Genomic DNA, 72,089 nt, shown 5'->3' on the forward strand with positions numbered 1-72,089 from the left:
ATCAGGTTCTTTCCCTTTTCTTCTAATTATGCGTTCGAGCTCAGGATCTCCTTCAATCAATATTGAGGGGTTCCCTTTGGTCATGAAACTGGAGCTGCACAAAAAGAAAGAAAAAAAAATAGAATGATGGTAGAAAAGAAGATGTGAAATAGAATGAATAAATGAATAGCTAAGAAAACAAAGTGCAGAGTAACTCTAAACGCATAGTCCCCAGCAACGGTGCAACAAACTTGGCAACGCCCCTTGCATATATCCCGCAAGTGTACGGGTTTGTCGAAGTAACAAAATCCTAGGTGATTTTGTATCATATCCACAGGGAGTAGGGAGTAAAAATACTTGAATTGTTTCCTATCTAAGTGAAATATGAATAGTGATTTGTGTGACAAGATGTAATGCAAACAAAAGTAAAGAGATAAGAGAGAGCACAAGTAAATGAGAGGTAAGGCAATCAATATAAATGGGGTACTTGGATATTGATCCGCCTAGGATAATCTTTTTAAGTACAAAAACCCTCTATTATGCATCCTAACTAATGCATTAATGAGTCATGGAGATCCTTTAATACATGGTCCTAAATCTAAGTCAACCATGCCTAACCCTATACATGTCCCAGAGGAGAAATTGAACAATCTCTCAACCTCGCACTCATATAGAATTACAATGAGTTCTAGGGATTCCATGTGATAAATCCTCTTCCTATAAATCCTCTTCCTATATGTAGACCTAATATTTTGGTCTAGGCGGAAAGTCCCTAGCCATAATTAAGCCTAGATGCTAAAATCACTTCAACGCTTCACTACATTGCACTCGCAACTAAGCCCCAGCGGAAGGTCATCGCTTAGCCCATTCACTCTACTATGACCGCAAAGAACTCAAGGAATTAGAGGTAGAATAAATCACACCGGAGGAGAATGGGAATTCTCCGCTACCTCTCGACTCACCCTCTCAACCCTCTCCAATCTATCTTTGTCTAACTCTCGTGGTGTGTCACTCACTCACAAGAGTTACTGACAAGAACTCTCAACACTAGTGTCACTCTAAGGGAGTATTCACGCAATCAAGTATTCAAGATTGGAATTCAAAATAAAACATCAATTAATTGAAAGCATAATAATGAGGTCCAATGAAACGAATACATCCTAGTGTTCACGAATACCCAAGTACCCTCCATGGAGCTAATTACAATCAATGAAATCAAATGTAAAAGCATAGAATTCATAGAAAACCCCCGTGATAGTTATGATGATGGTCTTGTGGAGAGTCTTCTACTCATCCAAAGGTTCCTTTGTCCGACCTGGGATACACCTCGCCGGATCGGTGCCGACGAAAGCTCTCCCACTAACCTTCTTCCAAATGCAGCGCGATGTCAGAACCATAGAACCTCTTCCAATCCCTAGCCAATGCCTCTCAAAACCCTAGCTGTAGCTCTCTCTCAAGTTTGGGAAAAGATGGAGAAAAGAATGCTTAAATCGGGGCTGAAATCGGCTTTTAAAGGGCTGGAATCGGGAATCCATATGCCCCTGTGGGGCATGTGGAATTTCCACATGCCCGTGTGGCTTCTCTGGATAACTCCATCTTCGGCCGGCTGTGAACAATACCTGCTACAATATTTTGCAACACTGTTGATATAGTGCCCTGCTACAGTACTGGTCCGAAACACTCCCAAAACCATGCTTTCATCGAGGTAACGTAAACTGGCACACTTTTACATCATAGATCGTTTTGCTTCTTCAATGAAAGGCTGCATCGGTGGAGATCTTGTTACACATGCACAAGCCAGAATACTTAGAATGTGACTGCCCTTGTGCCCCTCAAAATCATTGTGCTAGCTTGAATACAAGAACGTTGGTGCACATTCTAGCATGTTGAACTTGACTTATGTCTTCGCATTTGAATCTTCTCAAGGTTTCCTCCAAATGGTGCATTATATTAGTATTAAAAACCGATAAAAGTAATGCTCATCATAAGGAAAGAACACTTCGCATTCTTATAACACAAGTATTTATCACCGTGCCTATGACGAAGTCTCAATTCATATGATGACAAAACCTTCTGCACGCATACACGAGGGGGTTTAGTAAAGCTCAATAAAACAAAAACAACTTGAGTATATAAAAGATAAAGCAATGAATACAACTCGGGACCACAAAATAAAAATAAACTCAGAAGGAAAGTCCTTTCAGAGTATACTAGTCCAAAATAAAATGGAAAAAGTAATAAAAACAACGTAAACAAAGGAAATAAAGTGTCGGTGCCACACTTTGGCTCATCTGTTGCTGCGGGTGCTAGATCGAAGGGTGCTCATGGAGGTAGTGATGGTGATGCCGGAGGGGCCTGAGGATTCCTCGGCCGTAAGACAAATGACGAGGTGACGTCTCACTATAAAATCTGTTGTAACGTGTCGAAACATGCCGTGAACTCTATATAGTGTGCAGCCTACGCAGCCTGAATCTCAGCAACCTCTGTCCGTAGCACCCCCTAGCACTCTCGAGCCTCTCAAAGAGATCATGGGCTCAAGATGGTGAAAACATGCATGCTGGGGGTGGGTCTTCTACCACCTCAGGTACCTCGGTCTCCATCGGTCTGGCTGAGCCTTAGGAACAAGCTGAGAAACCTCGGCATTATTAGCCTCATCCTTAGCTATCTCTGGAGCTGGTAGAACCAAAGCATAAACTCCCGTCCGAACCCTGCAGACTATACCCATCAATCTCATCGTCTCTAGGCTAAGGGGGCCAGGTGTACTCGTTTTCTCGGCCCTACGAATCACGTCCAAGAGATCCATGCAGAAAACTAGTCTTGTAATGTAGGGGCTCAGGAAGGTCATTCCCAATCTGGCATACTACCCCTAGTGTTGAATGTACTCTTTGATGATGTGCCCTAGATGAATCGGTATATGTTGCACCATCGAATACAACTACAGAAGCTCCTGTCGGCTCAGAACGCCAGTGCTATCACCATGGCCATTCACCGACCCGCTCAGAATAGCGTGTAAATATCGGTACACAGGTCGGGAAAGGCATGTGGCCTTGGGCACCCCCGGCTCATACTAACCCTGACCACACAATGCTCTATAAACTCTCTGTGCGATCAAAGCTCTTGGGTAATCTATCGGTAATTGGGAATACTCCTTAGTGTCTATAACTACCTCCTCGTATAAGCCAAGCCGAACTGAAAACTGAGTAATGGTCATACTATGGTGATGTCCAAATGCTTTGAACTGAATGGCATCCGAACTGTCAAATATCGCATAAGATCTACCGAACTCAAATAACAATAAGACCTCAAGTGTAAGCTCATGAATGGCTAGCTCCCTAGTCGACAATAACTACCTCTAACCGCCCACTGAAACGAGATCATCGACCTCATCTTTATACTCATCTCCCTGCTGTAGATCTCTCAATATACTCGTGTCAAGGAAATGAGTCTGTTCAAACCAAAGTCTCAACTGATGCTTAAAACACACCTGGTGCTCGGGAATAGCAAATGTCATATCCTCAGAATCGACGGACGACTCACGCGGTTGTTTCTCGGCTTGCTTCTTAGACCGAGGTGCCATAATCTACAAAATTTGAAAGAAAAATCTATCAAACCAGTTAATTAAGTAATGACATAGAAATCCAAACAGTTGTGTGGAATTTTTGCACACCCGTGTGGATCCACAGGGCATGAAAAACGCACGGCCACGCCTCAAAAATCCAAAAATACACCGTTAAATCACTTCTAACTTCATTCTAAACATGCATAATCATTCTAATTGTAGAAACGAATCATTATTAACTAGTTTCATCGATTAAAATCAATATTTGGCGAAGAAAACAAAAGATAGGGCTTACCGATGAGTTCAGATTGAAAATCTTGATATGTTCAGAAGGCCAAGTAAAAATCCTTCCAAATCAGCAATGCGAGGTTTGGAAACGATGTGAGAGTGCTCTCTAATGAATAGAGAATGTTATGATGAAGAGGAACGGTGATCCTTTAAAAGGAACTCGCACCTTTAGGCTTTCTATACATCCACATGGACGTGCAGAAAATACCACATGGGCGTGTGGAAAATACCCACGCCCGTGCGCCCAACCCACAGGTGCAGTCGCACGCCACTGTGGCTTCTCTGTCCAACTGAGAAAATTTTCTAACTGTTCCACACGACCATGAGGTAATTCCGCACGGGCGTGGATATTCATAGACGTAACTCAGAGGGGCAGACGCATGCCCCTGTGTCTTCTTGTGATGGAGAGAGCTCTTCTGCATAGATCCGCATGGGCGTGCGGAAAATACCCACGCCCATGCTTTTATCACAGGTTCGCCAACAGGGGCGACACCACCTCTTGGTCCCAAATCTAAGGTTAACCATGCCTAACTCTATACATGTCCTGGAGGAGAAATTGAATAACCTTTCAACCTCACGCTCGTATAGAATTGCAATGAGTTCTAAAGATTCCAAGTGATAAATCCTTTTTCTTGATGTAGACCTAACCCTTTGGTCCAGGTGGAAGGTCTCTAGCAATAATTAAGCTCTAGGCGCTAAAATCACTTCAACGCTTCACTCCGTTGCAACCGCAACTAAGCCCCATCGGAAGGTCATCTTTTAGCCCATTCGCTCTACTATGACTGCAAAGAACTTGAGGAAATGGAGGTAGGATAAATCACACCAGAGGGGAAAGGGGACACTCCACCACCTCTCGACTCACCCTCTCAACCCTCTCCAATCTATCTTTGTATAAATCTCGTGGTGTGCCACTCACTCACAAGAGTTACCAACAAGAACTCTCAACACTAGTGTCACTCTAATGAAGTATTCATACAATCTAGCATTCAAGATTGGAACTCAAAAACAAACATCAATTAATTGAAAGCATAATAAAGAGGTTCAATGAAACGAATACATCCTAGGGTTCACAAATACCCAAGTACCCACTAGGAGATTTAGCTCTCCACGGAGCTAATTACAATCAATGAAATCAAATGTAAAAGCAAAGAATCCATAGAAATGTCCCTCTATAGTCATGGCGATGGTCTTGTGGAGAGTCCTCTACTTGTCCAAGGGCCCCATTGTCCTGCCTAGGATACACCTCATCGGATCAGTGCCGACGAAAGCTCTCCCACTAACCTTCTTCCAAATGGAGCGTTATAGAACCTCTCCCAATCCCAAGCCAATACCCCTCAAAACCCTAGTCACCGCCTTCTCTCAAGTTAGGGAAAAGATGGAGAAAGGAATCCTGAATTCGGCCTTAAATAGGGCTGGAATCAGGAATTCACACGCCCATGTGGGTGCCCATGTCGATTTTTCACACGGGCATGTGGAATTTCCACATGCTAGTGTGGAGTCTCTGTTTTGAACCTTCTTCGAACGGCTGTGAACAATACCTACTGCAATGTGCATTTACGATCCACATTGGCTTCTTTCTCTAATACTCGGCCTCACAACCCTATCTGCATGAAAGTAACATAAATACACACATATTAGTGTAAAAGCCCTATAAAAGTAATTCTCATCATGAGGAAATAACACTTCGTATTCTTATCTCACAAGCACTTATTAAAACTTTACACAATGTGAGGTGTTGAGACTGAGCAATTTTTTTGCCAGGGTATACTGTAGGGTTAGTCACGATTGACCTTAGGTTTAGGACCGTGTATTTTTAGGATTCCCATAACTCATTAAGCATCAGTTAGGAGACATAATAGTTGGTTTTGCACTTGAAGCAATTGTCCTATGGCGACCAATATCCTGGTGCCCCACTTTCTATCGATTGCCTTTCCTCTCATCTTTATAGCATCTCTGTTCCTTCTCCTTTTTTTATTTCCATTCTCATTGATTTTGTTCACACCACTATTACAATTCATCTTCATTCTAGTTAAATAGCAATCTTTGTGTTTCTGATCACTATTCCTTGTGGATACGACTACCCACTCACTAGGGTATTATTACTTCGACAAACCCGTGCACTTGCGGTTCACACTCAAAAGGGCATTGTCATGATCCAAGAATAACTAGCCCTTGCCTGTAAGCCAATGGTACTAGTCCCCTACAAGATCCCAATGGAGAAATCACTTAATCTCAACACCTCACACCCCATATGATAGCAATAAACTCTAGGGATACCTAAAAGTGAAACCGATTCCTAAAAATAGATCTAACCCTACTTCTAGTCAAAAGATCCCTAACCCCGTAAAATGTTCCGCTGGAGAAATCTCTCAATTTCACACCTCACACCAAATATGGTTGCATAGAGTCGAGGGAATACGGAGATAGGAAACACTCATTGGAAGTGAAAGGGGACACTCTAGTATCTCATGATTCACCCTCTCAACCTTTTTTAACCTTGGAGTTCTAACTCTAATGGAGACCTCTCTCTCATCAAAGTAACAAATTGATAAGTGCTTGTGCGATAGGAATGCGAAGCGCTCTTTCCTTATGTTGAGCATTATTTTTCTCGGGTTTTAATGCTAATATATGGGTGTATTTGTGTTACTTTTATGCAGGTAGGGTTGTGAAGTCGATTATGAGAGAAAGAATCAATGTGGGTAGTAATGCACTAATTTGGAGGAAATCTTGCCAAGTTTCAAACCCGAAGACATAGGTCAGGTTCCAGATGCAGGAATGTGTGCTAACCTCCTCGTACTCGAGTTAGCACAACTATTTGGAGGGGCACAAGGGCAGTCACATTCAAGCATTCTGGCTTGTGCATAGAGAACAAGATCTCCACAAACATGTCTATTATTAAAGAAGCAAGGCGATCCATAATGTAAATGTGTGCTGTTTGTGTTACCTCGATGAACGTATGGATTCGGGAGTATTTCAGGCCGGTAGTATAGTAGGGTATTGTAAAAACATTTTAGCAAAATACTGTAGCAGCACTGTTTACAGCCGGCCGAGAAAACTAGAAAACAGAGAATCGACACGGGTGTGTGAAAATTCCACACGCCCGTGTGAAAAATTTACAAGGGCGTCCACATGGGCGTGTGGATTCCCGATTCCAGCCCTTTAAAAGCCGATTTCAGCCCCGATTTCAGTATTATTTTCTCCATCTTTTTCCCTATCTTTTCTTCTACCTTTCCTCATCTTTGGAGGCACCGGCGGCTAGGGTTTGGATAGGCTTTGGAGAGGTTTGACAGCCTTTGACACCGCCTTTCCTTCGGAAGAAAGGTATTGGTGGAGCTTTCGTTGGTACCGATCCGGCAAGGTGTGCCCTAGGTTTGACGAGGGGACATTTGATGAAGACACGACTGATCCACAAGACCTTCGACATGAATATAAGGGGGTTTTCATTCATGGATTGCATCTCTTTACTTTTGATTTCATTATCTATTGTATTTTGCTCCATGGAGAGCTAAACCCATAGTGGGTACTTGGGTATTTGTGAACCCTAGGATGTATTCGTTTCATTGAGTCTCTTTTATGCTTATAATTAATTGATGTTTATTGTGAGTTCAAATCTTGTAGGCTTGATTGTTTGAATACTCCCCTAGAGTGACATTAGGGTTGAGAGTTCTTGTTGGTAAATCTTGTTAGTGAGTGACACACCACGAGAGTTAGACAAAGCTAGATTGGAGAGGGTTGAGAGGGTGAGTTGACAGGTAGTAGAGCGCTCCCTTTTCCCTCCGGTGTGACCTATCCTACCTCCACATTGCAAGACTTCTTTGCGGCCATAGTAGACTGAATGGGCTAAGGGATGACCTTCCACTGGGTCTTAGTTGCGAATGCAACGGAGTGAAGCCTTGAAGTGATTTTAGCACCAAGGGATTAATTGTGGTTAGGGATCTTCCACCTGGACCAAAGGGTTAGGTTTATACATGGGAATAGGGTTTATCACTTGGAATTCGTAGAACTCATTGCATTTCTATACGAGTGTGAGGTTGAGAGGTTATTGAATTTCTCCTCCGGGATTTGTATAGATGTAGGCATGGTTGACCTTGGATTTTGGACCATGTATTAAAGGATCTCCATGAATTATTAATGCATTAGTTAGAAATCATAATAGGGGGTTTTGCACTTGAAATGATTGTCCTATGTGGAACAATATCCGGGTACTCCATTTATCGTCGATTGCCTCCCCTATCTTTTACTTGGGCCTCCTTTATCTTTTCTTATTTTTGTTTGCATTGAGTTTGTTTTGACATCACATTCAACATATTTTCATTCTAGTTAAATAGCAATCTTGGTGGTTCTAAGCACTATTCCCTACGGATTCGACTACACTCTCACCGGGGTATTATTACTTTGACACCCGTGCACTTGCGGTTTACTCGCATATTTGGTTATGTCAAGTTTTTGGCGCCATTGCCGAGGAGTAGGTGTTTAGAGATACTTTGTACTTTGTTTCCTTAATTATTCATTTATTCATTCTATTTCATATTTTCTTAGCTATTGGTTTGATGAACCATTGTTAGGCGGTCCCAAGCCCGATAATTCACACTTTACCCTCAAGAGAATTTGCTCGTCGTGCTTCCAAGCCATGGGTAAGAGGGAAACTTTCATCTATGAACCCTCATGAGGTAAGACAAGGTATGTCGAGCTAAGTGACGTTAAACAAACGCTTCTTGGGAGGAAACCCAAGTGTTTATTGTTTTCATAGTTTAGTAGTTTAGTGTGTGCATGAAGAAAGTGTTCAGTGTTGGTGTCTTGATTTTTATATACTTGTGCTGCAATTTTATTGTGGGTTTTGAATTGTCATCGTGTGTTTTCATGTGGATTTGGCGAAGTTGGATCGTTTGAGCTATTTCTCATGTTTTTCACTGGTAAAAATTTGCATATTAGGGCAGGCTCTGAGTGTGTAAATATGTTCAGAAATTTTCTGCAGAGCCTGCAGAATTTTCTAAGGCATCCAGAGAAAACGCACAGGCGTGTGGAATTTCCACACACCCGTGAGTTTACATTGCGAGCTCATCCAGAGAAGGCATAGGGGCGTGGACTCACCCTTGTGAACGACCATGCGATTCTCATATGCCCGTGATTAATTTCCGCACGGGCGTGTGAATTCTAGCAGAGATTAGCAGATTATCCTGAGAGCACACAGAGGCGTGGACTCGACCTGTGGGCGACCTTGTGAAAATCACACGGGCGTGGGTAATTTCCGCACGCCCGTGCGAATCTCTGCAGAGGAACTCTCTCCATCCCGAGAAGACATAGGGGCGTGCGCTTACCTTTGTCAGTTGGACCTGTGAATGTCCACGCCCGTGCGGAATTTCCGCACAGGCGTGTAGAACACTTAGCAATTTTTCTCAAATGTCCAGAGCAGCCATAGGGGCGTGCGGCTGCCCCTGTGGATCGGGAGTACGGGCGTGGGTATTTTCTGTAAGGCCATGTGAGAGCATTCAGAGGCAGTGAGTGTTTTCCCGAGATCGCATAGGGGCGTGCATTTTCCCCTGTGAGACTTTCCTGTGGAGACACACGGGCGTGGGTAATTTCCGCACTCCCGTGTGGATGTACAGAATGCCAAGAGGCGTGAGTCCTTTTAAAGGATCATCATTTCTTCTCATTCCCACACTCCCTCTTCGCCTGAGAGCACCCTCACACTTCTTCCTGACTTCGCACTGCTGTATTTTGAGGGATTTTTGCATTGTTTTTCGACCGCTTCAAGGTTTTCCACTTCGCACTGCCTATCTTTTGTTCTCTTTGTAAATTCTTGATTTTAATCGATTAAATTGGTGAATAATACTTCCTCACTATAATTAGAATGAGTATGCATGTTTAGAACGAAGTTAAAAGCGATTTAAAGGTGTATTTTTTTTATTTTTGAGGCATGGCCGTGCCTTTTTCACGTCCCGTGGATCCACACGGGCGTGCGGAAATTCCACATGACCATGTGGACTTCTGTAGCAATGCTTAATTGGGTTGTTTGATCCGTTTTCTTTCAAATTTTGCAGATTATGGCACCCAAGTCAAAGAAGCTAGCTGATAAGCGGCCGCGTGAGTCATCTCCTGAGTCCGAGGGTATGAGATTCACTATACCTGAGCATCAGGCCCATTTTGAGTGTTTATCGAGACTTCGGTTCGGACAGACTTGATTCCTAGACATGAGCATACTGAGAGATTTACAACAGGGAGACGAGTTCACCGATGAGGTTGAGGATCTCGTGTCGGTGGACAGTTGGAGGCAGTTGTTGTCGATTAGCGAGCCAGTCATTCGTGAGCTTTCACTAGAGGTCTTGTCATCATTCGAGGCCGATATATCCTATTCGAGATTTGATAGCCTGGACGTCATTCAGTTCAGAGCACTTTGACATCACAAGAGCATGAGTATCACGTATTTTTCAGTCAAGCTTGGCTTATACGAGGAGGCATTCACAGATATTGTGGAGTATTCTCAGTTACCGACTGATTTTCCTAGAGCTTTGACCCTTCAGACGTTACAGAGCATTGTATGGTCAGGGCCAGTACAAGCTGGGGGTATCCAAGGCCACGTGCTTTTCTCGACCTGTATAAAGATATTTACATGCCATCATGAGCAGGTCGGTGAATGGCCGTGGTGATAGCGCTGGCATTCTGAGCCGGCAGGAGCTTCTATACTTGTATTTGATGATGCAGTGCATGTCGATCCATCTAGGGCACATCATCACTGAGTACATTCGAAATCAGGGCCAGTATGCCAGATTGGGGATGATCTTCTCGGGTCCATACATTACGAGATTAGCTCTGGGTATCGGTCTCTTGGGCGCGATTCGTGGGGTCAAGAAGACGAGTATACCTGCGCCCCTCAGCCTGGAGACGATGAGATTGATGGGCATGGCCCGTAGGGTTCGGACAGGTGTTTATGCTCTGGTTCTACCGGCCCCAGAGATAGCCGAGGAGGAGGGTGATGATGCCGAGGCTTTCCAGCCTGCCCTGCAGCCTCAGTCAGCACCTATGGAGACCGAGACACCTCCGGTTAAAAAGGACCCACCCCCTGTGCGAATGTTTTCACCATCTCGAGCCCAGGATCACTTTGAGACGCTCAAGAGCGCTGTGCGGGTGATACAGTTAGAGGTAGCAGAGGCCGGAGCAGAGATTGCTGATATTAGGGTTGCGTACGCTGCACAGTATACGGAGTTCATGGCACGTTTCGACACATTACAGTAAATGTTAGAGCGGGACATCGGCTCGTCATTTGTCCCACGGCCGAGAACTCCCCCGGTATCTCCGACACATCTATCCCATATTCCAGCACCAGTTGACACACCATGTACTTCATCACTAGTAGCAGCAGCAGTAGAGCTAGAGGACGACATCGACACTTGATTTTATTTTCCTCATCTTTTACTTCTGCATTTTATTTTGGACTTGTATAATCCGAAAAGACTTTCCTTCTGAGTTAATTTTCGTTTTGTATCTCGAGTTATATTCATTATCTTATCTTTTATATACTCGAGTTATGTTTATTTTTATTGAGCTTCACTGAACCCCCTCTTGTATGCCTGTAGATGGTCATGTCATCATGGGAATTGTGACTTTGTCATCGGCACGGCCAAGGTGTTTCGGCACTTGGCCGTGTGAGCTTCATAACCCATTGGAACAGCACTCCCAAGGACTTAGCTCCATCAAACGTAACACTAGGAGTCAGGGGAGTATTGTTTTGATTGCTTCTCCCACATCTAAATTTAATTGATTTATGACAGGGCTCCCAGCAAGTGCACGGAGTTGTCGAAGTAATAAATCCCAGGTGAGTGGGGTATCGTATCCACAGGGAAAAGGGAATAAAAATACTTAATTTGCTTCTTAACTATATGAAAGATGAATAGTGATATGTGTGATAGGATTGCATTAAGCTCTGGGGATTCCAAGTGATAAATCTCTTCCTAATTGTAGACCTAACCCTTTGTCCAGAAGAAAGGTCCCTAACCACAATTAAGCTCTAGATGCTAAAATCACCTCAACGCTTCACTCCGTTGCACTTGCAGCTGAGCCCCAGCGGAGGGTCATCCCTTAGCTCATTTGCTCTATTATGGCCGCAAAGAACTCGAGGAACGGAGGTAGAATTAATCACACCGGAGGGGAAAGGGGAAGCTCCTGTACCTCTCGACTCACCCTCTCAACCAACTCCAATCAAGCTTTGTCTAACTCTCGTGGTGTGTCACTCACTCACAAGGGTTACTACATGAACTCTCAACCCTAGTGTTACTCTAAGGGAGTATTTGACAAAATCCCATTGCGTATATCCCGCAAGTGCACTGGTTTGTCGAAGTAATAATCCCCGGTGAGCAGATATCGAATCCACAGGGAATAGGGAATAAAAATACTTAATTTGATTCTTAGATATGTAAAAGATCAATGATAATGAGTGTGACAATGATTCAATTCCAACAGTAAAAACAACAAGCAAGAGAGCAAAAGTCAAGAAGGGGGTAAGACAATCGATAAAGATGGGGTACCCGGATAATGCTCCGCCTAGGATAATTGTTTCAAATGCAAGAACCCTCTATTATGCTTCCTAATCAATGCAATGGTGAGTCGTGGAAATCCTTAATTACATAGTCCCAAATCTAAGGTCAACTATGCCTAACTCTATACATGTCCCAGAGGAGAAATCGAACAATCTCAACACCTCGCACTCGCAAAGAGTTGCAATGAGCTCTAGGGATTCCAAGTGATAAATCTCTTCCTTATTATAGACCAAAACCTTTGGTCCAGGTGGAAGGTCCCTAACCACAATTGAGCCCCAGCGGAAGTTCATCCCTTAGACCATTCACTCTATTATGATCACAAAGAACTCGAGGAACGGAGGTAGAATCTATCACGCCGGAGAGGAAAGGGGACGTTCCTGTACCTCTCGACTCACCCTCTCAACCCTCTCTAACCTAGCTTTGTCTAACGCTCGTGGTGTGTCACTCACTCACAAGGTTACCAACAAGAACTCTCAACCCTAGTGTCACTCTAGGGGAAATGTTCATACAATCAAGAATTCAAGGTTGGAACTCACAATAAACATCAATTTATTGAAAGCATAATAAAGAGGTTCAAAGAAACAAATACATCCTAGGGTTCATAATACCTGAGTACCCACTAGGGGTTTAGCTCTCCATTTAGCTAAGTACAATCAAAGAAATAGAATGTAAAAGCAATGAATCTATAAAGAAACCCCTTGGATAGTCATGTCGATGGTCTTGTGGAAAGTCCTCTACTCGTCATCCAAGGATTCCCTCGTCCGAAATAGGATACGCCTCGACGGAAGCTTCCCTACAACCTTCTTCCTAAGGAATGACGATGTCGGAGCTGTAGAACCTCTCCAAAACCTTGGCCAATACCCCTCAAAACGCTAGCTGAAGCCCTCTCTCAAGTTGGGGAAAAGATGGAGAAAAGAATATTAAAATCGGGCCTGATTCGGCTTTAAATATGGCTAGAATCGGGCGACTAAATGGGCGTGGATGCTTCACGCTACCGTGGGGAATTTCCACACGGGCATGGATAATTTCCACACGCCCGTGTGGATCCTCTGAACTCCTGTTTTCTCAGCTGGCTATGAACAGTACTGCTACAGTACTTTCTGCTGTGGTGCGGTACTCTTCTACAGTATCCTGCCTGTATAGCTTCCCGAATCCATACTTTCATCGGAGTAATGCAAACGGGCACACGTTCATGTCGTGGATCACTTGTGTCTTCAATGATAGGCATGTTGGTGAAGCTCTTGTTCTATGTGCATAAGTCGGAATGCTCGAGTGTGACTGCCTTTGTGCCCCTCCAAATGGATGTGCCAACTCGAATACGAGGAGGTTGGCACACACTCTAGCATCTCACATCGACCTATGTCTTCACGTTTGAACCTTAGCAAGATTTCCTCCAAAATTGGTGCATTGTAATCCACATTGGCTTCTTTCCTTCATACTTGGCCTCACAACCCTACCTGCGCAAAAGTAACATAAAAACACACATATTAGTGTAAAAACCTGAGAAAAGTAATGCTCAACATAAGGAATGAACACTTCGCATTCATATCGCACAAGCACTTATCAGTATTCAAACAATCAAACATTCAAGATTGGAACTCATAATAACATCAATTAATTGAAAGCAAAATAAAAAGATTCAATGAAACTAATACATCCTAAGGTTCACAAATACTCAAGTACCCACTAGGGGTTTAGCTCTCCATGGAGCACAATACAAACGATAATGAAATCAAATGTAAAAGAAAACAATCCATAGAAAAACCCCCTCGATAGTCGTGGCGATGGTCTTATGGAGAGTCCTCTACTCGTCGCAAGATCGCCTTGTCCGGTATAAGATATGCCTCGCTGAATCAATCCGATGGAGGCTCCCTTACCAATCTTCTTCCAAACAGATGACAATGTTGGAGCCATAGGACCTCTCCAAATCCCTAGCCAATATCTCTCAAAACCCTAGCCACAGCCCTCTCTCAAGTTGGGGAAAAGATGGAGAAAAAAATATTGAAATCGGGATTGAAATCGGCCTTAAATAGGGTTGGAATCGGGATTCCACACGCCCCTATGGGTATTTCACACGGGCATGTGGAATTAACGCACAGGCGTGTGGAATTTCCACACACCCGTGTGGCTCCTCTGTTTTGCTCCTTCTTTGGCCGGCTGTAAACAGTACTTGCTACAGTGATTGCTACAATACCCCCCCCCCGCTACAGTCGGCCCAAATGACTCCCGAATCCATGCTTTCATCGAGGTAACGTAAACGGCCACACGTTCACGTTGTAGATCATCTTGGTTCTTCAATAAACGGTCACGTTGGTGGAGATCTTGCTAAATATGCACAAGCCGGAATACTAGGATGTAACTGTCTTTGTGCCCCTCCGAATCATTGCCTTAGCTCAAATACAAGGAGGTTAGAACACATTCTAGCATTTTTAACCCGACTCATATCTCCGCGTTTGAGCCTGCTCAAGATCTCCTCCAAATAATGTGTAAAAACGATTTACAATGGCTTCTTTCACAAATAATTGGCCTCACAAGCCAACCTGCATAAAAGTACATAAATACACACGTATTAGCGCTAAAACCTGACAAAAGTAATGCTCATCATAAGGAAAGAACGCTTTGTATTCTTATCGTACAAGCACTTATCAATTTACATTATGAATGATCTTGCATGTATACATTGGGGACAATGTACAACTTAAGTATGGGGGGAGTTTCATAGTGCACGCATCTCTTTTATAGTAGTTTTAATTGATATACATGCTCACATAGCCAATGGTGGTTCACCTTAGTTGCATTGATTGTATTCTTGAGTTTAAGAGATTTTTTTTTTAACATTGAATGTTTTTTCATGCTCTAGTTTTTGCTTGAATTTCTAGGAAGTTTTGCCCTATTGACCCTTGTTGCACTAATCACTCTTTGAACTCTTTTGGAAACTCATGTTTGATGTATAAGGGACTAGTTATAGTTGTTTCTTGTGTTAAGGCTGAAAAAAAAATGGAAAAAATGAAAAGAAGGAACAAAATAGTTTTATTGTTTATTTGTGCTTGTTGGGTGGAAAGAGCTACCACCTATGAAGTATGAAGGTACTCTCATAAGTCGGATACTAGTTATGCCCCAATGAGAGAAAGAGCTATCTCATAGGATGAGTGAAAGCTGCCACTCCGGTAGAAAGAGCTACCACTTCGAAAGTGTGAAAGCCACCTTAGCGGCTGCTTTGGAAAGGGCTACCTTAGAGGATGTGTGAAGGTACTACCATGTTTGAAATTTTTGTTACTTTTTGTAGATAAATAAGTCCCTTATACTTAGAACAGTGAGAAGTATACTTTGGGTTGTTTTGAGGGAGTTCACACACTTACACGATTTCGGGTTTGTTGTCCGTTTTGATTCAAGTTTTTAGCTAGAGCATTAATTTTTCGTATTTAGTGTGGAAATTTCCCTTACTTGTAGAATGCTCTCTTTGTATGCTTTGGTGAATCTAAGGCCAAGCACTTCCAATATTTCGTTCATCCATGCACATAATGTTTTCATTTTTGCTTGAGGACAAGCAAAAGCTTAAGTGTGGAGGAGTTTGATAAGTGCTTGTGCGATAGGAATGTGAAGCACTTTTTTCTTATGTTGAGCATTAATTTTCTCAGGTTTTAACACTAATATGGGTGTATTTGTGTTACTTTTATGCAGGTAGGGTTGTGAAGCCGATTATGAGGAAAAGAAGCCAATGTGGGTCGTAATGCACTATTTTGGAGGAAATCTTTCTAAGGTTCAAACGCGAAGACATAGGTCGGGTTCCAGATGCAAGAATGTGTGCCAACTTCCTCGTACTCGAGTTAGCACAACTATTTGGAGGGGCATAAGGGAAGTCACATTTAAGCTTTCTGACTTATGCATATAGAACAAGATCTCCACCAACATGTCCATTATTAAAGAAGCAAGGCGATCCACGACGTCAATGTGTGCCCGTTTGCATTACATCAATGAAAATATGGATTCAGGAGTATTTCAGGCTGGTAGTGTAGTAGGGTATTGTAGGAAACACTGTAGCAAAAATACTTCAACAGCGCTATTTACATCCGGCCGAGAAAACAGGAAAACACATAATCCACACGGGCGTGTGGAAATTCCACACGCCCATGTGAAAAATCCACAAGGGTGCCCAAATGGGCGTGTGGATTCCTGATTCCAGCCCTTTAAAAGTCTATTTCAGCCCGATTTCAGCATTCTTTTCTCCATCTTTTTCCCTATATTTTCTTCCACCTTTCCCCATCTTTGGAGGTGCTGGCGGCTAGGATTTGGAGAGGCTTTGGCAAGGCATTAGAGAGGTTTGACGGCCTTCAACACCGCATTTCCTTCGGAAGAGAGCTATTGGGGGAGCTTTTGTCCGTACCGATCCAGCGAAGTGTGCCCTAGGTTTAACGAGGGACCTTTAAAGAAGACGCGGTTGATCCACAAGACCTTCGACATGAACACAAGGGGTTTTTCATTCATGGATTGCATCTCTTTACTTTGGATTTCATTATCTACTGTATTTTGCTCCATGGAGAGCTAAACCCCTTGTAGGGTATTTGTGAACCCTAGGATGTATTCATTTCATTGAATCTCTTTATTATGCTTTCAATTATTTGATGTTTATTGTGAGTTCTAATCTTGTTGGTGTGATAGTTTCAATACTCCCCTAGAGTGACATTAGGGTTGAGAGTTCTTGTTTGTAACTCTTGTGAGTGAGTGACACACCACGAGAGTTAGACAAAGCTAGATTGAAGAGGGTTGAGAAGGTGAGTCGAGAGGTAGTAGAGCGTCCCCTATCCCCTCCGGTGTGATCTATCCTACCTCCACACTCCAAGAGTTCTTTGCGGCCATAGTAGACAGAATGGGCTAAGGGATGATCTTCCACTGGGGCTTAGTTGCGAGTGCAACGGAGTGAAGTGTTGAAGTGATTTTAGCACGTAGGGCTTAATTGTGTTTAGGGACCTTCCACCTGGACCAAGGGTTAGGTCTATACATAGGAATAGGGTTTATCACTCGGAATCCCTAGAACTCATTGCAATTCTATACGAGTGCGAGGTTGAGAGGTTATTCAATTTCTCCTCCGGGACATGTATAGAGTTAGGTATGGTTGACCTTAGATTTGGGACCAATTATTAAAGGATATCCATGACTCATTAATGCATTAGTTAGAATGCATAATAGGGGGTTTTGCACTTTTAACGATTGTCCTATGTGGAACAATATCTGGGTACCCCATTTATCGTCGATTGGCTCCCCTATCTTTTACTTGCGCCTCCTTTATCTTTTCTTATTTTCATTTAAATGGATTGGTTTTCACATCACTTTCAACATTATTTCATTCTAGTTAAATATCAATCTTGGTGGTTCTAAGCACTATTCCTTTTGGATTCGACTACCCTCTCACCAGGGTATTATTACTTCGACACCATTGCACTTGCGGTTTACACGCATATTCGGTCGTGTCACAAATCATGTATATAAAATCATCCACAAGGATTAATAAAACATGCAAGCCATGGGAACACAAGATTAGAACTCAAATCAACTCAAATTTAATAGAAAACATAAAACATATCAATACAAAAGATAAGATCCTAGGGTGCATATGCCAAAATACCTACTAGGGTTTAGCCCTCCATGGAGCAAGTTACATAACAAAGATTAATACAATGAATAACAATGTAAACCATAGAAAAAAACCAACTTGAATTCATAATGATGGCCTTGATGGGTCGCTCAACGTTTTGAAGAATCCTTCTCCGAAGCTAGGTTATCGAAGGCCCCCTCGATGCTATGACCAAGGAAAGATCGATCAAAGTTGGTGAATAGCGGCCCCTAATCTTGACAAAGACCTCCTCTAGAACTGATAAGTGCTTGTGTACTAAGAGTATGAAGTATTCTTTTCTTACAATAAGTATTACTTTTATCGGGTTTTATCACTAATATGTGTGTTTTTGTGTTCTTTTGCGCATATAGGGTTGTGGAGCCAAATAGAGAAAAAAAGGAGCCAAAGTAGATTGCAAATGCATTATGTTGATGGAATCTTGAAGTAGACACACGAGAAGCCATATGAGTGTGTGCCAACCTCTATTATGCTTGATGGAATATGTAACTTGGAAGGGCACAAAGGTAGTCACACTCATGTGTTCCGACTTATACAAGGCTAGCAAAATTACTGTCAAATGTGCTTTTACTTGAAGATACATCGCAATCTACAGCATAGACGTGTGCTCGTTTATGTTACCTCGATGAAAAGTGTGGATTTGGGAGTATTTTGGTAGAGTACTGTAGCAGGTTATAGTAGCTATAATGTCCGAATATGCGGGTAAACTGCAAGTGCACGGGTGTCGAAGTAATAATTACCCCGGTGAGTGGGTAGTCGAATCCACAAGGAATGGAAGTATTAGTATTAACAACTTCTTAGTTATCTAGTCAAATTCAATGAATATTGTGGAATGAACTAATTGCAAGAATTAATTAACAAATGAGTGAATGGACAAGAAAAGGACTAGAGGAGTTCTCAATCACTAAAGATGAGGTACTCGGGCAATGCTCCCCCTAGGACCTCTCATGAGGCTCAAAGTTCACTACATGTTCCTAAAGCAAGTCTATTGAGTTCAGGTAATCCAAGAATAACTGGTACTTGTCTCCAAGCAACCGATACTAGTCCCCTACAAGGCTCGGGCAGAGAAATCATACAATCTCAACAACTTATAACCCATATGACCGTACTAAACCTTAAGGAAACCTAAGAGTGAGACTGATTCCTAAATGTAGATCTAACCCTATTTCCCGGCGAAGGATCCCTAACCCCCTACAAGACTCTAGCGGAGAAATTGAGCAATCTCATAAATCACACCAAATATGGTTGCAAAGAGAAAAGAGAATACAGAGATAGGAAACATTCAATCGGAGGGGAAAGGAGACACTCCACTACCTCATGGCTCACCCTCTCAACCATCTTTAACCTTGAAGTTCTAACTTTAATGGAGACTTCTGTCATCAAAATAATAGATCAAGCAATCTATATCAATCACAATACTTATCAGTAGTAAATAAATGTAGCAATTTACTATAGCAGTTATTGTTCACAGGCCACTGAAAAAACCAAAATCTGCAGATTTATACGGGCGTGTGGTAATTCCATAAGCCCATGAGGATTACTGATTCCAGTCATATATAAAGTCGCGATTCAGCTAGATTTTAGAGTCTTTCTTTCCATCTTTTCTCCATCTTTTGAGAGGCTTGTGGCTAGAGTTTAGAGGGGCTTTGCAAAGGCTTTTGGAGTGGTTCTATGGCTTCAAAACTGTGTTTCTCTTGGAAGATAGTTATTAGGGGAGCTTTCATCGGCACCGAATAGAAGAGGTGTGTCCTAGGCTTGACAAGGGGACCTTTGGAGTGGATGAGGCTACTCCAGAAGACCATCGACACATATACCGAGGGGGTTTTTCTTATGGATTACATATTTTTACTTTCGATTTCATTATTGATTCTATCTTGCTTCATGGAGAGGTAAACCTCCTAGTGGGTACTTGGACTTGTAAACCCTAGGATGCTATAGTTTCATTGACCTTTTATTATGTTTTCCTTAATTGATGTCTTTAATTGGGTTCCAATCTTGGATGCTTGTTGAATGATTTCTCACTTAGAGTGACACTAGGGTTGAGAGTCTGATAAGTGCTTGTGTGATATTAATACGAAGCATTCTTTCCTTATGTTGAGCATTACTCTTCTCGGGTTTTTACACTAATATGTGTGTTTTTATGTTACTTTCGTGCAGGTAGGGTTGTGAGACTGATTATGAAGGAAAGAAGCCAATGTAGATCATAATGCACCGATTTTGGGGGAAATCTTGCTAAAGTTCAAACGCGAAGACATAGGTCGGGTGTGAGATGCTAGAGTGTGTGCCAACCTCCTCGTATTCGAGTTGGCACATCCATTTGGAGGGGCACAAGGATAGTCACACTCGAGCATTTCGACTTATGCACATAAAACAAGAGCTCCACCACCTTGTCTATCATTGAAGAAGCAAGTGATCCATGACGTAAACGTCTGCCCGTTTGCGTTACCCCGATAAAAGCCAGATTCTGTAGCAGCACTGTTCATAGCCGGCCAAGAAAACAGGAATTCAGAGAACCCACACGGGCATGTGGAAATTATCCATGCCCGTGTGGAAATTCCACATGGGCGTGTGAAAGATCCACAGGCCCGTGTGGTCGCCCGATTCCAGCCCTATTTAAAGCCGATTCAGCCCTGATTTCAGCATTCTTTTCTCCATCTTTTCCCCAACATAAGAGAGGGCTTCGGCTAGGGTTTTGAGGGTTATTGGCTAAGGTTTTGGAGAGGTTCTACGGCTCTGACATCGCGCGTCATTTGGAAGAAGGTTATTAGGAGAGCTTTCGTCAGCACCGATCCGGCGAGGTGTATCCTAGGCCGGACAAAAGATCTTTTGCGATGAGGAGAGGACACTCCACAAGACCATCGACATGACTATCAAGGGGGTTTCTCTATGGATTCATTGCTTTTACATTCTATTTCTTTGATTGTACCATGGAGAGCTAAACCCCTAGTGGGTACTTGGGTATTTGTGAACCCTAGGATGTATTTGTTTCATTGAATCTCTTTATTATGCTTTCAATTAATTGATGTTTATTGTGAGTTCCAAACTTGAATGCTTCATGCTATGAACATTTCCCCTAGAGTGACACTAGGGTTGAGAGTTCTTGTTGGTAACCTTGTGAGTGAGTAACACACCACAAGCATTAGACAAAGCTAGGTTGGAGATGGTTGAGAGGGTAAGTCGAGAGGTACAGGAGCATCCCCTTTTCCCTCTGACGTGATAGATTCTACCTCCGTTCCTTGAGTTCTTTGCGGCCATAATAGAGTGAATGGTCTAAAGGATGACCCTCCGCTGGGGCTTAGTTGCGTGTGCAACGGAGTGAAGCGTTGAGGTGATCTTAGTATCTAGGGCTTAATTATGGTTAGGGACCTTCCTCCTGGACCAAAGGGTTAGGTCTATAATTAGGAAGAGATTTATCACATGGAATCCCTAGAGCTCATTGCAACTCTATTCGAGTGCGAGGTAGAGAGGTTATCTAATCTCTCCTCCGGGACATGTATAGAGTTAGGCATAGTTAACCTTAGATTTGGGACTATGTATTTAAGGATTTCCACGACTCACCATTGCATTGATTAGGAAACATAATAGAGGGTTCTTGCACTTGAAATAATTATCCTAGGCGGAGCATTATCCGAGTACCCCATCTTTATCGATTGCCTTACCATTTCCTTTACTCGTGCTCTCTTACTTGTTGCTTTTACTTTGAGAATTGAGTCACTGTCACACTTATCACTATTGATCTTTCACATAGCTAAGAAGCGGATTAAGTGTTTTTACTCCCTACTCCCTGTGGATTCGATACCCGCTCATCCGGGATTATTACTTCGACAAACCCGTGCACTTGCGGGATATACGCAAGGGGACCTTGTTAAGTTTTTGGCGTTGTTGCCGGGGAGTAGGCGTTTAGGGATACTTTGCACTTTGTTTTCTTAGCTATTTCACCATACATTCTATTTCATATCTTCTTATTCTATCATCGTTCTGATTTCTTTTTCTTTCTTTTTGGGTGCAACTCTAGGTTATGACCCGAGGAAATCCCTCAATACTGATTGAAGGAGATCTTGAGGTTGAACGTACACTTAGAAGAAAAGGGAAAGAGCCTGTGCAACTACAGTCTAATTTAGCTGATTTGGAAGTGGAAGAATCTGAAAACATGGCAGAACAGAATGAGCAATAGCGAACATTATCCAATTATGCCAGACCTTCAGTGTTGGGGACACAATTGAGTATTGTGCGTCCCCCGATTACAGCTCAGAACTTTGAGTTGAAGCCGACATTCATCCACATGTTGCAGCAATCTGCACAGTTCAAAGGTTTGGCCAATTGGGATCCAAATAGTCATATAGAGAGTTTTCTCGAGGTGTGTGATATGTTGAAGATAAACGGAGTGACGGATGATGCCATAAAGTTGAGAGCCTTCCCATTTTCTCTAAAGGGGAAAGCGAAGCAGGGGCTACACTCATTACCTAGAGCATCGATCACCACATGGGAGGAGATGGTAGAAGCTTTTCTTGCCCATTATTTCCCTTCCAGAAAATCTGCAAAGCTTAGGAATGAGATCTCATCCTTTGTTCAGTTGGAATTGGATTCTCTATTTGAGACATGGGAAAGGTTCAAGGAGCTCCTGAGAAAGTGCCCGCAACACGGATTCCCGGAGTGGATGATTGTTCAGACCTTTTACAAAGGTTTGAACCCGAGTACAAAGCAACTCTTGGATGTTGCAGCAGGAGGTACCTTAGGTAGCAAGACTACCGATGAGGCCCGTCAGTTAATTGAAGAAATGGGGTTAAACAGCTACCAATGGAATGCTAGGGAAAAGAAAAAAGTGGCCGATCTCCATGAGATAGATGCGGTAAGTTCATTGGTGGCTCAAGTGGAAAATTTGAGTTAGAAGTTAGATCTTCTAACTTCAAACTGAGTGGCGGCCATGACTAATTGCACTGAGTGTGGTGGAGGACATGCTCCCTCCGATTGCCCGATCTCTATCAGTGATGTTTCTTTGGTGGAGAACGTTGATTTTGTAGGTAATGGCATGAGACCTCAAGGAAACCCATATAGAAATACCTACAATTCGGGTTGGAAGAATTATCCCAATTTCTCATGGAGTAATCAGGGTCCACAAAAGGCCATGGGGCCACCGGGTTTCCACAACAACAACAAGCCCTCGGGTGAAAAATAGAGTCTCAGGTTTGGAAACCCGAATGAATGACTTAGAGAAGCACTTGACAAGATTTGTGTAATCTGTAAATACAAGGTTTGAATCAGTCGAAGCTACACTTCGCAACCACACCGCCTCTTTGCATAACCTTGAAAATCAGGTGGGGCAAATTGCGAAGTCTCTTTCTGAAAGGCCATATGGAAGCTTGCTGAGCAATACAGAGACCAACCCTAGAAAGCATGTGAAGGCGATCATTTTGAGAAGTGGTCATGAGGTTGAAGGTAGGCTTCCGAGTGAGAAGCCAAAAGAACACGCACCCGAGGTTATAGAGGTAGAAGAGGGGACAAGTAAAGAGAGAGAGGTGGCACCCCCACCTTTCTAGCCAAGTATCCCTTATCCCTCTAGATTGAAAAATGACCAAGGGGATGAATAGTACAAGAAGTTCCTGAGTTTGTTCAAACAACTCCACATCAATATTAATTTTGTTGAGGCATTGGCCCAAATGCCTAAGTATGCGAAGTTCTTGAAAGACTTGTTGACTAACAAGAGGAAGTTGGAGGAAAGTGCTTCAGTGATTTTGGATGCTTCATGCTCGGCGGTAATGCAAAAGAACATGCCGAACAAGAAAAAAGACCCGGGAAGCTTCATCATTCCATGTAATATTGGCAATCTTGGTAAAAAAATGGCATTGGCGGACTCAGGGGCCAGTATCAATGTTATGCCATACACCTTCTTTCAAAAGCTAGGCTTGGGCGAGCCTAGGCCTACTTGGATTACTTTGCAACTAGCGGACCGAACAGTGCGACATCCGAGAGGCATCATTGAAGACGTGCTTGTCAAGATGGACAAGTACATTTTTCCAGTTGACTTTGTAGTGTTAGATGTCTATGAGGATGCGGATATACCCTTGATACTTGGGAGACTGTTCTTGCGGACTTCTAAAGCATTGATTGATATGGACAGCAGAGAGCTCACATTAAGAGTTGGAGATGACAAGCTCACATACCGCCTTGCTGAAGCAATGCAGCATTCTCTTGATTTCGATGATACTTTATACTTTCTAGATACTACTGATGAGATTGTTGATGAATACATGCAGGAAATGTTCAATCCGGATCCGTATGAAGGTTTGTTCGACCAAGTGGAGGGATATGAAGATGAAATGATGCTTGGATCAACGGAAGAAGTACCATGTACTCTGGGGATCCTGAAGAAGGTGCTCCGGAAAATGAAGAGGCTAGGAGATGCCACCAGAAATACTCCAAGGCTGTTGGAGACGTCTGTGAATGGAAGTAGTTGGATGAATCATTGCTAGGTGGTCCCAAGCCTGATAATACACCTTCTACTTTCAATAGATTGTGCTCATCAAGCTTTCAAGTCATAGGTAAGAGGGCAACCTTCATCTATGAACCCCCGTGAGGTAAGACAAGGTACGTCAAGCTTAGTGACGTTAAACAAGCACTTCTTGGGAGGCAACCCAAGTGTTTACTATTTTTCTTAGTTGAATAATGTAGTGTTTTGCATGAATAAATTGTGGAGTGTTGGTGTCTTGATTTTTAGATGCTTGTGCTGCGATTTATCCTACCTCTATTTCCTAGAGTTCTTTGCTTTCACAATAGAGTGAAGTGCTAATAAAGGAACTCCACTAAAGCTTTGTTGTGTGAGAAACAGAGTGAAGGGTTGAAGTAATGTTTAGTATCCGGGGCTTAATCGTGACTAGGGGTCTTTCACTGGGACCAAAGGGTTAGACCTACATATAGGAATATTGTTTATCACTTGGAAACCTAGAACTTCTTATAACTTTCCATAGCGTTCGGTGTTGAGACTAAGCTATTTCTCCACCGGGACATAGTGTAGAGTTTGTCATGGTTGACCTTAGGTTTAGGACCGTGTATTTTAGGATTTTCACGACTCATTAAGAATCAGTTAGGAGACATAATAGTTGGTCTTGCACTTGAATTAATAATCCTAGGGGGAGCAATGCCCGAGTACCCCACTTTCTATCGATTGTCTTTTCTCTCATTTTATAGTGTCTCTCTTTCTTATTTTCTTTAGTCTCGTTTACATTGATTTTATCCACACCATTATTGTTTCATCTTCTTTTAGTTAAATAGCAATCGTTGTGTTTCTATTCACTATTCCATATGGATAAGATAACCCACTCACCTTGGATTTATTACTTCGATAAGCCCGTGCACTTGCGGGTGACATACAATTGGTGTGTCAAGAACCCTAGCCACTTTACCCTTTGAATGGTCACAAAAAGTCCAGCAAAAAATCTCTAAAGATTAGGGCAAATGGCCTATTTATAGTCATAAACCGCGACTGTCACTTGTCTTCACGAGTCCACGTGAAATTTCCACGTGCCAGCGTAGGCAGCAAGAATTTCCACACTGTCATGTGGAATAGTGTTTTTGTTATTATATTTCTACAGCAAAATAGTACAATATCTCTTCAAAAAAGTGGTTCAAACACTCTTCTCTTAAGGCCACATGGTCGGGCACAGTCCATGTGGTAGGCTGTATGACTTTTTTTTGTTGACTTATCATTTGAAAGGTCTTGCATTCTTTACAAAGAGAATGAACATGGAGATGTGACTATCTTTGTGCCTTTCTAACTGGCAAATAGGCTTGAATCCTCTTGGAAGTTGGCACACACCTCCATGTTCATGAGCTCCTCTTGTGTATTAATCCTTGGATTGAACAAGAACTCCCAAAATGTGTCTTTATAGCCTATATTTGTTTCTTTTTCTTCCTTCAAGGCATTCACAATCTAATTGCACAAAAGAACACCAAATACACTATATGAGACATAAACCATGATAAAAAATGATGCTCAATGCATGTAAAACATATAGGAAAGTATGTCTACTCTAGCACTTGTCATCTTCCTTATTAGCTTTTAGTCTAAAAGGGTAAGGAACTTAGGTTTTATATTCTTGAACTGTGGGTCGAACTAGTGATGACTCTTTTAGTCATTCCTCAATTGCATCCTCTTCCTCCTCCATTGATTATTATGAAGTACTAGGGCCTTCTCGTATGGTTACACTCTCTATCATGACACTAGGACTCCGAGTGGGCCTTGCCTCGATGGTCTTACCACTACAGAGTGAAATACCCTTAAGCTGGTCCCTTGGGTTTGATTCACTGTTTCTTGGTAGGCTTCCTTGATGTCTTTCGGTACTAGATCTTGGCAACTGTCCATTCGTGCATCATTACTAGTCATATATTTGGCCAAAATATCTTTTGTTTACATTTTCCTTTTAGACTGTAGTTCTTGGGACTGGTATTGGTAGTTCTATTACAGATGAAGCCTCTACTGCTGACCTTGACTCCAGGAGAAGTTAGGATTGTTCCTCCACCCTTGGTTGTAGGTGATGCTATATGGGTTATTCTGGTTCTTCTGACTTCCTCTGATATAGTTAGCCCATTCCATAAGAGCTAATGCTTACCTTACATTCAAGCACTAGGATGCTCCATGCCATCCTCCACAAGTTTCTCAAAATAAAATGACCCTGGAATTCAAGCTGGCACCCAAACTATTTCTCATGAATAAATCTAATTTTCCTGTGAGTACATCTATTTTGCTGCCAAAGTGATATCTGTGTCTATCTTATACAACTTGTTTACCTTTAGATGTCTCCCTCTTAAACTCCATCGTGATTTATTGTTTGCCATGTCTTTGAATAAATGTTCTACTTCATCAGGATACTTATTACTTAGAGATCCTCTGACTGCTGTGTTAATGAGCTGCTTTGTCTTGTAGTTCAACCTGTTGTACAAAATTTATAATCTCATCCATGAAGTGAATCCATTATGCGGGCACCACCTAAGAATGTCCTTGAATTATTGATGTGCCTCGAACAGTGTTTTTGATTCTCCTTGCTTAAATGTCAAGATCTTCTTCCTGATCATTGCTGCCTTACTCGGTGGGAAGTATCATCCAAGGAATTTTTCTACTAAGTCATTCCATGTCTTAATCTAGCCTGGTGCTAGGGAAGTAAGCTACCGGTATGCCGAGCCTTTCAAACTGAAAGGAAAGAGTCACAATATGATCGCATCATCTATCACTGTGCTTATCTTGAATGTCAAATAGTTATGCACAAAATTTGAGAGATGGGCATTTGGGTCTTTACGCACTAGATTATCAAACTCATATGAGTTATGAATCATCCTAATAGTGTTAGCTTTGATTTTGAAGTTATTAGCTACTACTACCAGGGATTGCACACTGAATCTTACCCTGTAAACTACTGCTGGGGCTTGCATACTGAATCTTAACTTGTAAACTATGGCCTCTCATACTCTCATAGTGTTATTCTTGGTTTAACCATAGTTGCAAATTCTACGCTGTTACTATCACTATCCACTTCCATAACTAGCCTCTTTTGGAGTTTGCTCAACAATGTTAGGGTTCTCTCTAGTTCGCTGCTTCCTTCTACTAAATTAATGGGATTAGCTCTGGTCATGAATAATCATCTGTATTAGAGTGTAGTAGCAATAAGTCTTCAATATTGTTTAAATATAATAATACAATAAAAATAAGATTAGTTAATAAACTAAGCTACAAGTTTTCCTAGAATCTCGCAATTGTGATTCCTCAGCAACAGTGCCCAAAACATGATGGATGCTTATGGGTCTGTCAATTCTGCAATTATATAAGCATACAAATATGCACATAATACTACAGATTGTCCGTGATACCGTAAGTGCATGGGTTATCAAGTAATACCTCATGGGTGAACACGAGGGTCGTATTTCCCTATGAATAGCGAGAGGCTCCTATTACTTCCTTTTCATTTATCAATAGCCTAATTGTTTATGCTTTTTCTTTAGTTTACTTCTACAATACTATTAAACAATACAATTGGAGACGTCATTAACACACTTAGAAGGAGTTGGGAGTATGTACTATAGTTATTGTTTTTATTAATTACGCTAGGTGACAAGTGCTTGTGTATTAGTAATACGAAGTATTTTTTTCTTACAATGAGCATTAGTTTTCTCAGATTTTATTGCTAATACATGTGTATTTGTGTTCTTTTGTGTATGTAGGGTTGTGGAGACAAGTATAGAAGAATGAAGCCAAAGTAGATTGCGTTTGCACTTTATTTGATGGAATCTTGGAGTGAACAAACGTGAAGACACAAGTTGTGCTCAAAGACATGTGAGTGTGTGCCAACCTCCGTTGTGTTCAAGGAAATATGCAAATTGGAGAGGCACAAAGGCAATCACGCTTATGTTTTCCGATTGCTGTTCTTGGAGATTCAATTTCCTGGAGATTAGATTTACTATTCATAGGCCGCAGAAAATCGATTCATAGGCCGCATTTAAGTCATGATTTCAGCCTGATTTCAAAATTCCGTTTTCCATATTTTGGCTATCTTTTCTCCACCTTCGGAGGTGCCCACAGGTAGGGTTTGGAGAGGTTTTAGCTTGACTTTTAGAGAGGTTTATGGCCTTCGACACCGTGTTTTCTTCGGAATAGAGTTATTGGGCAGCTTTCGTCGGCACCGATCCGATGAGTTGTGCCCTAGGCTTGACATGGGAACCTTTGGAAAAGACGCGGTCACTCCACAAGACTATCGACATGAACAGCAAGGGGGGTTTTATTCATTGATTGCATATTTTTACTTTTGATTTCATTATTGATTATATTTGCTCCATGGAGAGCTAAACCCCTAGTAGGTAATTGGACTTGTAAACCCTATGGTGATGTTGTTTCTTTGATCTTTCATTATGCTTTCTTAAATTGATGTTTTAATTAAGTTCCAATCTTGAATTCTCATTGAGTTGATTTTCCCTTAAAGTGACACTAGGGTTGAGAATCCATTTTGGTAATTCTTGTAGATGAGTGACACACCATGATGGTTAGATAATGCTAGATTAGAGAGGGTTGTGAGGATGCAAAACTTCCCCTTTCCCTTCCGTTGTGATTGATCCTACCTCCATGTTCTAACAGTTTTTTGCAGTCACAATAGAGTATAGTGCTAAGAGACGACCTCCACTGGGCTTGGTTGCATAAGCAACAGAGTGAAGCATTAAAGTAATTGTTAGTATTTGGGGCTTAATTATGACTAGGGTCTTTCGCCTGGAACAAAGGGTTAGATCTATTTTAGGAAATAGGGTTTATCACTTGGAATCCCTAGAGCTTTAAGCAACCTGGCACAGTGTGAGGTGTTGAGACTAAGTGATTTCTCCACTGGGGCATAGTGTAGGGTTAGTCATTGTTGGCCTTAAGTTGTGGGACCATGTGTTTAAGGATTTCCATGACTCATTAGACATCAGTTAAGAGACATAATGATTTGCCTTGCATTGAATCAACAGTCCTAGGGTGAGCAATGTCCGTTTGACCTATTTATTGTTGATTGCCTATAATTTCTTTTATTCGCGCCTAGTTCTTCTTTTCTAATTTCTATTTGCATTGATTTGTTTTCACATCACTATTAATTCATATCGTTCTAGTTAAATTTAAATCTTTGTGTTTCTGACAATGCTCCTTGCTTATGACCTGCAAGTGCACGGGTTTGTTAAAGTAATAAATCCCAAGTGAGTGGGGTATCGTATCCAAAGTGAGTAGGGAAAAAAAATACTTGAATTGCTACTTAACCAAGTGAAGATGAATAATGATTGTGTTGATAAGATGTAATGTAAACAGAAATAAAAGGAACAAGAATGAGAGGCACAAGTAAGCGAGAGGAAAGGCAATCGATAGAAGTGGGGTACTCCGACAATGCTCCCCTAGAACTAATGCTTCAAGTGTAAAACCTACCATTATACTTTCTAATTTATAATCAATGAGTCATGGAAATCCTAAAGCACATGATTCCAAACCTAAGGTCACATGTGACTAACCCTACACTATGTCCCAGTGGAGAAATCACTCAGTCTCAACACCTCACACTGAACAAAGTTGCATGGAGTTCTAGGGATTCCAAGTGATAAACCCTATTCCTATGTGTAGATCTAACCCTTTGGTCCAGGTGAAAGACACATAGTTATAATTAAGCCCCATATACTAAAGTCACTTCAACGCTTCACTATGTTTCTCGCACAACTAAGCCCCAATGGAGTTCATCCCCTAGCACTTCACTCTATTATAACTACAAAGAACTCTAGCAAATAGGGGTAGGATAAATCACACCGGAGGGGAAAGGGGACGCTCCGCTACATCTTGACTCACCCTCTCAACCCTCTCCAATCTAGCTTTGTCTAACACTCGTGGTGTGTCACCCATCCACAAAGATTACCAATATTGACTCTCAACCCTAGTGTCACTCTAAGGGAGAAATTATTCAACAAGCATTCAAGATTGGAACTTAAATAAAAGCATCAATTAAGGAAAGCACAGTGGAAGGTCAATGAAACAATAACATCGTAGGATTTACAAAATCCATGTACCCACTAGGGGGTTTAGCTCTCCATGGAGCACAATACAATCAACAATGAAATCGAAAGTAAAGATAAGCAATCCATAGGAAACCATTCGATATTCATGTCGATAGTCTTGTGGAGTAGCCTCGTCTTCTCCAAAGGTCCCCTTATCCAGCCTAGGGCACCCCTGTCGGATAGGTGTCAATGAAAGCTCCCCCAATAACCTTCTTTCAAGCAAAACACGGTGTTAAATCCGGAGAAACACTCCAAAGATGTTCCAAAAGCCTCTCAGAACTCTAGCCGACGGCCTCTCAAAAGATGGAGAAAAGTTGGAGAGAAGAGGGAAAGAAGATCCCCAAAATCGGGCTAAATCACCGCTTAAATAGGGCTGGAATCGGGCATCCACACGGGCCTGTGGAATTTCCACACGGGCATAGATAATTTCCACACGCCCATCTGGATTCTCTAGAAACCTGATTTTAAGCCAGTTGTGAATAGTAACTGGTACAATATCTTGCTACATTGATTTACTACAGTAAGCTGCTACAGTACTCTGCCGAAACACTGCCAATTCCACAGTTTTCATTGAGGCAACATAAACGGGCACACGTTTATGCCATAGATCGTAACTCTTCTTCAATCAAAAGCCTCACTGGTGAAGATCTTGCTATCAATACACAAGTCGGGATACGCAAATGTGGCTGCCTTCGTGCCTCTCCAACTCATTGTAATGTCTTGAATACATGGAGGTTGGCACACATTAACCTATCTTAGAGCCCCACTTGTGTCTTGTCATTTGTTTCTTTCAAGATTTCACCAAATAGTGCATTCACGATCTACTTTTGGCTTCCTTTCTCAAAACATAGCTTCACAACCCTATATGCTCAAAAGAACACAAATACACATGTATTAGCACTTAAACCTGATAAAAGTAATACTCGTTGTAAGGAAAGAACACTTCGCATTCTTAACACACAAGCACTTATCAAACTCTCCCACACTTGAGCTTTTGCTTGTCCTTAAGCAAAGAAATAAAACATTGAAGCGTAGAAGAATTAAAGATTGAAACTGCTCGGCCTTAGGTTCAACAAAGCATGCAAGCAGAGCATTCTACAAGTATGGAAAATTTAACACTAAATACGGAAAAAAAAATCAATGCTCTAGCTAAAAACCTGAATCAAAAAGGACAACAACCCAAAATTGTGTAAGTGTGTGTAAACTCACTCAATTCAATGCAAAGTATACTCCTCAAAGTTCTAAGTATAAAGAACTTATTTAACTACAAAACATAACAATCCAAAAAAGTGGTAGTAGATTCACACATCCTCTAAGGTGGCCCTTTCCGAAGCGGCCACTAAGCTGGCTTTCACAGTTTCGAGGTGGTAGCTCTTTCCACCGGGGTGTTAGCTTTCACTCATACCATGAGATAGCTCTTTCTCTCATTAGGGCATAACTAGTATCCGACTAATGAGAGTAGCTTCATACATCATATGTGGTAGCTCTTTCCACCCTAAATGCACAACTAAATCATATATTTTCTTTCTTTTCTTTTTTCCACATTTTTTTTCATCAAAATAGAACAAGAAAAAAAAACTAACTAGTCCCTTAAACATCAAACTTGAGTTTCCAAAAGAGTTTCATGAGCGAGTGCTACAACAAGTGTCAATCGGGCAAAAATTCCAAGAAATTCAGGTAAAACCTAGAGCATGAGAACATTCAATGTTAAAAATTCTCCTAAACTCAAGAATATAAACATTACAACTAAAGTGAACCGCCATTGGCTACGTGAGCATGTATATCAGTCAAAACTCATGTAAAAGACATGTGCAACGTGAACTCCCCCACCCACACTTAAGATGTACATTGCCCTGAATGTACACATGCAAGCACCATAAAAAGTATAGTAATCAAAAGAAATATGTGTGAATGTGCAATCAAAACAATATTCCCCTAACTCCTAGTGTTGCGTTTGATGGACCTAAATCCTTGGGCTGTGTCAATGACCAGTTCTCAATTCCCATACAGGCAAGACCATCTGCACGCATACACAAGAGGTTAAGTGAAGCTCAATAAAAAAAACAACTCGAGTACATATAAGATAAAGTAATGAAATACATCTCAAACAAAAATAAAAGATAAATTCAGAAGGAGGATCCTTTCCGAGTGTACAATACAAAATAAAATGTAGGAAAAAAAAATATAAAGTCAAAGTAAAGCAAAGACGCATCAAGCATCGGTGTCATCCTGTGTCGGCTCTACTGGCGCTGCTAGCAGTGGTGACTAGGTGGATCGATCGGAGCATGAACCGGTGATGATGGTGCTGGAGTAGCCATTGCTGTAGCAGACGGGTCTGGGGTAGCATCAGAAATGGTGATCTCGGGTCTCGCACTAGCAATTGCTGTAAAATGTTGAAACGGGCCATGAACTCAGTGTGTTACACTGCCTGTGTCTCACGGACCTCAGTAATCTCAGTTTAGAGTACACCTACAGCACTCTCAAGCCTCTCAAAATGATCATAGGCTCAAGATGGAGAAAACATGCACACTAGGGGCGGATCCTGTGCTGCAGGTGTCTCCTCGGTCTCTGTGTGCCATGGCTGTGGCCCAGGAGCGGCCTGAGGAACCTCTACTTTGTCATCTCTGCCCTCCACTGTCTCTGGTGTAGGTGTAATCAATGCATACTGATAAGTGCTTGAGTAGACATATTTTTATATATGTTTTAGATGCATTGAGCATCAATTTTACAATGGTTTATGTCTTATATTGTGTATTTGGTGTTCTTTTATGCATATAGGTTGTGAATGCCTTGAAGAGTAAAAAGGAAGCAAAGATAGGCTATAAAGACACAATGTTCAGAGTTCTTGTTCTATTGAAGGACAAAGACATGAGAGGAATTCATAAACGTGGAGATGTGTGCCAACTTCCAAGAAGATTCAAGTCAATTCACTAGTTGGATGGGCACAAAGGCAGCCACATCTTCATGTTCCTTCTCTTTGTGAAGATTGCAAGGCCTCTCAAAGATACATCGATGAAGAAAAGTTTTATAGCCTACCACATTAACGTGTGCCCGGACATGTGGCCTCAAGAGAAGAGTGTTTGGACCGTGTTTTGTGAAAAGTACCGCAGCAAAGTAATACGACGAAATACTGTAGCAATTTTATTGTTCACGGGACCACGTGGAAATTCCACCCGCTCGCGTGGTAATTCCTGCAGCCCATGCTGGCGCATGGAAAATCCACATGGGTGCATGGGGGCACGTGATAGACGCGGTCTAAGTCATATAAATAGCCATTTTGCCCTATTCTTTGTCATCTTTTCTGCGGCTCTTGAGTTGTGAGACAGCTAGGGTTTGGAGAGGAGGTCTTTGCGGCTTTGGAGGTTCTTCGTCACCAACTTTGATCGATTCCTCCTCCGTCATAGCATCAAGGAAGCCACCGGTGAAACTAGCTTCGGAGTGGGTCCTTCAAGACGTCGAAGCTCTCCATCAAGGCCACCATTTCATATATAAGGGGTTTATTTCTATGGTTTTAATGTACTTTCATTCATTGATGGTGTGCTTTGTATGTTGCTCCATGGAGAGCTAAAACCCTAGAGGGTATTTGGGCCTTGTGAACCCTAGGATTCTCATCTTTTGTGGATTTGCTTAGTGTTTCTATTTAATCTGAGTTTGATTAAGTTTTAATCTTGATTGTCTAATGCTTGCTTGCCTTATTTATCTTTAGGTTATTTGGTTTGCATGATTTGTTAACTTGGTGAGAGAGAGAGAGGTCTCCATTAGGGATAGCATCTCAAGATTGAAGAGGGTTAAGAGGGTGAGTCATGAGATAGGGAGCATCCCCTTTCACCTCCGATTGGTGTATTCTATCTCCGTTCCCTAAGCTCTATGCTACCATATTTTGTGTGAGGTGTGAGATTGAGAGATTTCTCTGCCGGGACCTTGTAGGGGGTTAGGATCTTTCACCGGGAATTAGGGTTGGATCAATCTTTAGGATTCGGATACACCTCTTGGAATCCCTATAGTGCTTTGCGGTCATATATGGTGTGAGGTGTTGGGATTGAGCGCTTTCTCCACCGAGACCTCGTAGGGGACTATTATCGGTGATATGGAGGCAGGATCCGATTATTTTTGGATTTCCATGGCTTAACTTACTTATCATAGAAATACTTTGCTAATCCGGTACCTAATACCTGAATCCTAGGGGAGCATTACCCAAATACCCCACTTTTACTGATTAAGATCTCCATCCATTTCACCCTTGCATATTCAACTCCGGTATTCATTTCTTTACACATTAGATCACCACACCTTACCATTTATCATTAGGCTAGAAAGCAGAGAAGAAGTTAGTACTAGTAGCCCTGTTCCCTGCGGATTCGACTACCCGACTCACCGGGTATTTTATTACTTCGGCACCCGTACACTTGCGGTTCACATGCATATTCGGACACGTGTCACATACACTCCCGACTGATACCTGCGAACCATCCCCATCAATCTCATAGTCTCTATGCCTAGGGAAGCAGGTACAGTCACCTTCTCGAGCCCTCAGATCACATCACTTAAGCCCATACTGGTGACTAACCTCATGATATAGAGACCAGAAAAGAGGGCACCTATCCTGGGATACTGCCCTTGATGTCGTATATACTCTGCCAGGATGTGTACCAAGTGTAGCGGTGTGCTTTGTACCATAGAGTATAGGTATAGAATCTCCTGTCGACTGAGCCCACCCGTACTATCACCACGCCCATTCACTAACCTTCTCAAAACGGCGTGAATGTATCTGTAACTCCGCCGGGAGTGGCAGGTGGCCTTTTAAACTCCGTGCACATACTGCCCCTGTCCACAAAACACTCTATATGTGTGGTGTGGTATCAAACTCCCAGGATAATCTGTGGGAAACTACTCATACTCCTTAGTCTCTGTCTATGTCGTATCATATAGCCCCATTGATAAGTGCTTGTGCAATATGAAGGCGAAGCGTTCATTCCTTATGTTGAGCATTACTTTTCTCGGGTTTTTACACTAATATGTATGTTTTTTATGTTACTTTCGTGTAGGTAGGGTTGTGAGGCCGAGTATGATGGAAAAAAAGCCAATGTAGGTCGTAATGCACCGATTTTGGAGGCAATCTTGCTAAGGTTCAAACGTAAAGACATAGGTCAGGTGTGAGATGCTAGAGTGTGTGCCAACCTCCTCGTATTCTAGTTGGAACATCCATTTGGAGGGGCACAAGGGCAGTCAGACTCGAGCATTCAGACTTATGCACATAGAACAAGAGCTCCACCAACTTCTCTATCATTGAAGAAGCAAGTGATCCACGACGTGAACGTGTGCCCGTTTGCGTTACCCCGATGAAAGTATGGATTCGGGAAGCTATTCAGGCCATATACTGTAGCAGAGCATTGTAGCAAGGTACTATAGCACCACTGTTCACAGCCGACTGAGAAAACAGGAATTCAGAGAATCCACACGGCGTGTGGAAATTATCCACGCCTGTGTGGAAATTCCACATGGCCGTTTGAAAAATCCACAAGCCCATGTAGTCGCCCGACTACAGCCCTATTTAAAGCCGATTCAGCCCCAATTTTAGCAGTCTTTTTTTCTCTATCTTTTTCCCAACTTGAGAGAGGGCTTCGGCTAGTGTTTTGAAGGGTATTGGCTAGGGTTTTGGAGAGGTTCTACGGCTCCGACATCGCGCGTCGTTTGGAAGAAGGTTATTGGGAGATCTTTCATCGGCACCGATCCGGCGAGCTGTATCCTAGGCCGGACAAAGGATCCCTTGTGACGAGTAGAGGACTCTCCACAAGACCATCGACACGACCATCTAAGGGGTTTTTCTATGGATTCATTGCTTTTACATTCTATTTCTTTGATTGTATTTAGCTCCATGGAGAGCTAAGCCCTAGTGGGTACTTGGGTATTTGTGAACCCTAGGATGTATTCATTTCATTGAATCTCTTTATTATGCTTTCAATTAATTGATGTTTATTGTGAGTTCCAACCCTGAATGCTTGATTGTATGAACATTTCCCCTAGAGTGACACTAGAGTTGAGAGTCTTGTTGGTAACCTTGTGAGTGAGTGACATACCATGAGTGTTAGATAAAGCTAGGTTGGAGAGGGTTGAGAGGGTGAGTCGAGAGGTACAGGAGCGTCCCCTATCCCCTCTGACGTGATAGATTCTATCTCCGTTCCTCGAATTCTTTATGGCCATAATAGAGTGAATGGTCTAAGGGATGACCCTCCGCTGGGGCTTAGTTGTGAGTGCAACGGAGTGAAGCATTGAGGTGATCTTAGTATCTAGGGCTTAATCGTGGTTAGGGACCTTCCACCTAGACCAAACGGTTAGGTCTATAATTAGGAAGAGATTTATCACTTGGAATCCCTAGAGCTCATTGCAACTCTATGCGAGTGCGAGGTGTTAAGATTGTTCGATTTCTCCTCCGGGACATGTATAGAGTTAGGCATAGTTGACCTTAGATTTGATACTATGTAATGAAGGATTTCCACGACTCACTATTGCATTGATTAGGAAGCATAATAGAGGGTTCTTGCACTTGAAGCGATCGTCCTAGGCGGGGCATTATCCGAGTACCCCATCTTTTTCGATTGCCTTACCTTCTCCTTTACTCGTGCTCTCTTACTTGTTGATTTTACTTTTGAGAATTGAATCATTGTCACACTTATTACTATTGATTTTTCACATAGATAAGAAACGGATTAAGTGTTTTTATTCCCTACTCCCTGTGAATTCGATACCCACTCATCCGGGATTGGTTTTGTCTTCTTGGAAATTGAGACATAGTCATGGGCACGGCCAAGGTGCTTCGGCACTTGGCAGTGTGAGCTTCACAACCTGTTGGAACACTACTCCCAATGAATTAGCTTCATCAAATGCAACACTAGGAGTCAGGGGAGTATTGTTTTGATTGCTTCTCCCACATCTATTTTTGAATGATATATTTTGAGTGAGCTTGCATATGTACATTGAGGACAATGTACAACTTAAGTGTGGGGGGGAGTTTCATAATGCGCACATCTTTTCTATTGTTCTTGATTGATATATGCTCACATAGCCAATGGCGGTTCACCTTAGTTGCAATGTTTGTATTCTTAAGTCTAGGAGAATTGTTAACATTGAATGTTTTTCATGCTCTAGTTCTTGCTTGAATTTTTAGGAATTTTTGCCCGATTTACACTTAGTGCACAACTCACTCTTTGAACTCTATTGGAAACTCATGTTTGATGTTAAAGGAAAAATGAAAAGAAAGAACAAAATAGTTTTTTGTTTATTTGTATTTGTTGGGTGGAAAGAGCTACCACCTATGAAGTACGAAGCTACTCTCACAGGTCGGATACTAGTTATGCCCTAATGATAGAAACAGCTATCTCATACGATGAGTGAAAGCTACCACCCGGGTAGAAAGAGCTACCACCTCGAAAGTGTGAAAGCCGCCTTAGCGGCCGCTTTGGAAAGGGCTACCTTAGAGGATGTGTGAAGCTACTACCATCTTTTAAATTTTTTATCACTTGTGTAGATAAATAAGTCCCTTACACTTAGAACTTTGAAAGTATAACTTGGGCTGTTTTGAGTGAGTTCACACACTTACACGAAATTCGGGTTTGTTATTCTTTTTGATTCAAGTTTTTAGCTAGAGCATTGATTTTTCGTATTTAGTGTTGAAATTTTCCTTACTTGTAGAATGCTATCTTTGTATACTTTGGTGAACCTAAGGCCAAGCACTTTCAATATTTTCTTCATTGATGCACAGAATGTTTTAATGTTTGCCTAAGGACAAGCAAAAGCTTAAGTGTGGGGGAGTTTGATAAGTGCTTGTGCGATATGAATGCGAAGCGTTCATATCTTATGTTGAGCATTACTTTTCTCAGTTTTTTACATTAATATGTGTGTTTTTATGTTACTTTTATGCAGGTAGGGTTGTGAGGCTGAGTATGAAGGAAATGGGCGAATGTGGATCATAATGCACCTATTTTGGAGGAGATCTTGCTAAGGTTCAAACGCGAAGACATAGGACAGGTGTGAGATGCTAGAGTGTGTGCCAACCTCCTCGCATTCGAGTGAGTACATCCATTTGGAGGGGCACAAAGGCAGGCACACTTGAGCATTCCGTCCTATGCATACAAGAACAAGAACCCCACCAACATATATATCATTGAAGAAGCAAGTGATTCACGAAGTGAACGTGTGCCCGTTTGCGTTACCCCAATAAAAGTATGGAATTGGGAAGTTATTCAGGCCGAAGACTGTAGCAACACTGTAGGCAGCACTGTTCACAGACGGCCGAGAAATCAGAGAGACAGAGAATCCACACGGGCGTGTGGAAATTATCCACGCCCATATGGAAATTCCGCACCAGCGCGTGTACCGTCCACGCCTGTGGAGTAGCCCGATTCCAACCCTATTTAAATTCGATTCAGCCCCGATTTTGGTATTCTTTTCTCCATCTTTTCCCCAACTTGCGAGAGGGCTTCGGCTAGGGTTTCGAGGGGTATTGGCCAAGGTTTTGGAGTTGTTCTACGGCTCTGACATCGTGATTCCATTAGGAAGAAGGTTGGTAGGGGAGCTTCGATCGAGGCGTATCGTATACCGGACGAAGTAATCCTTGGACGACGAGTAGAGGACTTTCTACAAGACCATCGACACGACCATCGAGGGGGTTTCTTTTTGGATTCATTGCTTTTACATTTGATTTCTTTGATTGTACTTAGCTCCATGGAGAGCTAAACCCCTAGTGGGTACTTGGATGATTGTGAACCCTAGGATGTATTCATTTCATTGAACTTCTTTATTATGCTTTCAATAAATTGATGTTTATTATACGTTCCAACCTTGAATGCTTGATTGTATAAACATTTCCCCTAGAGTGACACTATGGTTGAGAGTTCTTGTTGGTAACCTTGTGAGTGAGTGACACACCACGAGCGTTAGACAAAGCTAGGTTGGAGAGGGTTGAGATGGTGAGTTGAGAGGTACAAGAGCGTCCCCTTTTCCCTCCGACGTGATAGATTCTACCTCCGTTCCTCGAGTTCTTTGCGGCCATGATAGAGTGAATGGTCTAAGGGATGAACCTCCACTGGGGCCTAGTTGCACGTGCAATGGAGTGCAACAAGTTTCCTCCCGTTGTCCTTGCTTGCATGTTCATCCAAATTAGGGTCTTCCCAGGCTCCTCCATGACTGACGGTTCACTTGACTCAACCTGAACCTCTTGTTGTCTAGAACTTTCTGCTGCTTCTCTCAATCTTTGATGCAAAGTTCTTTCTATCTCGTTATCGGGTTCAGTCAAGTTTGCTTGACTCGCTCATGTCATAAGATGTGTACCTACAAGAATTGAGGAGTCAAGATTTTAGTTAATAGTAAGAACACAAAGATGGGTAATTACAAAAGATCATCAACCAGAAATACAAAAGACAAACAAAACAAAAGAGCAAAAACAAAAGAAAAAGAAAAGGCTAAATCAACAAGTGTAAAGCTTTCCAAATTTTTCTCAGTGATTGATCCACGGCAACGGCGCCAAAAACTTGATCGACATGAAGTGTGTACACCCACAAGCGCACGGGGTCGTCAAGTAATAAACCACTCGCACACGCGCGAATGGGTCGTATTCCCAAGGGGCCTGAGGAGCTACCCTACTCACTTCTTACCTGTTATTTAGCTCATCAATTCCAAGATAAGAGAAAAGAAGAAAAGAAAGCAAAACGAAAAGCGAAATGAAATATTAAGTACTACGAAACTAGTAAAATACGGGAGATGCCCAAGGTTGGAAAATGGTCACGGATGCGGATTCCCAAGGGGGCTACTATAGTGAGTAGGAAATTGAGTAATAAAGCACGTGGCTAGTTGGACCGAGAAAACCAAGACCTAGGTCAACCCGATGGTCACGGCAATTGACCCCTAACCTGGTGCAAGTGTTGAGCGCGGAATCTCTTTCGCCCAACTTCCCACACGGTTGCAAGGAGAATGTCGGTTTTCACAAGTTAGGGTGGAAACACAAGTAGTTTTCAACCCTAGGATTGGAGGGGTACAAATACCCGATGGTCACGGCATATTTATACAATGAACCCTTCCTAGTTTGGTGGAGTCTAGCACTAAGGCAATGGTCATGCTACAAAGTGCTACCAAGAATTTGATATATCACTCAATCAAATGTACCAAAACAAGCAAGAACACCAAACAAGGATAACAACAAGCCAAACATGCATAAACTACTCAAACAATCCAAAACATCACAAGTTCTCCCCCTAGGTTCACCTACATCCGGTGACCTAGGGGTTTAGTTGTTCATGTTCAACAAGAAAACCAAATAATCCATACAAACAACTAAAGTAAACATGAGGAACACTCCCTCAAATGTGAAGGTCGAATGACGCAAGAATCCCAAGAGAAAGCCTTCCAAAGACGCCACTCGAAGGGGTGGCTTCCCGTTGTCTTCAACCTCCAAGCAATGATGCCCTAGAAGTAGATCCTCCTCGTTCTTGCTCTCTCCTCCGAGAAAATGCTCGGATTTCCTCCCTTTTTGCCCTCCTAAAGCTTGGGTTCAAGTGATGTAGAAGTGTTCTCCAAACCCTAGCTGGCCTTGTCCCCAAAGAAGAAGAAAAATCAAGAAGAAGATGCCAAAAAAATGAATTTCAAGACCTTATAAGTGCCCAGATCCCGATCGGTAAACAGGTCAGTATACCGGCCGTATACCGACCCCTCGGGAATTTCAGTTTTCTGCCGAGAAGCCCACAATGAGCTACAATGACTACTACAGTGAAACTGCTACAGTGAAATGGCTACAGTAACAACACTACAGTGCCGTGCTACAGTTTAGACCAAAAAGGCATTGATTTAACAAATTAATATAAAGAATAATACAGAACAAATACATACAAAATACATACTTTTAGACGTTTATCAGTGCGAGAATAATAAACACTTGGGTTGCCTCCTAAGAAGCGCTTGTTTAATGTCACTAAGCTTGACGTACCTTTCTTACCTCACGGGGGTTCATAAATGAAGATTGCCCTCTTAGCCATGGCTTGAAAGCTTGATGAGCAAAATCTCTTGAGAGTAGAGCGTGTACTCTCAGGCTTCGGACAACCTAGCAATGGTTCGTCCAACTTCCTTGGAGCATTTTCGGTGGCGTCTCCGAGCCCTCTTCATTTTCTGGAGCACCGTCTTAAAGATCCCCGGGGTAGATGTTTCTTCTCCAGTCGAACCAAGCATCATTACTTCTTCATTGCTCTCCTCTTGGTCGAACAAACCTTCATATGGATCCGGGTTGAACATTTCCTGCACATATTCATCAACAAGCTTATCAGTAGTGTCTAGAAAGTATAAAGTGTCATCGAAATCAAGGGAATGCCGCATGGCTTCAGCAAGGCGGTATGTGAGCTTGTCATCTCCAACTCTCAATGTGAGCTCTCCGCCGTCCATGTCAATCAATGCTTTGGAAGTCCGCAAGAACGGTCTCCCATGTATCAAGGATACATCCGCATCCTCATCAACATCTAGCACTACAAAGTCAACCGGAAAAATGTACTTGTCCATCTTGACAAGCACGTCTTCAATGATGCCTCTCGGATGTCGTACCGTTCGGTCCGCCAATTGTAAAGTCATCTGAGTAGGCCTAGGTTCTCCTAAGCCTAGCTTTTGGAAGAAAGTATATGGCACGACGTTGATACTTGCCCCTGAATCCGCAAATGCCATTTCCTCACCTAAGTTGACGATGTTACACGGAATGATGAAGCTTCCCGGTTCTTTCTTCTTGTTCGGCAAGTTCTTTTGCAACACCGCCGAGCATGAAGTATCTAGCACCACTGAAGCACTCTCCTCCAATTTCCTCTTGTTGGTTAATAGGTCTTTTAGGAACTTCGCATACTTAGGCATTTGAGCCAATGCCTCTACAAAAAGAATATTGATATGGAGTTGCTTGAACAGACTCAGGAACTTCTTATACTATTCATCCCCTTGGTCATTCTTCAATTTAGAGGGATAAGGGATTCTTCGCTTTAATGGTGGGGGTGCCACCTCTTTCTCTTTGTTTACTCCCTTCTCAACCTCTACAACCTCGGGTGCGTGTTTTTTCGGCTTTTCACTCGGAAGCCTCCCTTCAACCTCACGACCACTTCTCAAAGTGATCGCCTTCACATGTTCTCTAGGATTGGTTTCCGTGTTGCTTGGTAAACTTCCATGTGCCCTTTCGGAGAGAAACTTCAGAATTTGCCCCACTTGATTTTCAAGGTTGTGCAAGGAGGCGGTATGATTGCGAAGTGTAGCCTTGACTGATTCAAACCTTTTATTTGCCAATTGAACAAATCTAGCCAAGTGCTTCTCCAAATCCGTCATTCGGGTTTCCAAGCCTGAAATTCTGTTTTCCACTTGAGGTGCTTGTTGCTGTTGTAGGAAACCCGATGGCCCCATGGTCTTCTGTGGTCCTTGATTGCTCCATGAAAAATTGGGATGATTCTTCCAACCTGAATTGTAGGTGTTGCTGTATGGGTTCCCTTGAGGTCTCATGCCATTACCTACAAAGTCAACGTTCTCAACTGAAGAAACATCACCAATGACGATTGGGAAATCGGAGGGAGCATGTCCTCCACCATAACCGGTATAATTGGTCACGGCCGCAACTCTATTCGAAGCTATAAAATCTAGCTTCTTACTCAAACTCTCCACTTGGGCCGCCAATGAAGTTACCGCATCAATTTTATGGAGACTTTCCACTGGTAGCTATTTAACCACATTTCCTCAATCAATTGGCGAGCCTCATCGGGGGTCTTGCTAAGTAAGGTACCTCTTGCCGCCGCATCCAAGAATTGCCTTGTACTTAGGTTCAAACCATTGTAGAAAGTTTGAACAATCATTCACTCCGGGAATCCGTGTGACGGACACTTTCGCAGGATTTCCTTGAACCTTTCCCATGTCTCAAATAGAGACTCTAATTCCAATTGCACAAAGGATGAGATCTCATTCCTAAGCTTCGCTAATTTTCCGGGAGGGAAATAACTGGCTAGAAAAGCTTCTACCATCTCCTCCCATGTAGTGATTGATGCTCTGGGTAATGAGTGTAGCCACGGCTTTGCTCTCCCCTTTAAGGAAAATGGAAAGGCTCTCAATTTGATGGCATTATCCGTCACACCATTTATCTTCAACATGTCGCACACCTCGAGGAAGCTCTCTATGTGACTGTTTGGATCCTCATCGGCCAAACTATTTAATTGTGCGGACTGCTGCAGCATATGGATGAATGCCGGCTTTAGCTAGAAGTTCTGAGCTGTAATTGGTGGACGCATAATACTCGATTGTGTCCCCAACACTGAAGGTCTGGCATAATCGGATAGTGTTCGTTGTTGCTCATTTTGTTCAGCCATGTTTTCAGATCCTTCTACTTCCAAATCAGCTGGATTATGCTGTTCTTGCACAGGTTCTTTCCCTTTTCTTCTAAGTGTACGTTCAATTTTAGGGTCTCCTTCAATCAATATTGATGGATTCCCTCTGGTCATAACCTGGAGCTGCACCAAAAAGAAAGAAAAAGACAATCAGAATGATGATAGAATAAGAAGATATGAATTAGAATGTGTGGTGAAATAGCTAAGAAAACAAAGTGCAAAGTATCTCTAAACGCCTAGCTCCCCTTCAACGGTGCCAAAAACTTGACAAGATCCTCTTGCATATATCCCGCAAGTGCACAGGTTTGTCGAAGTAATAATCCTGGGTGAGCAGGTATCGAATCCACAGGGAGTAGGGAGTAAAGACATTTAATTCGATTCTTAGCTATATGGAATATCAACAATGATAAGTGTGACAATGATTCAATTCTCAACAATTTAAAGCAACAAGTAAGAGAGCAAAAGTAAGGAGGAGATAAGGCAATCGATAAAGATGGGGTACTCGGATGATGCTTCACCTAGGATAATCGCTTCAAGTGCAAGAAATCACTATTATGCTTCCTAATCAATGCAATGGTGAGTCGTGGAAATCCTTACATACATAGTCCCAAATCTAAGGTCAACTATGCCTAACTCTATTCATGTCCCGGAGGAGAGATTAAATAACCTCTCAACCTCGCACTCGAATAAAGTTGCAATGAGCTCTAGGGATTCCAGGTGATAAATCTCTTCGTAATTATAGACCTAACCCTTTGGTCAAGGCGGAAGGTCCCTAACCACAATTAAGCCCTAGATACTAAGATCCCCTCAACGCTTCACTTCGTTGCACGCGCAACTAAGCCCCAGCTGAGATTCATCCCTTAGACCATTCACTCTATTATGGCTACAAAGAACTCGAGGAACGGAGGTAGAATCTATCATGTCGGAGGGGAAAGGGGACGCTCCTGTACCTCTCGACTCACCCTCTTAACCCTCTCCAACCTAGCTTTGTCTAACGCTCGTGGTGTGTTACTCACTCGCAAGGTTACCAACAAGAACTCTTAACCCTAGTGTCACTCTAGGGGAAATGATCATACAATCAAGCATTCAAGGTTGGAACTCACAATAAACATCAATTTATTAAAAGCATAATAAAGAAGTTCAATGAAACGAATACATCCTAGGGTTCACAATCACCCAAGTACCCACTAGGGGTTTATCTCTCCATGGAGCTAAGTACAATCAAAGAAATCAAATGTAAAAGCAATGAATCCATAAAGAAACCCCCTCGATGATCGTGTGGATGGTCTTGTGGAGAGTCCTCTACTCGTCGCAAGGGATCCTTTGTCTGGCCTAGGATACACCTCGCCGGATCGATGCCAATGAAAGCTCTCCCAATAACCTTCTTCCAAATGACGCGCGATGTAAGAGCCGTAGAACCTCTCCAAAAACCTAGCCAATACCCCTCAAAACCCTAGCCGAAGCCCTCTCGCAAGTTAGGGAAAAGATGAAGAAAAAGAATACCAAAATCGGGGCTGAATCGGCTTTAAATAGGGCTGGAATCGAGCGACTCCACGGGCGTGGATGGTACACACGCTCGTGCAGAATTCCCACACGGGCGTGGATAATTTCCACACACCCGTGTGGATTCTCTGTTTCTCTGATTTCTCGGCCGGCTATAAACAGTGCTGCTACAGTATATGCTATAGTGTTGCTATAGTACTGAGGCTTCCCAGCCTGCCCCCGAGCCTCAGCCAGCACCGATGAAGACCGAGGCACCTCTGGCGGTAGAGGACGCACCCCCCGTGCGTATGTTTTCACCATCTCGAGCCCATGGTCGCTTTGAGAGGCTCGAGAATGCGGTGGGAATGATACGGCCAGAGGTGGCTGAGGCTTGAGCAGAGATTACTGAGATTAGGGTTACGCAGGTCACTCATTACACAGAGTTCATGGCACGTTTCGATGTATTATAGTAGATTTTAGAGCGAGACGTCGCCTCATCATTTGTCTTGCGTCCGAGGACTCTTCAGGCTCCCTCGACACCTCCAGCATCCCCATCACTTATTCTCGCACCACTGGATCCACCATGTGCGTCTTCACCAGCAGCAGCACCGGAGCCTGAGGGTGACACTGATACTTGACTTTACTTTATTTTTCCTTTATGCACTTTATTTTTAGACTTGTTCACTCAGAAAGGATTCTCCTTCTGAGTTTATTTTCATTTTGCATCTCGAGTTGTATTCCTTGCTTTATCTTATATACTCGGGTTGATTTTGTCTTTATTCAGCTTCACTGAACCCCCTCGTGTATGCGTGCAGATGGTCTTGTCATCTTGGGAATTGAGACTTTGTCATGGGCACGGCCAAGGTGCTTCGGCACTTGGCTGTGTGAGCTTCACAACCCGTCGGAACATTACTCCCAAGGACTTAGCTCCATTAAACGCGACACTAGGATTCAGGGGAGTATTGTTTTGATTGCTTCTCCCACATATATTCTTCATTAATATATATTTTCTTTTGAGTGAGCTTGAATATGTACATTGGGGACAATGTACAACTTAAGTGTGGGGGTGAGTTTCATAGTGCACACATCCTTTTTATTATTCTTGATTGATATACATGCTCACATAGCCAATGGCAGTTCACCTTAGTTACAATGATTGTATTCTTGAGTTTAGGAGAATTTTTAACATTGAATATCTTCATGCTCTAGTTTTATTTGAATTTCTAGGAATTTTTACCCGATTTACACTCAGTGCACTACTCACTCTTTAAACTCTATTGGAAACTCATGTTCGATATTAAAGGGATTAATTATAGTTGTGTCTTGTGTTAAATTCTTAAAAAAAAAAAGGAAAATGAAAAGAAAGAACAAAATAGTTTTATTGTTTAGTTGTGCTTGTTGGGTGGAAAGAGCTACCACCTATGAAGTATGAAGCTACTCTCATAAGTCAGATACTAGCTATGCCCTAATGAGAGAAAGAGCTATCTCATAGGATGAGTGAAAGCTACCACTCTGGTAGAAAGAGCTACCACCTCGAAAGTGTGAAAGCCAGCTTAGCGGCCGCTTTGGAAAGGGCTACATTAGAGGATGTGTGAAGCTACTACCATCATTGAAATAGTTGTCACTTTTGTAGATAAATATGTCCCTTGTACTTAGAACTTTGAAGAGTATACCGTTGGTTGTTTTGAGTGAGTTCACACACGTACACGATTTAGGGTTTGTTGTCCTTTTTTATTCAAGTTTTTAGCTAGAAATTTGATTTTTTGTATTTAATGTTGAAATTTCCCTTACTTGTAGAATGCTCTCTCTATACACTTTGGTGAACCTAAGGCCAAGCACTTCCAATATTTCCTTCATCTATGCACAGAATGTTTAAATTTTGCTTGAGGACAAGCAAAAGCTTAAGTGTGGGGGAGTTTGATAAGTGCTTGTGTGATATTAATGCGAAACATTCTTTCCTTATGTTGGGCATTACTCTTCTCGGGGTTTTACACTAATATGTGTGTTTTTATGTTACTATTGTGCAGGTAGGTTTGTGAGGCTGAGTATGAAGGAAAGAAACCAATGTGGATCATAATGCACTGATTTTGGAGGAAATCTTGCTAACGTTCAAATGCAAAAACATAGGTCGGGTGTGAGATAATAGAGTGTGTGCCAATCTCCTCGTATTTGTGTTAGCACAACCATTTGGAGGGGCTAAAGCCGTAAATAGCCCCAATTTCAGGATCCATCTTTCATCATTTCTTCTATCGTTTCTCCATCTTTTGGGAGGTCGGCGACTAGGGTTTAGAGATGCTTTGGAAAGTCTTTTAGAGTGGTTCTATGGCTTTGACACCATGTTTCTCTTGGAAGATAGTTATTGGGGGAGCTTTCGTCAGTACTAATCCGGCGAGGTGTGACCTAGGCTTGACAAGGGGACCTTTGGAGAGGACAAGGCTACTCCACAAGACCATTGACATGAATAACGAGGGGGTTTTCCTATGGATTACATGCTTTTACTTTTGATTTCATTATTGATTGTATCTTGCTCCATGGAGAGCTAAACTCATTAGTGGGTACTTGGATTTGTAAACCCTAGGATGTATTTGTTTCATTAACCTTTTATTATGTTTTCCTTAATTGATGTCTTTAATTGAGTTCCAATCTTGAATGCTTATTGAATGATTTCTCCCTTAGTAAGTGACACTAGGGTTAAGAGTCCATCTTGGTAATCTTTGTTAGTAAGTGACACACTATGCGGGTTAGACAAAGCAAGATTGGAAAGGGTCGAGAGGGTGAGTCGAGAGGTAGAGGAGAGTCCCCTTTCCCCTCTGATGTGATTTATCCTACCTCCACGTTCCAAGAGTTCTTTGCGGTCAAAATAGAGTGAAGGGTTAGGGATGAACCCCAATGGGGCTTAGTTGCATGAGCAACAAACTGAAACATTGAAGTTACTTTAAGACCTGGGGCTTAATTGTGACTAGGGGTCTTTCGCTTGGACCAAAGGCTTAGATCTACATATAGGAATAGGATTTATCACTTGGAATCTCTAGAGTTTCTTATAACTTTACACAGTGTGAGGTGTTCAGACTGGTTGATTTCTCCACCAGGCCATTGTGTAGAGTTGGTCACGGTTAACCTTAGGTTTGAGACCATGTGTTTAAGGATGTCCATGACTCATTAAGCATTAATTAGGAAGCATAATAGTTGGTTTGGAATTGAAGCAATAATCCAAGGAGGAACAATATCCGAGTACCCCACTTTTATCGATTGTCTTTCCTCTCATTTTATTATGCCTCTCATTCTTATTTTCATTAGTTCGTTTGCATCGATCTTTATCTGCAACATCATTATTTCATCTCTACTTAGATAAGTAGCAATCTTGGTGTTTCTATTCCTTATTCCCTGTGGATACGATACCCCACTCACCTAGGATATATTACTTCGACACACCTATGCACTTGTGGGTCAAACGCAAGGGGCGTTGTCATGGATCTTCACAGGGCCACTTAATAGGGCATTCACATGCCCTGTGTCTTCTGAGGATAGAGGGGAACTCTCTGCAAGGATTCACACGGGTGTGTGAAAATTACCCATGCCTGTGTGTAGTTCATATGGTTAAACACAGAGGCAGATGATAAGTGCTTGTGTGATATGGATGCGAAGCATTCTTTCCTTATGTTGAGCATTACTTTTCTTAGGTTTTTACATTAATATGTGTGTTTTTATGTTACTTTTATGCAGGTATGGTTGTGGGGCTGAGTATGAAGGAAATAGGCTAATGTGGATCATAATGCACCTATTTTGGAGGAGATCTTGCTAAGGTTCAAACGCAAAGACATAGGACAGGTGTGAGATGCTAGAGTGTGTGCCAACCTCCTCGCATTCGAGTGAGCACATCCATTTAGAGGAGCAGAAAGGCAGTCACACTCGAGTATTCCATCTTATGCATATAAGAACAGGAGCTCCACCAACATATATATCATTGAAGAAGCAAGTGATTCACGACGTGAACGTGTGCCTGTTTGCGTTACCCCGATGAAAGTATGGAATTGGGAAGTTATTCAGGTCGAAGACTGTAGCAGAGCATTGTAACAACAATGTAGCAAGTACTGTAGCAACACTGTTCACAGCCGGCTGAGAAATCAGAGAAACAGAGAATCTACACGGGCGTGTGGAAATTATCCACGCCCATGTGGAAATTCCGGACGGGCGCGTGTAGCGTCCACGCCCGTGGAGTTGCACGATTCCAGCCCTATTTAAAGCCGATTCAGCCCCGATTTTGGTATTCTTTTCTCCATCTTTTCCCCAACTTGAGAGAGGGCTTCTGCTAGGGTTTTGAAGGGTATTGGCCAAGGTTTTGGAGAGGTTCTATGGCTCTGACATCGTCATTTTTGAGGAAGAAGGTTGGTAGGGGAGCTTCCGTCGAGTTGTATCCTATACCGGATGACGGAATCCTTGGATGACGAGTAGAGGACTCTCCGCAAGACCATTGACACAATGATCGAGGGGCTTTCTTTATGGATTCATTGCTTTTACATTCAATTTCTTTGATTGTACTTAGCTCCATGGAGAGCTAAACCCCTAGTGGGTACTTGGATGATTGTGAACCCTAGGATGTATTCGTTTCTTTAAACTTCTTTATTATGCTTTCAATAAATTGATGTTTATTGTGAGTTCCAACCTTGAATGCTTGATTGTATGAACATTTCCATAGAGTGACACTAGGGTTGAGAGTTCTTGTTGGTAACTGACACGCATCCGAATATGCGTGTAAACTGCAAGTGCACGGGTGTCGAATTAATAATTTCCCCGGTGAGTGGGTAGTCGAATTCACAGGGAACAGGGCTACTAGTACTAACTTCTTCTCTGTTTCTAACCTAATGATAAATGGAAAGGTGTGGTGATCTAATGTATGAAGAAATGAATACCGGAGACAAATATGCAAGGGTAAAATGGATGGAGATCTCAATCAGTAAAAGTGGGGTATTCGGGCAATGCTCCCCCTAGGATTTAGGTATTAGGTACCGAATAAGCAAAGTGTTTCTATGATGAGTAAGTTAAGTCGTGGAAATCCAAATATAATCGGATCCGGCCTCCCGATCACCGATACTAGTCGCCTACGAGGTCCCGGTGGAGAAATCGCTCAATCTCAACACCTCACACCACATATGACTGCAAAGCACTCTAGGGATTCCAAGAGTTGTATCCGATTCCTAAAGATTGATCCAACCCTAATTCCCGGGAACGGAGATTGAATACACTCAATCGGAAGGGAGAGGGGACACTCCACTATCTCATGACTCACCCTCTCAACCCTCTTTAATCTTGAAGTTCTAACTCTAATGGAGACCTCTCTCACATCAAAGTAACAAATCATGCAAATCCAACAACCACAAGGATTAATTAAACAAGCAAGCAATGAGAATACAAGATTAAAACTTAATCAAACTCGGATTAAATAGAAACACTAAGCAAATCCACAAAAGATGAGAATCCTAGGGTTCACAAGCCCAAATACCCTCTAGGGTTTTAGCTCTCCATGGAGCAACATACAAAACACACCATCAATGAATGAAAGTACATTAAAACCATAGAAATAAACCCCCTTATATATGAACTGATGGCCTTGATGGAGAGCTTCGACGTCTTGAAGGACCCACTCCGGAGCTAGGTTCACCGGTGGCTTCCTTGATGCTATGACGGAGGAGGAATCGATCAAAGTTGGTGACGAAGCGCCTCCAAAGCCGCAAAGACCTCCTCTCCAAACCCTAGCCATCTCACCCCTCAAGAGCCGCACAAAAGATGAGAAAGAATAGGGCAAAACGGCTATTTATAGGCCTTAGATCGCATCTGTCACATGCCCTCACTCGCCCGTGTGGATTTTCCACGCGGCCGCGTGGGCTACAGAAAATTCCACAAGGGCGTGTGAACAATAATTTTGCTACAGTACTTTTTACAAAACACGATCCGAACACTCTTCTCTTAAGGCCACATGTCCGGGCACACGTCCATGTGGTAGGCTATAAAACTTTTCTTCATCGACGTATCTTTGAGAGGTCTTGCAATCTTCACAAAAAGAAGAGATATGAAGATGTGGCTGCCTTTGTGCCCTTCCAAATAGTGAATTGACTTGAATCTTCTTGGAAGTTGGCACACATCTCCACGTTTATGAACTGCTCTCGTGTCTTGGTCCTTGAATTGAACAAGAACTCCCAACATTGTGTCTTTATAGCCTATCTTTGCTTCCTTTTTACTCTTCAAGGCATTCACAACCTATATGCATAAAAGAACACCAAATACACAATATGAGACATAAACCACAGAAAAAATGATGCTCACTGCATGTAAAACATATATAAAAATATGTCTACTCAAGCACTTATCAGTAACCTTGTGAGTGAGTGACACACCACGAGCGTTAGACAAAGCTAGGTTGGAGAGGGTTGAGAGGGTGTGTCGAGAGGTACAGGAGCGTCCCCTTTTTCCTCCGACCTGATAGATTCTACCTCCGTTCATTGAGTTCTTTGCGGCCATAATAGAGTGATTGGTCTAAGGGATGAACCTCCGCTGGGGCCTAGTTGCGCGTGCAATGGAGTGAAGCGTTGATGGGATCTTAGTATCTAGGGCTTAATTGTGGCTAGGGACCTTCCGCCTGGACCAAAGGGTTAGGTCTATAATTAGGAACCGATTTATCACTTGGAATCCTTAGAGCTCATTGCAACTTTATTCGAGTGCGAGGTTAAGAGGTTATTTAATCTTTCCTCCGGGACATGAATAGAGTTAGGCATAGTTGAGCTTAGATTTGGGACTATGTATGTAAGGATTTCCACGACTCACCATTGCATTGATTAGGAAGCATAATAGAGAGTTCTTGCACTTGAAACGATTTTCCTAGGTGAAGCATCATCCGAGTACCCCATCTTTATCGATTGCTTTGCCTCCTCCTTACTTTTGCTCTCTTACTTGTTGCTTTTAATTATTGAGAATTGAATCATTATCACACTTATCATTGTTGATACTCCATATAGCTAAGAATCGAATTAAATGTCTTTACTCCCTAGTCCCTATGGATTCGACCCCGCTGACCCGGGATTATTACTTCGACAAACCCATGTACTTGCGGGATATACGCAAGGGGACCTTGTCAGCAGACATACGCCACTGTGTCTTCTCGGGTTAGATCTTTGAACCTCTACAGAGAAACACATTCCTGTGTGCAAATTCAACTTTGGCATGTGATCATCACAAGGTCGTTCACGGGGGCAGACAGATGCCCTTGTGTCCTCTCGGAATGAGCTCTGAACGAAACACACGCCCGTGTGAAAATTCCACACGCCCGTGTGTCTTCTCTGGATAACTTAGAAAAATTATAGGCTTTGCAGAAAATTTCTGAACATTTACACTCTTTGAAAGCCTGCCTATATGTGCACAAGTAACAAGAGAAACATTAAAAACACGCTCAAACGACCAAGATACTTCACCAATCACATTTAAGCACACTAAAACACCAACAATCAAATAGAAAAACACAGCAATAGCATGTAAAAGATCAAAACACCAACACTTAAGCTTTTATTCATTCAAACACTAACTAATACCTAGAAAAATAGTAAAAACTTGGGTTGCCTCCTAAGAAGTGCTTGTTTAACGTCACTTAACTTGACGTACCTTTTCTTACCTCACGGGGGCTCATAGATGAAGGTTTTCTTCTCACCAATAACCTGAAAGTATGATGAACATAATGTTTTGAAGGTAGAGAAAGAGTTATCGAGTTTGTTACCACACAAGGGTTCATCACCCTTACTCCGTTCTTGCATGTCCCCATTAACCTTGGGGCGTTTCTTGTGACGTCTCCTTCCACGCTTCATCTTTTTAAGCACACTCTTGATCATCCCAGGGGTAGGTTACATCTTCTCTTGTAGACCAAGCATCAAGACTTCTTCATTCAACACTCCTTGATCTAGCACCCCTTCATGTGGGTCTAGATTCATCGTTTCCTACACATATTCATCTATTAGTTCACCAGTAGTGTCAAGGAAAATAAAGAATATCATCGAAGTCTAGAGAATATCTCATGGCTTTGATGAGGAGGTATGTAAGCTCGTCATCCCCAACTCGTAAAGTCAACTCTCCGCCGCCCATGTCGATAAGAGCCTTGGAAATACGCATGAACAACCTCCCAAGTATCAGCGGAACATTGACGTCCTCATCAACATCTAACACTACAAACTCCACAGGAAATATGTACTTGCCAACCTTCACAAGTACGTATTAGATGATGCCCCTCGGATGTCTCACCGTTCGGTCCGCCAATTGTAATGTCATCCGAGTGGTCCTAGGCTCTCCCAAGCCTAGCTTTTGGAAGAAAGTATAAAGCATGATGTTAATACTAGCGCCTGAGTCTGCCAATGCCTTCTCTTCACCTAAATTACCAATGTTGCATGGAATGATGAAGCTTCCGCGGTATTTCTTCTTATTTGGCATATTTTTTTGCAACACCATCGAACATGAAGCATCTAGAATCACAAATACACTCTCCTCCAACTTCCTTTTATTGGTCAAGAGGTCCTTGAGAAACTTTGCATAATGAGGCATTTGAGACAATGCCTCCACAAAAAAAACATTGATGTGCAACTTCTCTAATAGACCCAAGAACTTCTTATATTGCTCATCATTTTGGTCATTCTTCAATCTTGAAGGATAAAGGATTCTTGGCTTGTAAGGTGGGGTTACCACCTCCTTTCCTTTAGTGCTCTCCTCAACCTCAAAGACCTCATATGCTTCTATATTTGTCTTCTCACTAGGAGTTCTACCTTCAACCTCACGACCACTTCTCAAAGTGATCACCTTCACATGTTCTATCGTATTGGTTTCGGTGTTGCTAGGTAAACATCCTTGAGGTCTCTCCGATAAAGACTTTGCAATTTGCCCCACTTGATTCTCCAAGTTGTGCAATGATGCGGTGTGGTCACGAAGTGTGGCTTTAACCGATTGAAATCTTGTATCCAATGATTGGATGAACTTGGTTAAAGCCTTCTCTAGATTGGTCATCTGGTTTTTCAACCTTGAAACTCGGTTCTCTATGTTCAGGACTTGTTGTTGTTGTTGTTGAAAACTGGGTGTTGCCATGGATTTTTGTTGCCCTTGATTACTGCATGAAAGATTCTGGTGGCTCCTCCAACCCAAATTGTAGGTGTTGCTATATGGATTGCCTTGATTTCTTATTGTATTACCCACAAAATCCACTTGCTCTACTGAGGATGTACAACTAATGGATATTAGGCAGTCAGATGGACCATTTCCTCCCCACACCCTGTGTAACTCGTTACAGCCGCCATTCTATTAGAAGTTAGAGTGTCTAACTTCTTGATCCAAGACTCCACTTAGGCTTCCAATGAGGTAACTGCATCAATCTCATGAAGTCCAGCTACTTTCTTACTGTCTCTTGTATTCCACTGATAACTTGATAAGTGCTTGTGCGATAAGAAAACAAAGTGTTCTTTCCTTGTGTTGAGCATTAATTTTCTCGGATTTTAATGCTAATTTGGTTGTATTAATGTTACTTTTATGCAGGTAGGGTTGTGAGGCTAATTTTGAGAGAAAGAAGCCAAAGTGGGTTGTAATGCACTAATTTTGAGGAAATCTTGCTGATGTTGAAATGCGAAGACAAAGGTCAGGTTCCAAATGTAGGAATGTGTGCCAACCTCCTCGTACTCGAGATAGCACAACTATTCGGAGGGGCACAAGGGCAGTCACATTCAAGCATTTCGACTTGTGCATATAGAACAAGATCTCCACCAACATGTCCGTTATTGAAGAAGCAAGGCGATCCACGACGTAAAAGTGTACCCGTTTGCATTACTGATAAGTGCTTGTGCGATATGAATGCGAAGCGTTCATTCCTTATGTTGAGCATTACTTTTCTCAGGTTTTTACATTAATATGTGTGTTTTTATGTTACTTTTATGCAGGTAGGGTTGTGAGGCCAAGTATGAAGGAAATAGGCCAATGTGGATCATAATGCACCTATTTTGGAGGAGATCTTGCTAAGGTTCAAATGCGAAGACATAGGTTAGGTGTGAGATGCTAGAGTGTGTGCCAACCTCCTCGTATTCGAGTGAGCACATTCATTTGGAGTGGCACAAAGGCAGTCACACTCGAACATTCTGATTTATGGATATAAGAACAAGAGATCCACCAACGTGCACATCATTGAAAAGGCAAGTGATTCACGACGTAAACGTGTGCCCGTTTGCGTTACCCCAATGAAAGTATGGAATTCGGGAGTACTGTAGCAAAATACTGTAGCAAGGACAGTAGCAGCCCGACCGAGAAATCAGAGAAACAGAGAATCCACACGGGCGTGTGGAAATTATCCATGCCCGTGTGGAAATTCCACAGGGGCGTGTGACATCATACACGCCCGTGCAGTCGCCCGATTCCAGCCCTATTTAAAGCTGATTTCAGCCCCGATTTTGGTATTCTTTTCTCCATCTTTTCCACAACTTGTGAGAGGACTTCGGCTAGGGTTTCGAGGGGTATTGGCCAAGGTTTTGGAGAAGTTCTATGGCTCCAACATTGTGATTCCATTAGGAAGAAGGTTGGTAGGGGAGCTTCGATCGAGGCATATCCTATATCGGACGAAGGATTCTTTAGAAGACGAGTAGAGGACTCTCCACAAGACCATCGACATGACCATCGAGGTGGTTTCTTTATGGGTTCATTGCTTTTACATTAGATTTCTTTGATTGTATTAAGCTCCATGGAGAGCTAAACCCCTAGTGGGTACTTGGATAATTGTGAACCCTAGGATGTATTTGTTTCATTGAACTTCTTTATTATGCTTTCAATAAATTGATGTTTATATTGAGTTCCAACCTTGAATGCTTGATTGTATCAACATTTCCCCTAGAGTGACACTAGGGTTGATAGTTCTTGTTGGTAACCTTGTGAGTGAGTGACACACCACGATCGTTAGACAAAGCTAGGTTGGAGAGGGTTGAGAGTGTGAGTCGAGAGGTACAGGAGCGTCCCCTTTCCCCCCCCCGACGTGATAGATTCTACCTCCATTCCTTGAGTTCTTTGTGTCCATAATAGAGTGAGTGGTCTAAGGGATGAACCTCCGCTGGGGCCTAGTTGCGCGTGCAATGGAGTGAAGCGTTGAGAGGTTCTTAGTATCTAGGGCTTAATTGTGGCTAGGGACCTTCCGCTTGGACCAAAGGGTTAGGTCTATATTTAGGAAGAGATTTATCACTTGGAATCCCTAGAGTTCATTGCAACTCTATGCGAGTGCGAGGTGTTGAGATTGTTCGATTTCTCCTCCGGGACATGTATAGAGTTAGGCATAGTTGACCTTAGATTTGGGACTATGTATGTAAGGATTTCCACGACTCACCATTGCATTGATTAGGAAGCATAATAGAGAGTTCTTGCACTTGAAGCAATTATCCTAGGTGAAACATTATCCGAGTACCCCATCTTTATCGATTGCCTTACCCTCTTCTTACTTTTGCTCTTTCACTTGTTGATTTTATTGTTGAGAATTGAATTAATTTCACACCTATCATAATTGATCTTCCACATAACTAAGAATCAAATTAAGTATTTTCATTCGCTACTCCCTGTGGATACGACCCCGCTCACCCGGGATTATTACTTCGACAAGCCCGTGCACTTGCAGGATATAAGCAAGGGGAACTTGTTAATTACCTCGATGAAAGTATGGATTCGGGAGTATTTCATGGCGGTGTTGTAGCAGGGTACTATAGGAAGCACTATAGCAAAGACACTGTAGCAGCTCTATTTATAACTGGCCGAGAAAATAGGAAAATAGGGAGTCCACATGGGCATGTGGAAATTGCACACGCCCATGTGGAAAATCCACACGGGTGCCCACATGGGCGTATAAATTCCCGATTCCAGCACATTAAAAGCTGATTTCAGCCTCGATTTTAGCAATCTTTTCTCAATCTTTTCCCCAACTTGAGAGAGGGTGGTGGCTAGGGTTTTGAGAGGTGTTGGCTAGGGCTTTGGAGATGTTCTACTGCTCCGATATCGCATGCTGTTTGGAAGAAGGTCAGTGGGAGAGCTTTCGTCGGCACCAATCCGAAAAGGTGTATCCTAGGCTGGACAAAGGGACCCTTACGAAGAGTAGAGGACTCTCCACAAGACCATCGCCATGACTAATGATGGGGTTTTCTATGTATGCTTTGTTTTTACATTCGATTTTATTGATTGTATATAGCTCCATGGAGAGTTAAACATCTAGTGGGTACTTGGGTATTTTTGAACCCTAGGATGTATTCGTTTCATTGAATCTCCTTATTATGCTTTCAATTAATTGTGCTTATTGTGAGTTCCAATCTTGGAGACTTGATTGTATAAATACTCCCCTAGAGTGACACTAGGGTTGAGAGTTCTTGTTGGTAATTCTTGTGAGTGAGTGACACACCATTAGAGTTAGACAAAGCTAGATTAAAGAGGGTTGAGAGGGTGAGTCGAGAGGTAGCGTAGCATCCCCTTTCCCCTCCGGTGTGATCTATCCTACCTCCACATTCAAAGAGTTCTTTGCGGCCATAGTAGAGTGAATGGGCTAAGGGATGACCTTCTGCTGGGGCATAGTTATGAGTGCAACAGAGTGAAACTTTGAAGTGATTTAGCACCTAGGGCTTAATTGTGGCTAGGAATCTTGCACCTAGACGAAAGGGTTAGTTCTATACATAGGAATAGGGTTTATCTCTTGGAATCCTTATAGCTCATTGCAATTCTATGCTAGTGCGAGGTTGAGAGGTTATTCAATCTCTCCTCCGGGACATGTATAGAGTTAGGCATGGTTGACCTTAGATTTTGGATCATGTAATTAAGGTTTTCCATGACTCATTGTTTCATTAATTAGGAAGTATAATAGAGGGTTCTTTCACTTGAAATGATTATATCCTAGGCGGATCAATATTCGGGCACCCCATCTTTATTGATTGCTTTACCTTCTCCTTTAATTGTGCTCTCTATCTTGTTGCTTTTATTTTCGTTATTTCATATTTTGTAACACTTATCACTATTCATCTTCCACATTAGTTAAGAAACAACTTAAGTGTCTTTATTCCCTACTCTTTGTGGATACGACACCCACTCACCTTGGATTATTACTTCGACACCCGTGCACTTATAGTTTACACGCATATACGGACGTGCGATAACTGTTCATAGCCATTTCTTTAATGAGAAGCTGGGCTTCTTCTGGGGTCATGCTCCCTATGGTACCTCTTGCTGCAGCATCAAGTAACTATCTTGTGCTCGGGTTCAACCCATTATAGAAAGTCTGAATGATCATCCACTCAGGGAACCCATGTTGAGGATATTTCCGCAGGAGCTCCTTGAACCTATCCCATGTCTGAAATAGAGACTCCAATTCCATTTGCACAAAAGAGGTTATTTCATTCCTAAGCTTTGCAGAATTTTCAAGAGGGAAATATTGAGAAAGAAAAGCTTCTACCATCTCCTCCCATGTAGTGATCGATGCTCTAAGTAGTGAATATAACCATTGCTTCACTCTCCCTTTTCAAGGAAAATGGGCAGGCCCTCAAATTTATAGCATCATCCGTAACACCATGACCTTGAGCATGTCACACACTTCCAAGAAGTTCTCTATGTGATCTTTTGGATCCTCATCGGCCAAACCATTAAACTGGGCCGACTACTATAACATCTGGATGAATGTTGGCTTGAGCTCAAAATTCCGACATGTGATCGGTGGCCGTACAATGCTAGATCATGTGCCAAGAACTGCAGGTGTGGTATAATCGGACAGTCTCCTTTGCTGCCCATTCTGTTTTGTCATAGATGTTCCTTCACCTTCTACTTCAGCTTGATTTGTCTATTCTTACACATGTTCTTTACCCCTTCTACAAAGTGTTTGTTGAAGGTTAGGATCACCTTCAACTAATATCAAATGGTTCTGTCGGGTCATAACCAGGAGCTACAACCAAAGAAAGAAAAACAAATCAGACAATGGAAAAATAAGAAAGTGTGAAATAGAATAAATGTTCAATAGTTAAAATAGCAAACTGTAAAGTGCATCTAAAAAGCCTATTGCCCAGCAATGGCGCTAAAAACTTGACAAACGTCGTTTTGCGTATGTACCACAAGTGCACGGGTTTATCGAAGTAATTTAACCCTGTGAGTGCGTAGTTGACAAGTTCCCCTTGCTATATATCCCGCAAGTGCATGGGCTTGTCGAAGTAATAATCCCAGGTGAGCGGGGTCAAATCCACAGGGAGTAGGGAGTGAAAATACTTACTTTGATTCTTAGCTATGTGGAATATCAATAGTGATAAGTGTGAAATTGATTCAATTCTAAACAATAAAAACAACAAGTGAAAGAGAAAAAGTAAGAAGAGGGTAAGGCAATCGATAAAGGATGGGGTACTCAGATAATGCTTCACCTAGGATGATCGCTTCAAGTGCAAGAACTCTCTATTATGCTTCCTAATCAATGCAATGGTGAATCGTGGAAATCCTTACATACATAGTCCCAAATCTAAGGTCAACTATGCCTAACTCTATACATGTCCCGGAGGAGAAATTGAACAATCTCAACACCTCGCACTCGCATAGAGTTGCAATGAGCTCTAGGGATTCCAAGTGATAAATCTCTTCATAAATGTAGACCTACCCCTTTGGTCTAGATGGAAGGTCCCTAGCAACAATTAAGCCCTAAATACTAAGATCCTCTCAACGCTTCACTCCATTGCACGCGCAACTAGGCCCCAGCGGAGGTTCATGTACCTCTCGACTCACCCTCTCAACCCTATCTAACCTAGCTTTGTCTAACGCTAGTGGTGTGTCACTCACTCACAAGGTTACCAACAAGAACTCTAAACCCTAGTGTCACTCTAGGGGAAATGTTCATACAATCAAGCATTCAAGGTTGGAACTCACAATAAACATCAATTTATTGAAAGCATAATAAAGAAGTTCAATGAAACGAATACATCCTAGGGTTCGCAATCATCCAAGTACCCACTAGGGGTTTAGCTCTCCATGGAGCTTAATACAATCAAAGAAATCAAATGTAAAAGCAATGAATCCATAAAGAAACCCCCTCGATTGTTGTGTCGATGGTCTTGTGGAGAGTCCTCTACTCGTCGTCCAAAGATTCCTTCATCCGGTATAGGATACGCCTCGATCGAAGCTCCCCTACCAACCTTCTTCCTAATGGAATCACGATGTCAGAGCTGTAGAACTTCTCCAAAACCTTGGCCAATACCCCTCAAAACCCTAGCCGAAGTCCTCTCACAAGTTGGGGAAAAGATGGAGAAAAGAATACCAAAACTGGGGCTGAATCAGCTTTAAATAGGGCTGGAATCGGGCAACTCCACGGGCGTGGACGATACACGCGCCCGTGCGGAATTTCCACACGGGCGTGGATAATTTCCACATGCCCGTGTGGATTCTCTGTTTCTCTGGTTTCTCGGCCGGCTGTGAACAGTGTTGCTACAGTACATGCTGCAATGCCCTGCTACAGCCTTCGACCTGATTAACTTCCCAATTCCATACTTTCATCGGGGTAACGCAAACGGGCACACATTCACATCGTGAATCACTTGCTTCTTCAATGATGTACATGTTGGCGGGGCTCTTGTTCTTATATGCATAAGTCGGAATGCTCGAGCGTGACTGCCTTTGTACCCCTCCAAATAGATGTGCTCACTCGAATGCGAGGAGGTTGGCACACACTCTAGCATCTCACACCTGACCTATGTCTTCGTGTTTGAACCTTAACAAGATCTCCTCCAAAATAGGTGCATTATGATCCACATTGGCCCATTTCCTTCATAATCGGCCTCACAACGCTACCTATGTAAAAGTAACATAAAAACACACATATTAATGTAAAAACCCGAGGAAAGTAATGCTCAACATAAGGAATGAACGCTTCGCATTCATATCACACAAGCACTTATCAGTAGTCGAATCCACAGGGAATAGTAATTAGAAACACAAAGATTGCTATTTAACTAGAATGATGATGAATCGACAATGAAGTGAATAAGAATCAATGCAAATAGAAATAAGAAAAGAAGAAGGAGGCGCAAATGAAAGATAACAGAGACAACCGATGATAAATGGGGTACCAAGACATTGCTCACCGTACGACTATTGTTTCAAGTGCAATACCAATCATTATGTTCCCTAACTAATGCTTAATTAGTGGAGATCCTTAAACACACGGTTCCAAAACTTAAGGTCAACTGTGACTAACCATACACTATACCCAGTGGAGAAATCTCTCAGCCTCAACGCATCACACTGCTCTAGGTTGCTTTAGGCTCTCGGGATTCCAAGTAATAAATCCTATTCCCTAAAATAGATCTAACCCTTTGGTCCTGGCGAAAGACCCCTAGTTATAATTAAGCCTCGTAAAGATACCAGAAGTTGAGGTCTTGCCTCCTTTCTTTAACTCTTCCAAGTAGAGTGGATAGTTTCTCTTCCAATGACCAGCTTCATTGCAGTGAAAACACATACCCTCCTTCTGAGGTTTGCGCTTGGTTTTCTGACAACGCCCCTTGCGTATGTCCCACATGTGCACGGTTTTGTCGAAGTAATAAAATCCCAGATAAGTGGGGTATCGTATCCATATGGAGTAGAGAGTAAAAACACTTAAATTATTTCATAACTACATGAAAGATGAATAGTGATATGTGTTATAAGACGTGGAATAAAAAAAGTAAAAGAACAAGAAAGATAGCACAAGTATAGGAGAAGCTAAGGGAATCGATATAAATGGAGTACCAGGATATTGTTCCGCCTGGGATAATCGTTTCAAGTGCAAGAACCCTCTATTATACTTTCTAACTGATGTACTCATAAGTTGTGGAGATCCTTAAACACATGGTCCCAAATCTTTAAGGCCAACTATGCCTAACTCTATACATGTCCCGCAGGAGAAATTGAATAACTTCTCAACCTCGAACTCATATAGAATTACAATGAGCATCAGTTAGGAGACATAACAGTTGGTCTTGCACTTGAAGCAATAGTCCTAGGGGAGCAATGTCTGAGTGCCCCACTTTCTATAAATTGCCTTTCCTCTCATTTTATTGTGCTTCCCTTTCTTATTTCTATTAGTTCTTTTAACATCAATTTTATTCACACTATCATTGATTCATCTTCATCATAGTTAAATAGTAATCTTGGTGTTTCTGATCACTATTCCCTATGGATAAGATACTCCACTCACTTGGGAATTTATTACCTTGACAAACCTGTGCACGATAGGGTCACACGCAAGGGGCTTTGTCAACGATCATGTCAATAACCCTAAAAATCCTAGGCCATGTGCGAGTTTATTGAAGAAGAACTGATACGAGCTGGGTCCCCATGACACGATCGTGTCACAGCGTTGCACGGTCATGACACGATCGTGGCATAGCGTTGCACGGTCATGACACGATCGTCTCCCTTCCACGGAGCTTCCCATGCAAAGACACTCTTTTTCACTCAACTCTCTCCCGACTTGACACGGTCTGGCACACGATCATTTGCAGACCTTGTCAAGCTCAAAATTCCTCTTTATAACTCTAGTTTTTAGGGTTTCCTCTTCATCTTTGTTCAGGGATCTTTTTCTCCACCGGGATGACTTTGATGAGGGCGAAGATCAAGCTTATCCACATCTTCTAAGGCATATAAGTGCAAGTGAACATCCGAGGAAATTGATCTCTTCTGTCGACACTTGATCCGATTGCCTTTATCTCCAATGTTTCTCTTTTCTATTATTTTATCCAATTCCATCTCCTATTCTTTTTTCAATAGAGATTAGAACTAAGCAAGTATTTTTAGTCCAGTCCTTGAGGTTCGACAACCCTATCCCTCACGAGGTACCTTTTTACTACTTGTGTGTGACCCGTATACTTGCGGAGAACGCATCAAGTTTTTGGCGTCATTGCCAGGGACTCGCAACTATTAAGAAAGCCTATAATCTGGTTTTCTAGTTTGTCTATAGTGTGCATACCTGTGTATACCTTCTTTCTTTCTCATTGTGTTCTTTATTTTATCTTTATTTTCTTGCTTCACTTTAAATTTCTTTGAGCTTACATTGTTTCATCTATTAAGCGTAGGTATAAGTGCATGACCCATGGGAGCAAATCGACCCCACTAGTTATCCCTAATTTAGAAGTAGAGAGAACTTTCAGAAGAATATTACATCAAATTAATTTGAGCGATAAAGTATCTGTTGAAATTAGTGTTGAAGTGCATAGGGATGAAGAAATGCCTGGTAATCATCCACAGAGTTTCTCGGATTTCACATGTCCAAATCTTGAGGGGGTTGGTTCAAGCATTGTTCGTCCCCCAGATGCTGCAAATAATTTTAGTTAAAGCCGAATTTCATCCAGTTGGTGTAACAGATGTGTTAGTTTGACGGGTTTCAGGATGAAGACCCATATGAGCACCTCAGAAATTTCTTGGAGATCTGCGACACATATAAGGTGAGCAACGTCTCTGAGGAGGCAGTTTGCCTAAGACATTTTCCGCAACATGGAGGAAGGGCCAAGCAGTGGCTAAACTCCTTGCTACTTGGGGGTCTCACAACATGGAATCATGTTTCTGAGGTATTTGTTGCTAGATACTTCCCTCCTGCAAGGATCACCAAGCTCAAAATCGATATCTATTCTTTTCATCAATTTGAGTCTAAATCATTGTATCAGACTTGGGAAATGTATAAAGAGATATTAAGGAAATGCCCGCATCATGGAATTGTATAGTGTATTCAAATCCAAATTTTTTATAATGGGCTGAACACTTCTACCAAACGGATGCTTGATGCAGCCACCGGGTGTTCATTATGTAACAAGCAAACTAGAGATGGACAAAAGATGACTGAAGAGATGGCAAACAATGGGTATCAGTGGAGTTCTAAAAGGAACAAACCAATGAAATCCGCCAGTATCTATTAAGTGGATGTCATCACAACTCTTGTAGTACAGGTTGAAGCAATACCAAAGAGGTTAGGCAACATGCAATCTCCATCTTTAAGTTCAGTGCCTATTCATGATAATTCTGGCCACTCATGTCATTCATGTTTCCTATCTACAGCTGATGTTAGTGCAGAGTAAATTAAGCAAGTGGATTTTCTTGGTTAGAATTGTCGTTATCAGAATAATCCATATGGCAACACTTATAATGCTCGATGGAGGAATCATCCAATTTTTTCATGGAGTCAGTTGAGACAAGGTCAGGTAGTATAGTAGCAGTATAAACCTCCATCTCAAGTTGCACCACAGTCACAACCTTCATCCTTTTCAGAGTTTGCTAACGATCTGACAACTTTAATGACCAAGTTCATCAAGAGTGGCGAGAACTGATTTGCTGATCATGAAGAGATGATTAGGAGCACAAATGCAACCGGGCGGAACTTGGAACATCAAGTAGCTCAAATTTCCAAGTTACTAGAGGAGAGACTAACGGGGATCCACCACGAGCAACACTATGGGTAACCCATGAGAATCTTTGAAGGGTGTGTCCTTAAGAAGTGGGAAGCAACTCAAAGATCCTGTTGATAAGGAACCTGAGCCGTTAGTTTCTGAACCCATTATGGTCACTGAAATAGATAATGCCCCATAGAATAATTCTTCAGTTTCAGTATAGAGCAGAAACTTCCTTTCCACTCCAAGGTAAATAAAGACCAACTTGATGAGTAGTACAAAAAGTTACTCGACATGTTCAAGACTTTGCACATTAATGTCCCATTTGTAGAAGTTATTGCTCGAATACTGAGATATGCTAATTTTATGAAGGAATTAATCACCAACAAGAGGAAATTGGAGGAAAAATCTTCTATGACAATCGGTGAGAAGTGTTCTGCACTACTGTGAAACAAACTCACAAAGAAAGAGAAGGATCCAGGAGGCTTTATTATTCCATGAACAATTGGTGGTTTGGTCGATGAGAAGGCGCTTGCCGATCTTGGGGCAAGCATTAATTTGATGCCATATAGAATTCTTCAGAGTTTAAGTATTGGGGAGCCCAACCCTACAAACATGACTCTCTAGTTGGCAGACCGATCCACCCGAAGACCAAGGGGCATAATAGAAGATGTTTTGGTCAAGGTAGACAAATTCATATTCCCAGTGGACATTGTTATCTTGGACATTGATGACAAGGTGGAAGTGCCATTAATTTTCGGATGACCGTTCCTTGAAATGTTCAAAGCACTCTCCAAGTTGGTGACCAAGAGACACATTTAGGCTTCGCCACTCCATGTGACACACAATGGACTTTGATGACATGTCTTATTTTGTTGATGTGGTTGATAAGGCCATTTTTGATTTTGTGCAGGAGTCATTTTTGAAGGATAAACTTATTGACCTTTTAGAGGATATCCCATTTGATGATGATGCACCTGAAGTGACAATTGAGGAGGCCCAGAGTCTAGAAATGTTAGTCGACACAGACTCCGAGCGACCTGAGAAGCGGATCTCCCAGGCGAGGAAATGGTGGAAGAAGGTGACATGCAAGAAGAAGAGGCACCCACTTCTTCACCAAAGCCGCGCATCCCCAATTATGTTGGTACTCAGATATTTGGTGAGATCCAGTTAATTAACATGTTGCCTTCTTATGTTTGCAATTGTTTCTCAGGTGGTCGAAAGAGGTCTCCATTTCATGAACCTCCACGGGTGCGCAACAAGTACGTCAAGTTAGTGACATTCAACAAGTGCTTCTTGGGAGGCAACCTAAGTTGTTTGTTTTGTAGTTTTAGTCATTTTTGTTTTTCATTTTGTTTTGGGATAGCTGTTTCCTAAACTCATGTCATCTGCTCTCTCACTCAAGTTCTTATGGTTGTCCTGATTTCTTTTATTTGATCTCCATGCCGATTTGCATTTTATGTGTGGCCGTATGCTTTGTTGTTCACTTTAGAAGGAATAATCCTCACTCTGAAGAATTCCAGGATAAGTAGGGGTTGGCCACGCTCATGTGTGTGTCACTAGAAGGATGTCTTGGTAATATTTAAGGGCAGACACATGCTTAACTCGATCGTGTCAGGGTGAGACACGCTTAATGTGCTCCTTGCATGATCGTATCAGTGCGAGATTGTTCATTCTGTTAATCTCCTGGGATTTTTGGGGGGACTAGCACCCTCAGGGACACGATCGTGTCACCCCTGGACTTTCCTATCCTAGTCCCGCGACTCGACACACATCTGTCAAGGGCGTGCATGGGACCTGGCGGCCGTGTTCCTTCACCACACCCCTTTCCCTTGAATCACCTGACACTTCCTTTTTCCATTCCTTTTTTTTAGCGCGGTTCACTCGATTGTAATTTCCCTCAAAAGTTCACCTCGTTAACATCTTCTCTTCTCTTGTGTGTTCCTTTGATCTTGGATAAGTTGTCATTATTTTCTTAAGCATATTTCGTGTCGAAAGTGTGGGGTCATACATTTCGCTGTGATTGACATTTGTTTGCTGTACTCATTGTCGCTTGGTCCATCAGCCACATCATGGTTAAGCATTAGAGTCCTCTTTGGGGGATGATGACCAACGCTGACATGATCATGTCAGTCATGACACGATCATGTTGCTGGTGAATTTCTCTTTGGTTCTCACTTGGACACGGTCACTGTAACCCCAGAACGACCGTGTTCGGCTTGAATTTTTGTCTTCAGAAATGAATTGTTGTACTTTTTCTTTGTAGCTAATATTGAGGAAGAACAGTGTCACTAGGTCTTATAAGAGACCTAGGACTGACCACTTATCATCTGGCGGGGAGTATTGACCCAGGCTCTATGCTCAGGTCCATATTGAGAGATATGTCTGTCTCCCTCGTCAGTATTTTGGCGAATTGAGAGAAATCGATTTGGTCATCCTGGGAGAGATAAGGCTTGAGGTTGAACTGCGGTATTTATTACGTGCTGGGCATGGAGATAGTTGTTTCAAATCACTGACAACACCTATGAGTAGCTGGTACTCGAGGTGTTGTTCACTTTTGAGTTAGCCCATGGTACGATTGCATTTCACCGTGCAGATTACATTCGGTTTCAGGTCTTTGGTGTACTGTATTGTATGAGCCTCATCGAGTTTTCCATCCACTTGGGCTTGTATGACCCTGAGTTCATTCGCACCCCGGCCTATGATGCTTCACTTATCTCCAGACCGGTAGGGAAGCCCCTTTCTGACGCTTGGCGATGATTGAGCTCTTTGCGCACCTATGATCTATGTCATACCAAGGCTACCGCGCTCCACTCCCTCACACTGGGCTACATTTATTTCCTGCTCAGTCATACTTTGATAGGCCGCAGTAACAGGACTGGTGTTGTTAGCTCATGAGATTTCAATTTTCTGCTGAGCATGGTTGATGGATTTCATTTGCATTTGCCATACAAGATTGCTGTGTCCATCTCCCATCGGAGGGCATCTCCGTGTGTAGGTGCATTCTTCTTTGGCCTATATATTACTCGACTTGTCCGCCACATAGGCCCTCTTCAGGGGACTAATAAGATATGTGTCATCGGAGGTGTGGCACCTATAACCCTCGAGACACTTTGCTCGATGAGATTGGTTCATAGGGTCACGATTATTCAGGGAATTGAGTACCGTACTACTTTGCCTGAGGAGTAGTCTGCTACCAACACTACGGGCCCCGATTCTAATTCTGCCCCTGAGCCACCTCTTGCCACATCTCCTTACCCACGGCCTACCGCCTCTTTTCTGATTTTCTGTTCTTCTATTAGGTTTGAGTGGCTACAGCGGCACGTGGTGCACATCGCCGTGCATTTGGGGGTACGTGTATCACTGGAGCCTATCTCCCCTACGCATTCTACTTGACACATTGGTGTGGACACCGCCGATCTAGGATTGCCTGATACCTCTATCACTCTGTTTGATGCAGCTTCTGGAGATGCCACTGATGCAGAGATCGACGCCTCTTGATTCAGCGATTCTTTTATCTCTTTATGTATTTGTTGTCATTTTATCTTTTTGTCGTTTTCTTTGTAGTTCAATCCGCCAGGGGAGTCCCCTTCGGTACTGGCATTTTGGTTTGTTTAAATTTCTAGTTTTTGCCTTTCATCCTATTACTGATTTTGCACATCTTGTGTCGCAATTTGTCTCTCAGGGAATTTATGGTTTCTTGGAGTTAGCAACACATGAGAGCGGCACAATCACTCTCTGTGTTTGCCTTGGGGGAATACCATAGGTCAGTGAGACAATTTAATTCTCTATTCAGGGCAGTCGCTTTACCATTTTCCTTGCATTTCTCCTCATATCATCACATGATTTATTTACACTGAGGACAATGTAACTTTCAAGTATAGGGGAGGGTTGCATGCATGTATGGATGATGAGTGTCTTGTTCATGATGATCTATGATTAGTTAATGGGTGATGTTTAAACTTATTGGGACAAGTGTGTGTTAGTAACCATTATAGTGAACTTACGACTTACTTCTACTTCCTTAACCGAAAACTCTTGTCACTTTTTCCTACTTGTGGTTCAACATGTTTGTTTAAAAAAAAAAATTGGAATGTTGGATTCCTTGTTGGAATGCCCTACCAATGATCTTGTAAAGTTACTTGTGTGAAAAAGATGGTAGAAAGAGCTATCACCTTAGAAGAGTGAAAGCCTCTCTTGAGTAGTCAAATTTTGGTCATCACAAATGTACATTTGATGACCTACTGGGGGAAAAGGCTACTTCTAGGGTGTATGAAGCTACTACCCTTGCATTTATTGTCTTGTAAATAATGTTCACTGTGGGGAGCATGAGTAGGGTTTTGTATACACACGCACTAGGTTTTGGAAGTGGGAGTATCGTCGTTTTTGTGCATTCATGTCTTTACTAACACCCATATCCCTGCTTGGTTTAAAACTTGTATCATCTTTACCCTGAGCTCAGAAATATTGTACTCATCTCCTTTGTTATTCAATGTTTGATGGTCGCTTGAGGACAAGCAACAATGCAAGTGTGGGGGTATTTGATGAGTGCACTTTGTATACATGTTTCAATACCCTAAAGTTATCATTTTGCTTGTTTTCAAGTTTACTTTTATATATTATGAGTGCTATTATGGGTATTTTTGCCATATGTGTAAAAATTAGGGGTTCAATATAATATGGAGCAAATTTGGGATGAAAATATTCAATAGGAGTTCAAGTGTTCAAGCTTGACACAGGCAGGACACGCTCGTGTCATACCCCCTGAAGTTCTCAGCCATTTGTTGATCTAGCGAGAATTCTGGGTTGAAGAATGTGCAAGCTTGACATTGTCAGGATACGATTATGTCAATGACCCAAAAATCCCAGGCCATGGGTGAGTTTACTGAAGAATTACTAACACAATTTGGGTGCCCACGACATGATCGTGTCACAGTGTTGCATGGTCATGACACAATCATGTCCCTTCCACGGAACTTCCGATGCAAAGACACTTTTTCCCTATCAACTCTCTCCCAACATGACATGGTCTGGGACATGATCATGTGCAGACCATGTCAAGCCTGAAATTCCTCTTTATAACTCCAGTTTTTATGGTTTCCTCTTCATCTTTGTTCGGGGATCTTTTTCTCCACTGGGAGGACTTTGATGAGGGCGAAGATGAAGCTTATGAACATCTTCTAAGGCATATAGGAGCAAGTTGGAGGCACAAGGAGCTCGGCATTGAAGGCAAATCTCAAATAGAAGGGAGTCATGTCTTCTTTTTCTAGATCTAATTTTATTTCCTCCATGTTGTACCTACCCATGAGTGGCTAGCTAGCCACAGTGCCCCGGGGTGCGAACTTTGTACTTTGGATGCTAAAAACACTTTTACTCTTTTATTCTACTGTGTTCTTTTGTTTACTCTTGTGTTGGAATAGCTTGATGAGTTGATTTGCACAGTTGCCTAGTTAAAACTTAATGTGGGGATTGCCATAGTTGTGGTTGCTCTTTGTCATTGCAAAACTCAATGTGCATGAGACCTTAGTCACCCTAGTAAAACTTGGTGTAATTGAGAATGATAGATGCCACATTGCTTTTGAGCACACACTAGAACCCTAGAATGTACCTGGAAGGCCTTGAGAGTGAGTGAGCATTTATGAGTACTAAGGGAACATTCCAGGACATTGATCTCTTCTGTCGACACTCAATCTGATTGCCTTTATCTCCATTGTTTCTCTTTTCTTTTGTTTTATCCAATTCCACCTCCTATTCTATTTTGACTAGAGATCATAACTAAGCATGTATTTTTAATCTAGTCCCTAAGGTTCGACAACACTACCCCTCACGGGCTACCACTTTCTACTTGTGTGTAACCAGTATACTTACGAAGAACACATCAACAAGGTTGCTCACAAGGGTAGGCAGACACCCCGGTTTGCTCTCGGGATAGCAGTTTTTTGCCTTTAAACGCATCCACATAGGCGTGTGAAAATTACCCACGCCCATGTGCCCGACCCACACCCACATGCCCCTGTTGCTTCTCCATTCTCCCAAGAAAAATTCTAAGTGTTCTACATGCCCCTATGAAAATTCCACACGGGCATGTGGATGCTTACAGGGGTACTCACAGGGGCCTTCACATGCCCCTGCGTGCTCTTGGGATGGAGGAGAAGTCTCTACAAAGTTTCACACAGGCGTGTGGAAATTACCCACGCCCGTGTGCCATTCACAGGGTCATCAACAGGGGCAAACACATGCCCGTGTGTCTTCTCGAGATGGAGTCTAAGAACTCTGCAGAGATCCACATGCCCGTATGGAAATTACCCATGGCTATGTGACCGTCACAAGGTCACTCACAGGGGTGCTCACATGCCCTTATGTCTTCTCGGGATGGAGAAGTTGAGCTCTGAACAGAAATATACGCCCTTGTGGAAATTCTACACAGCCGTGTGTCTTCTCTGGATAACTCTGAAAAATTACAGACTTTGTAGAAAAATTTCTGTAACACTTATACACATATAAAAACTACCTATACTTGAAACACAATTCAAAGAATTATGAAAACTTGCTCAAACGACCTAGAAACCTTGCCAATCACAATGAAGCACACTAAAACACTAACAATCCAAGAGAAAAATGCCGCAATAGCATGTAAAGTTCAATACACCACCACTAAAGCTCTTATTCATGCAAATACTAAACTAAAAACTCAAAAAATAGTAAACACTTGGGTTGTCTCCCAAGAAGTGCTTGTTTAATTTCACAAGCTTGATATACCTGACCTTACCTCATGGAGGTTTATGAATGAAGGTTGCCCTCTTACCTACAACTTGAAAGCATGATGAACACAATTGCTTTCAGGTAGAGGGGGAGTTGTCGTGTTTGTTACCACACAAGGGTTCGTCACCCTTACTCCATGCATGCGCATCCCCATTAGCATTGGGGCACTTCTTATTACATCTCCTTGATCTTTTCAAGTTTTCGATAGGACTTCTAGGCTAAGTGATAGGACTTCTTCATTCTCCACTTATTGATCTAACAATCCCTCAAATGGGTCCGGACACATAATTTCCTACACATATTCATCGACTAACTCATTAGTGGTGTCAAGAAAATACAAAGTGTCATCAAAGTCAATAGAATGTCGCATGGCTTCGGTGAGGCCGTATGTCAACTTGTCATCACCAACTCTTAATGTCAATTCCCCACCGTCCATGTCAATGAGAGGCTTGGAAGTGCAGAAGAATGACCTCCCAAGTATTAATGAACCTCGACATCCTTATGAACATCCAACACCACAAAGTCCACAGG

The 72,089-nt window shown here is 42.3% G+C and overlaps 3 non-coding genes across 3 annotated transcripts; 2 read left to right on the forward strand and 1 right to left on the reverse strand.

Moving 5' to 3' along the window:
• Window positions 1-22,529: 22,529 nt before the first annotated feature.
• LOC120272919 lies at window positions 22,530-22,636 on the reverse strand. The gene has a single exon (XR_005540451.1). It is a non-coding gene; the product is annotated as a small nucleolar RNA R71 (small nucleolar RNA).
• A 20,760-nt stretch (window positions 22,637-43,396) lies between these two features.
• LOC120272833 lies at window positions 43,397-43,503 on the forward strand. The gene has a single exon (XR_005540368.1). It is a non-coding gene; the product is annotated as a small nucleolar RNA R71 (small nucleolar RNA).
• A 15,212-nt stretch (window positions 43,504-58,715) lies between these two features.
• Window positions 58,716-58,822, forward strand: LOC120272845. The gene has a single exon (XR_005540380.1). It is a non-coding gene; the product is annotated as a small nucleolar RNA R71 (small nucleolar RNA).
• The last annotated feature ends 13,267 nt before the right edge of the window (window positions 58,823-72,089 follow it).

This window comes from Dioscorea cayenensis, chromosome 11 (genome assembly GCF_009730915.1).
Source record: "Dioscorea cayenensis subsp. rotundata cultivar TDr96_F1 chromosome 11, TDr96_F1_v2_PseudoChromosome.rev07_lg8_w22 25.fasta, whole genome shotgun sequence".
NCBI classification, from domain to species: domain Eukaryota; kingdom Viridiplantae; phylum Streptophyta; class Magnoliopsida; order Dioscoreales; family Dioscoreaceae; genus Dioscorea; species Dioscorea cayenensis.